The sequence below is a fragment of the Saccopteryx leptura genome, chromosome 1 (genome assembly GCF_036850995.1).
Source record: "Saccopteryx leptura isolate mSacLep1 chromosome 1, mSacLep1_pri_phased_curated, whole genome shotgun sequence".
Lineage (NCBI taxonomy): Eukaryota > Metazoa > Chordata > Mammalia > Chiroptera > Emballonuridae > Saccopteryx > Saccopteryx leptura.
Genome location: NC_089503.1, coordinates 253423567 through 253495655, shown reverse-complemented (window position 1 = coordinate 253495655; position 72089 = coordinate 253423567). Strand labels below are relative to the sequence as shown.

Sequence of the window (72089 nt, the reverse complement as noted above, 5' to 3'; positions counted from 1 at the left end):
TGAACAGTTAAAACTTTCTAAACCAGCTTTGATACAAGTGAATAATTGTGCTATATCAGCTTGGAGAAAGTTGCCAGCTTTGTCTGGTGGAGATGTTACTGTGGTAGGAGTAAAACAGAAAGGTGATGAACCTTATGAGGAGTTTGTTGCTCGGTTGATTCAAGCAGTAAGAAGAGTTATTTCAAATGAGGCGGCAGGAGATATTATAATTAAACAGTTGGCTTATGAAAATGCTAATTCCACTTGCCAGGCTATGTTGCGGTCAGTGAGGAGAGAAGGAACGATAGGAGATTTCATCAAAGCCTGTCAGGATGTAAATCCTGCTTTTGTTCAGGGAGTAACTATTGCTGCAGCTTTAAAAGGAGAAACGTATCCTCAATTTATTAAGACTATGTATCAAGGAAAAATGCCTTCTGTCAATAAAGCTTCCTCTAAGGGAAGTCTTACTTGCTTTACTTGTAATCAAACGGGCCACTTTAGCCGACAATGCCCTAACAAGAGTGGGCAAGCAGGCCCAGGAGTGCAAGGGACAGCTCCCATAATTAATAATGCTAATAATAATGTCCCATTGCCTAAGACTTTGTGTCCACGCTGTCAAAAAGGATATCATTGGGCAAAGCAGTGCCGTTCTAAATTTCACAAAAACGGACAGCCATTAGGACCAAAGTTAGGAGTAGAATGGCAGCCCCCACATAATTCAAATCTGACAAGTAATCAAAGTAGCAATCAGGGAAACTGGCAAGGGGGCCAGCCTCAGGCCCCAATAACAATTGGGGCCAGCCTGAATCCATTTGTCAACTCCGGTCTGTCTCAGACCTCACCCGGGCCTCCCGCGTGGCAGGCGGGAGTTCTACCACTGAACCACCCATGCCTCCATGCAAAATATGAGAAGCAAGCCTCTTGTGGGGGTTGAAATGGAGGGATTCCGGCTGCCGGTTGCAGCAGCTATTAGAAGTAAAGAATGATTAGAAAACTGAGATGAGTTTTAAAGTTGTGTTATTATCTGATTTTCTTTAGTAAAATAGAAGGACTTAAGAGTTTGGAAAAATTACAGGTTTTTTTTGTTCTCCTCTTTCTCTCAACTCATTTTATTTCTTTCCTGTTCTATGCCTGAAAAGAGGGCAAAGGGAACACCTGTTTGGATATGGCTAAACAGAATCTCATAAACGGCCGTTCTTGAAACTTTTCAAGAGAGAGTTCTGTATGGTTTCTATCCAATATGTTCCAATCAGAATAGCCCTGTGTAAAAATCAAGCAGGCCATACTCTAATCTCTAAAATCCCGGGTTTCTCTCTAATTTGTCTGATTTGTCTACTTTGTCTGATTCTTGTTTGTGTTTGGTCTTTGTTTAATGTTGTCTAAATGTGATTTTTTAAGTTCTTGCATGCAAAAATTGAATATGCCGGCTCTAATATTATAAAAATATCATCCCTACAAATTTATAATTTTAATTGAAACAAGTAAAGCGCGCTCATTTAAATTTAAATAATATGAAATATGAATCCTAAAGACTTGTTAATTTTGACTAAACTGCTTCAAGCTTCAGGCTGCTTGCTGTGGCTACAGAGCATGAAGCAGAGTAGATTTGCCTAACAAAGGTATAGATTTTTTTACTATAGAAAAATAATAAAAGTCACTAGAGTTTTCCAGCTTTAATGTGTTCTTTAAATTGCCTGTTAATTAATGAAGTAGAAATGTTTTTATGAATATAGAAAACTCGTATACTGAAACTCCTGCAAATCTTCTTTATCGTGCTTCTTACTTTAAAAAATTTCTTTTAAATGCTGATATACAGAATTATTCAACAGCTGAGAGATGCTGGAATCCTACAGGAGATGCTGAACCTGTTTCTTCTGCAAACTTTTACCCTCTTTTGTTTGATCCAGCTAATAACGCTGTTTTGTCTTTTTCTAAATAGTTCCAGATATACGGAAATGATTTATATAGGTAAATAAGAACCCTTAAACCCCTCACCAGTTGCGGTGCCTCATAGCTACAGTGTAATTGTTATAAATTTACAGGACTGCTTTTTTACTATACCATTAGCTACACAGGATTGTCGAAGGTTTGCATTTAGTCTGCCATCAGAAAATTTTAAACAACCTTATGAGAGATATCAATGGAAGGTATTGCCCCAGGGAATGAAAAACAGTCCCACGCTTTGTCAAAAATTTGTGAATCTAAATTCAGATTGCTTTTAGTAATTTTACAGGGCAGGTTTTATTTCATCTTCCTGCTTGCCCACTGCTGCAATTTCTAAAAAGACAATCAGTAATTTATCCCACTAAGACTTCTAGAAATCTGCTGCCCCCTCCCAGCCAGAAGGAGACTCCTGTGCCACCCGCATCACCAGTGACTTTCCAGCAAACGCCATCAAGGAACTCTCTGTATAATCCTGTTACTCGAGTGATGCAGCGATTGTCACTACAGGAAGCTAGACGACCTCCCTATCAACGGATGGCTCGCTCTACTCGAACTGTCAACCCACCAACCTGGGGCCAGTTGAAGGCATTGACTGTGAGGGCTGATTTAATTTGTCATCGACAAAACATACATCGTAACCCTGCTAATATGTTTATTGTTATGCTAGCTGTACTTTCAATTCAGGTACTTAATGTTGAGGCTACTGAACAAAACAAATCTTATTGGGCTTATATTCCAAATCCACCATTAGTTAAGCCTGTTACTTGGGGAGGAGATGATATACCTGTGTTTAATAATCATACTAAGTTTTTGGGAGGATCATGTAGTTCTTTTATTATGCATAAAACTAATTCAAATTTCTCATTTCATGGGAAAACGGATAAGGTACCTATATGTTTTATGTTTAATAATACTCACAAGATTTCTGGGTGTTTTCCTACTACACTTAAGACTATTTTGACTGATTCTCCTAAAAGTAATAAACCTGGACACCCAACAAGAGACTTATGGTCTCTCACAATTTTAATGCCTGGAGGCCCTGACACCCATGAGTATAATCCTGTTACATTGCCTCCTAAGGGATTTCACCCATGTGAACTTTATCCACCAAAAAAGGCAACTCAAGAGCCTTACTGGTGGTCTGTAGAGAATAGATTTGGTTTTCCCCCATGGCAAGAATGTGCATATTACAATTATATGAATTATACTGCATATGCTGTTAATTTCACTGTACAAGATTGGTCTAGTCCTTATTCTGAATATGATTATAGAAAATTAGTGCAGAAAATGAAAGACGATTACAGTTGGTCAGATAAATATAATCCTTTAAATAAAATCGTCACACGTTGGCAGTCTGCTGGATGGATACCTGCACAGCTGACTTATCAGGATGAATTAACCACCAGGTATCAAACAAAGCTTTGGCAGCTAATTGCAGCTGCTGCACCAGCATATTTAGTTAGGCCTTACCCTTATCCTGCTCAGAATATTTTTGTTCAGGCTTGTGTACCGGCTCCTTATGTACTCTTGATTGCTACAATAGACAGTAATCTTTCTGTTAGTACTTATAATTCTATATTTAGCATTTCCTGCTCTCGCTGTGTTTTAACAAACTGTCTATCTTATGACACCAAAGCTCAAGTTATGTTTATTTTGCGGCAGCCACCTTATGTGATGTTACCTGTTAGTCTGTCTCAGCCTTGGTATGATGACCCAGGGTTGCATGCACTACAGGCTGCTTCTGAAGCGCTTGCTCACCATCGAGGAAAGCGATTTGTTGCCGAATTGATTTTAGGAATTACTGCTCTTATTGCTATTATAGGATCTGTAGCTGCTTCCACCACTGCTTTAGCTCAATCAGTTCACACTGCAAATCATGTGGATAGTTTATCTCGTAATATATCTCTTGCATTAGCAGTACAGGAGACTATAGATAGGAAGTTAGAATTGAAAGTGAATGCTTTAGAGGAGGCTTTTATTCACATATGTAATGAGTTGTTAGCTATGAAAGCTAGAATGACTCTTAGATGCCATGCAGGATTCAGGTGGATATGTGTGACTCCTTTAGAATACAATCAGTCTATCATAGCATGGAATAATGTACAGAATCATTTGTTAGGTGTATGGAATAATAGTGATATTAGTTTAGATTTGAAGGAATTACATCAGCAGATACAAAACTTAGGACATTCAGGCTCTTTAGTCTCTGCCTCAGAAGTAGCTGATCAATTTGTTGAAAACATTAAAAGTATGTTTTCTATGCATGGCCTGACCTCTCTGGCTACTGATATAGGCATAATAATAGCTGTGGCAATTATCACTCTTCTTGTCCTTCCAGTCATGTTCCGACTCTTAAACAGCAATCTCAGAGAAACAACGGTGAAAATACAAAAGCTTTATTTAAATAATAAAAAAGGGGGAGATGTCGGGAGCCGATCCACTAATGCTGGCTAACAAGGTCACAGCAGGAGAAGACCCACAACTGCTGGCTGACAAGGTCACAGCAGGAGAAGACCCACAACTGCTGGCTGACAAGGTCACAGCAGAAGAAGATCAAAAACTGCTGATTGACAAAGTCACAGCAGAGAAGACCAATGGCTGCGGGGTGACAAAGTCACTGCAGTGAAGACCAATGGCTGTGGGGTGACAAAGTCACTGCAAAAGGAAAGGCACGATACTTCCCCCTTTGATTTTTTTAATTAATCTGGCCTTATATCCCCCCTTTTTCTGGGTGTGTGCTATTATTTGTGGCACAGGGATAATAGTACCGTACTTTCCCTGTAGATTTGTAGTAATTTCTTTGGAAATGAGACAGAGGGTGTGAGTTCCACAGAAAAGCCTGTAAGCCCCTTGAACTGGGCTCATAGACATAAGAGGCTGGCTATGATATCCCTCATAAAGGGTTAAGTTTGTAGGAGAATTCCTTCTTAATCATGTTAGAAAGAATAGATTGTGACTTGTGACTAGGTAGGAGGCAGTGGCTGTGTACAGAGCACCTCTCGGCCTTCACTTAATTCAACATTTTTCCTCCTAGCCTTTTCATGTAATAGAGTTAAGAAACATTCCTTTCTTCTTGCTTATTTGATCTGCAGATAGTGATACACTCTGAGAAGAATAGAGGTAGAACTTAACTAGTGTTTAAATATAATAAATAAGTAATATTTGACTAGACAATAGTATCTTAGGTAAGGTATAATAAAATGGCCCATTGTGTGGCCTAGGATGAAAGCGCAGTCAGCAAGAAAAGAATGTTTTACTAAGAGAATTGTCTTTTGACTAAAGGCAATTGCTAGGCTTTCTCAATGAGATGTTCTCATAAGATTTACATACTTTCAAAAAATTCTTTAATAATGAGAGAAATGTAGGAAAATCCATAGAAGTAATAACAATTAATGTCTTATGTTGCTACTAGGCTATCTTGCAAGTGCACTCTGTATATCTTTGGATGAAAGCTATTCTTAATGTTCTGTCAATTTCTTTATAGGCAAGCCTTTTAGAATCTTGTGAGAAAAAGTAGGACACTGCTTAAACTCAAAGCCATTTATCTGAGCAAACGGTTGTCCATTGTTAGTCCTTAATAATCTCGTCTGCTAATCTCTCTCTGCCCCTTAACTCACAACAGCAGTAAAGTTAGTTAACTTTTAGTACTAATACCTTAAAAGCTTTTACCGATGTTGTTATCACTATTCAAGTTATTTTGTATTTTGAATGATTTGCTACCTGGTTTGTAATTTATAGATATAAATTAACTGTTATCCAGAAACATGTAAACATAGTGAAACAGAAGCAATGATTAACACCATGTAATTGTAACTCAGTGTGTGTGCATAAAAAGGGAGCTATACTAGCATTGAGCAGAGATGCCTGGCAGTAAATGCTAACTAGAGAATAAAGAGAAAGAAAAGAATTCGGCTCTCTCACTCGATTTCGCCGACGCCGTCTCTTCCTGTGGGACCCCTGGATCCCCCCCGGGGCTGGACCCCGACAGGGGAGAGACTGTAGTCCAGTTTCTTTCTTTTGCATGTGGCTTTCCAGTTTTCCCAGCACCATTTATTGAAGAGGCTTTCTTTTCTCCATTGTGTGTTGTTGGCCCCTTTATCAAAAATTATTTGACTATATATATGTGGTTTTATTTCTGGACTTTCTATTCTGTTCCATTGGTCTGAGTGTCTATTTTTCTGCCAATACCATGCTGTTTTGATTGTCGTGGCCCTATAATAGAGTTTGAAGTCAGGTATTGTAATGCCCCCAGCTTCATTCTTTTTCTTTAGGATTGCTTTGGCTATTTGGGGTTTTTTATAGTTCCATATAAATCTGATGATTTTTTGCTCTATTTCTTTAAAAAACATCATTGGAAGTTTGATGGGAATTGCATTAAACTTGTATATTGCTTTGGGTAATATGGCCATCTTGATTATATTTATTCTTCCTAGCCAAGAACAAGGTATATTCTTCCATCTCATTATATCTTTTTCGATTTCCCTTAACAATGGTTTATAGTTTTCATTATATAAGTCCTTTACATTCTTTGTTATGTTTATTCCTAAGTATTTTATTTTTTTTGTTGCAATCGTGAAGGGGATTATTCTTTTGAGTTCATTCTCAATTGTTTCATTGTTGGCATATAGAAAGGCTATTGACTTCTGTATGTTAATTTTGTATCCTGCGACCTTACTGTATTGACTTATTGTTTCTAGTAGTCTTTTTGTGGATTCTTTGGGGTTTTCGATGTATAGGATTATATCATCTGCAAAAAGTGATACCTTTACTTCTTCTTTTCCGATATGGATGCCTTTTATTTCTTTGTCTTGTCTGATTGCTCTGGCTAGAACCTCTAGTACCACATTAAATAAGAGTGGAGAGAGTGGACAACCCTGTCTTGTTCCTGATTTAAGGGGGAAAGCCTTCAGTTTAGTGCCATTTAATATGATGTTAGCTGATGGTTTATCATATATGGCCTTTATCATGTTGAGATATTTTCCTTTTATACCCATTTTGTTGAGAGTCTTAAACATAAAATTGTGTTGTATTTTATCAAAAGCCTTTTCTGTGTCTATTGATAAGATCATGTGGTTTTTGTTCTTTGTTTTGTTGATATGGTATATTACGTTAACCGTTTTACATATGTTGAACCATCCTTGAGATTCTGGGATGAATCCCACTTGATCATGATGTATTATTTTTTTAATATGTTGTTGTATTCGATTTGCTAGTATTTTGTTTAGTATTTTAGCATCTGTATTCATTAGAGATATTGGTCTGTAGTTTTCTTTTTTTGTGCCATCCTTGCCTGGTTTTGGAATGAGGGTTATGTTGGCCTCATAAAATGTGTTTGGAAGTATTGCTTCTTCTTCAATTTTTTGGAAGACTTTGAGTAGAATAGGAACCAAGTCTTCTTTGAATGTTTGATAAAATTCGCTGGTATAGCCGTCAGGGCCTGGACTTTTATTTTTGGGGAGGTTTTTAATGGTTTTTTCTATTTCTTCTCTACTGATAGGTCTGTTTAGGCTTTTTGCTTCTTCTTGACTCAGTCTAGGAAGGTTGTATTGTTCTAGGAATTTATCCATTTCTTCTAGGTTGTTGAATTTAGTGGCATAAAGTTTTTCATAGTATTCTACAATAATTCTTTGTATATCTATGGTGTCCATGGTGATTTCTCCTCTTTCATTTTGGATTTTGTTTATATGAGTTCTTTCTCTTTTTTCCTTGGTAAGTCTTGCCAAGGGTTTGTCAATTTTGTTGATCTTTTCAAAGAACCAGCTCCTTGTTCTATTAATTTTTTCTATAGTTTTTCTGTTCTCTAATTCATTTATTTCTGCTCTGATTTTTATTGTCTCCTTTCTTCGGCTGGTATTGGGTTGTCTTTGTTCTTCTTTTTCCAGTTACTTAAGGTGGGAAGTTAAGTGGTTCACTTGGGCTCTCTCTTGTTTGTTCATATATGCCTGAAGTGATATGAACTTCCCTCTTATCACTGCTTTTGCTGCATCCCATAGATTCTGATATGCCGTATTGTCATTTTCATTAGTCTGTATATATCTTTTGATCTCTGCACTTATTTCTTCTTTGACCCATTCATTTTTTAAAAGTATGTTGTTTAGTTTCCACATTTTTGTGGGATTTTTTTCGTCTTTTTTGCAGTTGAATTCTAGTTTCAAGGCTTTATGATCAGAAAATATGCTAGGTACAACTTCAGTTTTTCTGAATTTGCTGATGTTGTTTTTGTGGCCCAACATATGGTCAATTCTTGAGAATAATCCATGTACACTGGAGAAAAATGTATACTCAGTCACTTTGGGATGAAATGTCCTGTAGATGTCTATCATATCCAGGTGCTCTAGTGTTTTGTTTAAGGCCACTATGTCTTTGTTGATTCTTTGTTTGGATGACCGATCTAGAGCCGTCAGCGGTGTATTGAGGTCTCCAAGTATGATTGTATTTTTGTCAGTTTTTGTTTTAAGATCAATAAGTAGCTGTCTTATATATTTTGGTGCTCCTTGGTTTGGTGCATATATATTAAGAATTGTTATGTCTTCTTGATTCAGTGCCCCCTTAGCCATTATGAAATGGCCATTTTTGTCTCTGAGTACTTTTCCTGTCTTGTAGTCAGTATTATCCGATATGAGTATTGCTACACCTGCTTTTTTTTGGATGTTATTTGCTTGGAGTATTGTTTTCCAGCCTTTCACTTTGAATTTGTTTTTATCCTTGTTACTTAGATGAGTTTCCTGTAGGCAGCATACAGTTGGATTTTCTTTTTTAATCCATTCTGCTTCTCTGTGCCTTTTTATTGGTGAGTTTAATCCGTTTACATTTAGTGTAATTATTGATACTTGTGAGTTCCCTATTGCCATTTTATATCTTGCTTTCTGTTAGTTTTGTGTCTTGTTTAATCCTTCTCTTTCATTTTTCTATCTTTTGTTTTTATTTGGTTGTATTCCATACATCTTTCCTTTGTTGCTATCTTTTTTATCTCATGTGCTTCTGTGGTGGTTTTTTCAATGGTGGTTACCTTTGAGGAATGAAAAGGATCCCTACCCTGTTCATTGTAGCGAACTATTTTGTGAGTACTTTTGAACTCCATCGTCCTTTGCTACTGTTAATCTCCATCTTCTCCCCCTCTTTCTTTTTGTTGTTGTCACAGTTTAAATTTGGTTTTATTGTGTTCTTCTTGGAGCTTTTACTTGTGGCTCTGTTTTTTTTTTTGTTCTTTGTATCTGATTGGAGAACCCCCTTTAGTAATTCCTGGAGTGGGGGTTTTCTGATGATAAATTCCCTCATCTTTTCTGTATCTGTGAATGTTTTTATTTCTGCTTCATATTTGAAGGATAGCTTTGATGGGTATAGTATTCGTGGCTGAAAGTTCCTCTCTTTCAGGACTTTAAATATTGGGTTCCACTCTCTTCTAGCTTGTAGAGTTTCTGCTGAGAAATCTGATGATAATCTAATGGGCCTTCCTTTATATGTTGTATTCTTCTTTTCCCTGGCTGCCTTGAGAATTTTTTCTTTGCTGTTGGTTTGTGTCAATTTCATTATGATATGCCTTGGAGTAGGTTTGTTGGGGTTAAGAAAACTCGCAGTTCTGTTTTCTTCTTGAACTTGAGGCTTTAGTTCTTTCCACAGGCTTGGGAAGTTCTCATCTATTATTTGTTTGAGTATGTTCTCCATTCCATTTTCTCTCTCATCTCCCTCTGATATACCTATTATTCTTATGTTGTTCTTTTTGATGGAGTCAGATAATTCTTGTAGGGCTATCTCATTTTTTTTAATTTTTGAGTCTCTTTCTTCTTCTCTCTGTTGTGCCTCAAGTTGCTTGTCTTCTATTTCACTAATCCTCTCTTCTATCTGACCTGTTCTATTAGCTAAGCTTGTTACTTTGTTTTTCAGCTTGTGAATTGAGTTTTTTATCTCTGTTTGATTTGTTTTTATAGTTTCAATTTCATTGGACATATATTCTTTGTGTTCATTGAGTTGTTTTCTGAGCTCCCTAAATTGCCTTTCTGTATTTTCTTGTATATCTTGGAGGATTTTTAGGATTTCTATCTTGAATTCTCTGTCATTTAGCTCCAAGGTTTCCAATATATTAAATTTTTTCTCCATAGATATTTCCTCATCTAGCTGTGTTACCTCTCTTTCTTTTGTATCCATGATATTCGATTTTCTCTTCCTTAATGGCATCTGAGGGTGGTTTTGTTGATAGTATTAATGAGATTTAATAAAGAATAAAAAGTTAAAAAAATAAAAAATCGAAGAGTTGTTTTTTTTTAAAAAAAATTAATAATGAAATAAAGAAAAATAAAATAAAATAAAAATTTTTAAAAAAGGAAATTATTCCCCCCTCCTTTTTTCCTCTCCTCTCCTCTCCCCTCTTTCTTGAGAAAATCTTGTGGTGAACTGTGAATTATAACAAACAATGCCTGTGATGGAGGGCCTGAATTGAGGAAAAGTAATAAAGGGGAAAAAAAAAGAAAAAAAAGAAAAAAAAAAGAAAAAAAAGGGGTATGGACCCACAAAAAGAAAATAAGGAAAAAATTTGGGTCAAGAATAAAATGATTTGCTTTTAGGTGTTGGTTGTCTAAGAGTTATGATGAGAGGAATAAGAGGAAAACAGAAAAATGGGGGGACAAATAAAAAAATTACTATTGTATTTAGTGGATTAAGAACTAGATAAAATGGAGAGCCAGGGATGGGAGCACTGCTAGTGAGTTAAAAAGGTGAAGTAAAAACCCCCCAAAATGCCACAAACATAAGTTTGAGTCCCAGATAAGATAATTTGTTTGTTATTGAGGTTTGAATGAGAGGAGATGTAAAGGAGAAAGGAAGAAACTAATATAGAGGGAGAAAAGAAAGAGAGAGAGAGACAAAAAGAGGGAACCACTAAATGAAGAAAAAAGAAAGGAGAGAGAGAGAGAGAGAGAGTGAGAGAGAGAGAGTTAAGGGTTTTGGAGTGCAACTATCATAGAGAGAAAGGAAGAGGAGAGAAAAGATAATGGGAGATGTAACACTTATGGGTAGTGTAGTTCAAGGAGAGGAGAGACTACGACCGGCAGAGAGTTTATTGGCCAAATTGGAGGAGGAAAAAAAATATCAAGAATGAAGATAAGAGAAACAAACGAACAAATATAATAAAATGGGATAGGTTATAAAGTCTGCAGATTATTCTTGATTTTGAGAGGTTATCGTCTTGCTTTTTCTTTTCTCTCCCTCTTCCTGGCCGGTGACTCTGTACCCCGGGTTCTGCCCCTTTGGCACGCTCAGGTAGAGGTTTGCAGTTGATAAGTTTCTATGGCAATGTCATGTATTGTGCTTTAGTCTCGTTGCAGCCGAGGCTCATTAGCATTTATAGGCTCCGACAGTGAGAGAGTCTGTGTTCCTGGAGCCTTTCTCCTAGTCTTTTCTTCCTCAATTAGTAGCCTGATAATCCAGCTATGGGGTTGCTGCTGCCTCTGCCTGGATAGTAAGAGGCTCAAAGAGCTGGCAACTCCCCACTCTATTTCCACTCAGCACAGGGCTTTGGGTAAGGCTCAGTCAGTCAGAGCTGCTAGCATAATCAGGCGGGCTTTCCGCCCACTCAAAGACCTCTGGCTCTGCCACTCTGTCCGGTAACACAGGCAGGCGCCCACTTCTGGGGCGCTTGGAGGAAACTCTCGCTCACTATCTGCGTGCGCAGACCAGGATATCTGGCCAGCAGTCTCACGCTCTGAGTGAAACCCCCAACCGCATGGAAAAGTTGCAGCGTTGGAATTGGCTCTCGCTCCGTCCCCGTGTGCGGCTTTTGTAAGGCGCTGGGGCAGCCCGAGATTCTGCTTTGGCCCACACAAAGGCCCCTGACTCTGCCCCTCTGTGCAATAACATGGGTGCGCACTGCCGAGGTACTCGGAGGAACTCTCACTCACTATCTGCGCGTGCAGACCAGGATATGAGGCTGGCCGCGTTTCCCTCTGAGTGAAACCCCCACCAGCATGGAAAATTTCCACTGTTGGAATTAGTTCTCGCTCCCTCCCATGCGCGGCTTTCCCAGAGCACTGGGGCTGCCCAGAGATTCTGCTTTCGGCCCACAGAAAGGCCTCTGACTCTGCCTCTCTGTGGGGTAACACGGGCACCCACTCCCGGGGCTTCGGAAGAAATCTCTCACCCACTAACTGTGCACCGACCAGGAGATCGGGTAAAATGGCTGCCCCGCTTGTCTTTCTTTGGGTTTGGCGCGAGTGTTAGCTTGTATTGCCCGGGTTGCCACAGGATCAGTTTTTCCTCTGCTGGATCTCCGTGCCACAGCCTGGTTCGGCCGTTTGTGCTGCGGCCTGGATCTATTCACCCCCTTTGCCCACCTCAGTTTCTATATTCACAGTTACCAGAGAAAGCTGCCCTGTTTAGGTTAGTGAGGAAGGCGGAGCATTTCTTACTCCCTAATTCCTTCGGGGTTTGGTTATATATTTAGCCAATTTTTCACTCGACCATACCTTCGGGTGTACTGCGAAGCATCTAGAGGCTCCAAGTATAGGTTTTTCTGTTTCTGGTTGAAGATCTTGTTGAGTTTTGCGGGAGATTTATCGGTATCGCTTCCTACCCCACCATTACTCTGACGTCATCTCCCAGATAGCTATCTTGAGAGGAGTCACTGGCTGGGCTGGAGTGCCCCCCCCATCTAGGCATGTATGAGAAGCAATCAATGAACTACTAAAGTGCTGGAACTATAAGTTGATGCATCTCATATCTCATCATTCCTGTCTCTATCTCATTAAGAAAATAAAAAAGAACCCACGCTTTGCAGAGACTGACTCTGCCAAGGACAGTCCTGAGTGGAAGTTGCCACAAAACTTGAAAGAAATTATAGACACAAGATGCAGCAAAGATGGGACCAGGGGTCTCCCAGCCTCAAGGACTGAAAATCCTGATATGCAAGATCTCATTGTATTTATTTGTTTGCTTTATGTGCTTACTATAAAGCTCCAGTACATGAGGTAATCATCTGGCACATCAGGGCATGCTTGCTTGTAAGCACTTACTCGGGAGAGATAGGAAATGGCAAACAGTACAGATTTTTGTGCAGATAATCATATCAGGGACCTGGCATTACTATGTCTGCACAAATGATCTCTGTTTAAGGCAACATTTTATTCTCAGGTCATTTTTCCACAACCCTTATAACAAGCACATGTCATTGTTCAAACTAAGGATTGGCATAGTATTGAATACTGACATTCTTGAACCTCAATATCCAACTCAAAGTACAACTTCTGAAGAGTAATTTGGAATAGTTACCATTTAAACACATTTCCATTTGTCACATACTCATGAATCCTCTCTTCATTATGTACTTTTCTTTATATAAAAACATAAACATTAAAAAATTACTTTGAAAATTTAATCATATGAGCAGGTTCTTCTGATTTTCACATGACTGTCTTCCTGCAGTAAGCCTCTCTTTTTGCTCTATCTTGTTTTCCCTTGTTTTATTTTTTTTAATTCTGACAGAAAAACCACATTACTTTCATTCTTCCCCAGTGTCCAAGTGTATAGTATAATTTCAATCACATGCACATTTTGGTGCAACAAATCCCCAGACCCCCATGTCCCCAGCCTTCATGACTGAAATTACACACCAACAGCACCACCTCTCAGCGCTGGTAACCATCATCCTACTTTCTGTTTCTATGAGTTTATCTACTTGGGAATCCTTGCACCAGTGGAACCACGCAGTATTTGTCCCTCTGTGACCTGTTTATCTCACTTAGCATTATGTTCTCAAGGTTCAGCTATGTTGTAGAAGATAAAAGCATCTCCTATTTTATGACCCAGTGATATTCCATTCATGTAGACACCACATTATATTTATCCATTCTTCTGTCAGTGGGTACTCAAGTTGTATCCACTCTATGGCTGTGGTGAACAATGCTGCAATAAACACGGATGTGCAAATATTCGTTTCTTCTCTGAGACCCAAATTTTTAACAGAAAATTGGGATTATTTGCATTTATCTTCAAAGTAAAGCTGCTAAATTTGGCAGTAAAAAACCATGCCCAAATTGGAATTGCAGACAAACAAGCATTTGAGACACACTTGTACCAAACAAATTTTTATTGTCAACCTCAAATTCTATTATTTATTCATTTATTTATTTAATTTTTAAATTCAGTGTGTTGATATGGTTTGCCAAACTATACAGGTTTTAAGTGTTCAACTGAAATTCTATTTTAAATGGGTATTCTGTATTTTAATTGGTTAATTTCATCCAAGTTAGTTATGAGGATTAGACATAATGTGATAAAAATCTATCAGTCATATGTCAAGTTTATATCCCATGTTGTATCCATTTTTATAACTTCTATATATTTCTATTTAATACAAGATTTCAGAGTTAAAAATTAATTTGATATTGCTATCTTTATGATCTGGGCCAAACTGTGATGTTGACCATTTCACCTGACTTTTAACAAACTACAATCTTTGGGCCAAATTTAACCTGCCACCAATTTTCATAAATAAAATTTTATTGAAACATGGCCTTGCTCATTGACATATGTGTTGTTGATGGCTGCTTTTGTGCTATGATGACAGAGCTGAGTAGTTATAACAAAGACCACATGGCCTACTGAGCCTGAAATATTTACTACTGGACCCTTTACAGAAAGATTTGCTGACCCTTTTCTGGTGTTATTGATAAAATTGTTTTCTTTATGGGTTACTGTGAGGAGAAAACTAAATATATTTAAAGTGCTTAGGACAGGGTTTGGCACACAGTAAAGCATCAATAAGCGGACGTTCTGGCTATCACAATAAGAGGCCAAAGGGAAAGAATAAACTATATTTTAGTTTTCTTAAACAGGCATTTGGTAAATTATAGCTTGTTCTAGATTAAAATTTAAGCAGAACAAGAATATAAAAAATAAAATGTGTATACTAACTAGAACTACTATAAGGTTTAATGCTGGGACCTTGGAGTCATTTTCATCATAGTGAACAAATATAGAAGTTGATTTTATCACCATTATGTTTCTAGAAGATATAGCCCATGCATTTGGACAGACAGACAGAAACACACACACACACACACACACACACACACACAGTACCACAAAAATAAATATTCAGATAATAAAATTCTACTCAAGAAAAACAACTAAAAACACCTAAAGAGGAGCTCTAGATAATAAAAATATACAATTTAATTATTTTCTAATATGTCAATATGAATCAATTAGGAGTAAATAAAACTAATAATATCTCTTAAATTAGTAACAAAAAGCTAGCAAGAAATGCACTCCGTAAAAAATGAGAAGAACTCATATTAAGAAAAGCACAGCCTGACCTGTGGTGGCACAGTGGATAAAGCGTCAACCTGGAAACACTGAGGTTGCTGGTTCAAAACCCGGGGCTTGCCAGGTCAAGGCACATATGGGAGTTGATGCTTCCTGCTCCTCCCCCTTCTCTCTCTCTCTCTCTCTCTATTTCTATCTCTGTGTGTGTGTGTCTCTCTCTCCTCTCCTCTCTAAAATGAATAAATAAATTAAAAAAAAAAAAAGAAAAGCACAGCCTGATCAGGCGGTCATATAGTGGATAGAACATTGGACTGGGATGCAGAGAAACCAGGTTTGAAACCCCGAGGTCACTGGCTTGAGCACAGGCTCATCTGGCTGAGCAAGGGGTCACATGGTTTGTGGTAGCCCCTAATCAAGGCACATATGAGAAAGCAATCAATGAACAACTGAGGTACTGCAACAATGAATTGATGCTTCTGATCCCCCTTCCTGTCTGTCTGTTCCTATCTGTTCCTCTGTCTGTCTCTATCTCTGTCACAAAAAATAATAATAAAAGGAAAGCACGAAGGCCTGACTAGGAGATGGTGCAGTGGATAGACTGTCGGACTCTGATCCAGAGGACCCAGCATCAAAACCCCGAGGTGTAGGCTTGAGTGCAGGTTCATCTGGCCTGAATGCAGACTCATGTGCTTGAGTGTGGGGTCGCTGGCTTGAGCATGGGATCATACATATGAACCCCATGATCACTGGCTTGAGCCCAAGGTTGCTGGCTTCCGCAAAATGTCACTCTTTCTGCTGTAGCCCTCTACCAAGGTACGTATAAGAAAGCAATCATTGAACAACTAAGGTGCCGCAACAAAGAATTGATGCTTCTCCTCTCTCTCTCCCTTTTTTTTTTATGTCTGGCTCTATGTGTCCCTCTCTCAATCTCTGTCTCTGTACAAACAAACAAACAAACAAACCAAGGTAAGAAAAGCATGAAGGTTTCCTTGCAGATATAAGCATGTTCACATATGAAAATATTTTCATGTTTTATCATGAGAAATGTTTGAATCAAAGATGCCAAATTTCTGATAGTGCATATTTCATCACCAATATCATTTCAGAAAATTTAAATTTAAAGTAAATTTTTAACTGGAAATAATTAATCTTTATAGGAAGCGCCTTTGTTTTCATATGTGACTCAAGGCAGCCAAGTGACCTTTACCTGAGAAGGGGTGGAACTCAGAAATAATTGATCTGGACCAAGAACACTGACTTTTTTCTTTCATAAATAAGATTGTAAAGTCTTCAGGGAATAGAGTTCATGAATCAATCTGGCTAATTGTGAGCTCTGTGCATTGAGTGCTCAAGGCAGACTTCCATAAATGATCAGTGTGTCTCCAGGCTTTTAGAGTGCCGGTCCCTGTCCAGCTGGCCTTGCGCCTATGCCTCATCTCTCAAAAATCATCTCTGTCAGGAGGTCTGGCCTGAATCTGTCTATCTGCCTATACCATGGACAGAGCCTCAGCAGTCAATGCTCAGGAGGCAGAAGAGGGGCAGCAGACTGGCCCTTTTTGGTCATGGACCGCCAGATTCACAGCCCAGTCCAGTGAGTGCCATGGGAGACACTGAGGGAGGAAGGACTGGGAGCATTGTTTTTTTTTATTGTCAGGACAAGCAGGACATTTGGGGTAGACAAACGACAGGGCACCAAATGTGGTTTCTATTTCAAGCACTATGAAGTTTAGGTTTTTGGTTTTGGTGGGAGTCTAAGAACTTTTGTTTAGAGTTCTGCTTTTCTCTCTAAATGGTTCTAGCTCCATAGAAATTACCCCCATGATAACAGGAAATAAGCTTCTTCAAATGGTCTCCTAAACACTCCAAAATCAAGAGGTGTTGATGATGAAGAGGAGGAGGAGGAGGTAGAAAATGAAGACAGTGATCTTGATGTCATGAACAGTCAGTGAGGACCTCCTATGTACCAGGCCCTCAGCTGAGTATTCTACACCTTGTTTCATTTCATCTGCATAATTACTCCCCAAGGAAGAGAAATGCACATTTCTTCATTTTATGTATAAATACAGGAGCACAGCATTTAAATATAACGTGAACTAGGGCTTGCAGTAAAGTGGGAGTTGATTCAAGTTGGAATTTAGGCATCCAGATTCTACAAATAGGACACATGGCCAGTATTCTTTCCTGAAATCCCAACTCATCATTTTATTTCCCCAGTAACTCCAGGCAGACCCCCTGTTCACTGTCCTCCTCCCTGTGGGGGTTCCCAGGAGACCACAGTGGAAAGTGATGGATGCCCCCTGCTGCACTGACTGTAGGAAGGCTAGCTGAGTTCATGGTGCGAACCATAGCCAAATCAGCAGTTTATAATTTAAGGCAGATTTTTTGCTTGTTTCCACTCCTAGATTTTGCTTGAACTGTTTTCTTCCTCCTTCATTTCTGAATCTTGCTCTTCTTAGTCTAAAATAGACCTATTACAGGTGTTGGTTTTCATTCTTAAAAACCAATAATCAGTTAAAATATGTATCTCAGCTGTACTTTTAGTTAAGGCCTCTGAACTTCTGCGTTAAACTTCCTGAGGTGTTGGAAAACAGTAAAGAAGTTTAACATATAAGCAGCAGAGACTAAGAATTTAGTTTAATTTTGTCTGCTATATAATCTTGTGCGATAATGGGCAAGTTCTGGTGTCTCTGAACCTCAACATTTTTATGTTAATTTCTGTCACCACAACTGCATTTTTTCCCAAAGATTAAATATAGTGGAAATTCCATATATAATGAGTGTACATAGAAAGTTCAAAATAAATTTTAGTTATGATTATTGATATTAACAGTCTATCTTTATGCACTTTAAATAAAATATTGTGTGATTGGAAGTTATTCATTTCCCTGGATCTCTGATGGAACATTCTATTATGTCTTTATACAAGAAGATACTGAGTGTATGAATGGAAAATGACTAAATCTCATTAATTTATTTTAAAATTTTTTTATTGATTTTAGGGAGAAAGGTAAAGGGAGAGAAAGAGATAGTTAAAAAAGAGAGAGGCCCTGGCCGGTTGGCTCAGCGGTAGAGCGTCAGCCTGGCGTGCAGGAGTTCCGGGTTCGATTCCCGGCCAGGGCACACAGGAGAAGCACCCATGTGTTTCTCCACCCCTCCCCCTCTCCTTTCTCTCTGTCTCTCTCTTCCCCTCCCGCAGCCGAGGCTCCATTGGAGCAAAGTTGGCCCGGGCGCTGAGGATGGCTCTGTGGCCTCTGCCTCAGGCGCTAGAATGGCTCTGGTCGCAACAGAGCAATGCCCCAGAGGGGCAGAACATCGCCCCCTGGTGGGCATGCTGGGTGGATCCTGGTCGGGTGCATGCGGAGTCTGTCTGACTGGCTCCCCGTTTCCAGCTTTGGAAAAATGAAAAAAAAAAAAAGAGAGAGAAAAAACAACATTGATTGGTAGTTTGACTTAGTTGTGTAGGCTTTGGCTGGTTGGTTCAGTGGTAGAGCATCAGCCTGGTGTGTAGAAGTCTTAGGTTCAACTTCAAGTCAAGGCACATCAGTGAAGTGACCATTTGCTTTTTCACCAGAGCTTTTCTTTTTTTCTCTCTCTCTCCCCTCCCGCAATTATGGCTCACTTGAACAAGTAAGTTGGCCCTGGGTTGTGAAGATAGCACCATGGCATTGCCCCATGTGATAAAACAGCTCAATTGTCAAGCAATGGAGCAGTGGCCCCAGATGAGCAGAGCATTGCCCCATAGAGGGCTTTCAGGTTAGATCTCAGTTGGAGCTCATGCAAGAGTCTCTCTGCCTCTTCACCTGTCATTTAATAAAAAAGAAAATAGCCCTGGCTGGGTGGTTCAGTGGTAGAATATCAGCTTGTCAAGTTGAAGTCCAGGGTTTGATTCCCAGCCAGGGCACACAGGAGAAGCACCCATTTGCTTTTCAACCCTTCCTCCTTTCCTTTTTCTCTATTTTTCTCTTGCCCTCCCGCAACCAAGGCTCCACTGTAGCAAAGTTGTCCCAGAAACTGAGGATGACTTCATGCCTCTGCCTCAGGCACTAGAATGACTCCGGCAGAAACAAAATGACACCCAGATAGGCAGAGCATCGCCTCCTGGTGGGCATGCCAGGTGAATCCTGGTCAGGTGCATGTGAAAGTTTGTTTGCCTCCCCGCTTCTAACTTCGGAAAAATATAAAGAGAAAATAAAATAAAATCAAAGACTTAGTTGTGCATTCACTGGTTGTTTCTTGTACATGTCGAAACTGGAAGAAAACCCACAACCTTGGTGTATCAGGAGAATGTTCCACCCAATTGAGCCACTTGGCCAGGGCTGAATCTCTTTAATTTTTGATTCCTCAGAGCTTATACCTTTGAACAGAGTAGGCAACAAAAATAAGAGCAAAAAAAAATCTCTTTTTAACATTAAATAAACCCTTTGTTCACATAAACACAGAGGAGGCGATGGTTTTCCACCCCCAGGCTGCTTTTCTCCCTGTCCTTTCATCCCTTCCAGCAATATTTCACAGGAGTACAGAAAAGATGCAAAGGGGATTATGTGCGTCTATGACATGAACTTCCTCTGAACCTCTTACTTTCTTTTTATAAGATATGCAACATTCACTTTCAAAAAATTGTGTTAATTTTAAATAATGAAAACTCTTAAAGGGTGGAGAAGGGCAGGATCAATCTGACTTCATGAACTGAGACACTTTTAGGATTTCACATTTAGGATGTCATGTCATTCCCATGTTCAAGTTCCCTGGGACAGGGAAGGCTATGATCTCTCTGCCATGTAATTATACAGAAGTCATTAAATATTTCCTGAGATTAAATTTATCAATAAGTGGTTACTGCAATAAAAATTTAATTCTGATTAAAATATGGTAACTGATGTTAATTGTCAAATTTCAGGGCACATTTTCTCCCCATTTCCGGGTAAAAATGTCATCAGAAAGACGCTGTGATGTTTATACACACTCTAAATTTGATGTGTGAAAGATGTGGGACTCAAATGTTTATCCCCTGAATCTTGACTCAGGACTCTGTTCCTGAACTAGAGTTAAACAATTTTTTTTCATTCCTGCTTTGTCCTTTATCAGGAAACAGAGACAGAATCATTGGTTCCTCCTATTGGGACTCAGTGAGGTCACTAGGAATAAGAAAACAGAACAAGTCATTTACAGGGGCCTTTCTAAAATAAATATTTTATTTTATGGAATTTTCTATAAATAGTATTTTTTCCCCATCTCATTTGGAAATCTGGTATGTGCAAGCAACATTTTCTGTATAAATTGAAAAATTCATTGAGCTATCATGACATGACTAGTACTAGACAGACTTCAGGAAATGCTGGTTCTAGATCTCAGCAATAAGAGCAAGTAATTGATTGTATCTGATTTTTTTGAGAAAAATTTAGGTAAATAATAGTAATATTTAATGTGCACTGATTTTTACAATGTAAGAAACTATACCTCACATATATCTTACTGACATTCTCACTTGTGTGATATGGAGACATAAAAGAGTTTGCATAGAATTGTCAGTATAATTATTAAAAAATAAAATGAAGTCTATGCCTCTGACAATATTATGCATCAGCTTAAAAGTTTAAAATAGATGCATATATTTTATAGAAGGAATAAAAATATAAAGTTTTAATGAGAACATTTCAAAAGAACAGGTGTAGTATTACAGTTAAAATTTCACTAAAGTTGCTTATGAGTACAAAATCAATCCTAACATTATAAAAGTATAAGCAGAAAAATATCCCCAACATATTCCCTGACGGTGGTTGACTTTGTGGAACAGGGATAGCAACAAAACTGAAAAATTATTGATAATATTGCAAATCTGTATAAAAATATGTTTCAAAAATATTACTGAAATGTCACACTTTAAATATGGTGAGTGGATGTCAATGATAATAATAGATATTATTAGTGAGACTTCCTCTAAGTGCCTGGGAGTGTTCTAAGGCAATGACTCTCATCTCTGACTGCATATTAGATCATTATCAAACTCACATGTAGAAAGTCTGGTATAACTGGTTCTAGGCTATGGCTAAGACAGTGGTTCTCAAAGTGTGCGCCAGGGTGCAGTGGTGTGCCCTAGAAGATTTTCATGTGCACCCTATGGTATTCCAGAGAAATATGTGCCTGTTTGGGACCAGAAAACCAACAGGGATTTTGGAGTTTAGATTTTTGGGGGACAGAGGTGTGGGAATTGGCTGTAAGCTGACTGTCTGCACAACCCTCTACTCCACTTGCCTGATTAGGTTGCAAAAGGGTGTTAAACTGTGGTGCTGGATTGTTTATACTACCCCCCATGGTCCCCAGAAAGACTGGAGGCAAGTTTCTTCTATCCTTTGTTTGGTGTAAAATTAAGATGATATGTATGGTAGGGGTTTTCTGCACTTGGTCAAATTTTTGGGTTGCCTTGGAAATATGATCAAAGATCTCATTGATTTGCTAATTGCCCACTTTGACCTATAAAGAAAGCAAGATTTGGTTTTGGTGCATGGTTTGTTTTTGTCAGTGGTTATTACAGGGGCCTCCCGATTCCGTATTTTCTTAATTCTGCATTGTTCCCACTGGGGACCTGAAATTACTAGCTGCACTGGTTCACGGCATGTGACCAGATATAAAAATAAATATAGTTACTTTATTATACCATTTTATTACAGAAATATTGTTCTTTTTGTTTACACATTATTATTATATTTATTATTAACACATCATTATATTATTTTTAGATAAATACATCCAAATAAAATGGATAGATTTCTCAAATAGAAGCATAATATTGAAGAATCTGACACTGGAAGTGAGCAAAAGTTAGTAAATAAAATAGGACTTGAAGGCTGAAGGGCAGAATATAATTTATAGCATTTTTCATCATTTAACACTAAACAATATGATTGGATTAGATATCCATTCATGGAAGCTTTAAGTGATTTTGGTTTAACATTAACAGAAAAAAAAACTGGCAGATATATGCACTGATTGTGGATTGATAATTAAATATAAGGAATTGTCTCTTGAAGCCTTTTGGATTTCTATAAAAGAAGAATATATGGCAATGTTAATCCAAATTCGGAGGAACCCGAAATATGGAAGACAGGAGCAAAGTCTGTCGTTTACACATTAAAGTTTTATTGTCTAGCTTGGCCAAGCGGCGGAACTCCGACAGAAATCTGACGGGGAGCGCGCTGGCCCTTTGTTCTACTTAGTTTTTATAGTTTTGTAAGTGGGAAGTACAGAAGCAAAAATTGCAATTAGGAACCCCTTTCCGCTATTGGTTATAGTCATATGTCCTTTAACATGATAGGACCACGTTCAATTTGCAAACCATACATCATTTTGGAGAAAACAAAATTTACAAGTCAACACAATGGTAGAAAAGATATCTCTTTACATATTAAAAGGCCTTCCTATATTTTCTAGTGTTCATCCGCCATCTCTCTGTCCAGAGTCAGAGGTATTAACCACATGCATTTACATAAGAGAGGTAGTTTCCGTGGGGACAAATGCCCGCAAATGGCTCATAGTTATAAGAAAAGGTTTATTTTGGCTTTTCCCTTCCTGCACCTGGCTATCCAGTCACTCCTTTTCCCCACAGGTGTGGTGGAATGTCAGGGAATCTATGCTTTCCTTCCCTTTTCATTTACAATACAATGGCAAGATCCATCCTGGTTATACCAATCACACAGTACAGAGACTATTCTCACAATTTCTCTTCACACCTTAACCCAAATTAATAAAATGTCCTCCAAGCCTCCTAAAATATTAATATTAATTCTGTAGCCTTTGGTACTTTACAACACCTGCGGGTGAAATGGCTCAGTGGCTCCTCATTAATATCTAAAATCTTTGAACATTTTACTATAATTTTCAACATTCTATTCATGTGAATTAGGATTTTCTACTCTCAACACAATTAAGAGTAAAAAGAAAGAAATTCTTCAATATATTGACAAGGAAATGAGAGTTTGCCTTTCAAATACATTCCCAAACATTGAAGAAATCGCTAGGACACATCAAGCTTATGTTTCTCATAAACACAAGAATGAAAAAAACTTAACACATTCATGCTGGGACCTGCCAAATTTACTAAATCTTACTAAGAATGTATCTATATATATAAAAGATAACTTTTTTGTTTTTTTTAATTTTTAACCCCTCTTTTTTACAAATTCTAAAGAGCATTTCTCAAAAAATGTAACATAAAAATTTTTTTAATGTCAGAATAAATTTAATTTTGTCATATTTATTGTGATTAATTACCATAAAAGCATGCTTGGATTTTATGTACTTTTTTTCTTTAAAATTTGACTTAATTAGTGTAAGGTATTTTTCACCACCGAGAAGGAAGAAAGAGGCTGGAGTCACAAAGTGTGGAATAATAAAACGCTGTATTGAGTACAGAGTGCTTTCTGTCTGATGAGGTTCCCTGGCACTGAGGGGACATGGAGGCCAGGGAAGTTGCAAGGGGTGACCTGTGTAAGAGATATTTAAAGGGTCCCTAGGGTGGTCAAGTTAATATGATGTGGTGAAATCTCACTGGCTGACAGAGGTGTTGCTCTTTTCCAAAGGGCTCTTGTGAAGTTTCTTTTGGCGCATTTTGTTGTGGGTGGTCCTAGCCAAAGTTCCTGGGCCTAAGTTCCCCATGTGACCTTCCCCCATTGCCCACCACCTTCCATTCTGTTCTTTTGTATTAATTAGGGGCACTGCTTATTTGTCTGTCTACTTCCTGCTGATTAGGGGTGTCGTGGGGAGGGGTAGATTGGCAGGTGGTGGTTTTTAGGGGTGTCAGGAGGAACATCTGTTTGGCCGTAACTGGAGAAACTTGGCAGATGTGGTCCTGTAAGGATTTAAAAAAAGAGGAGTAGTAGGAGGATTTGCAGGGTCCAGCCTTTTGGTGAGATGGAGATGGGTAGAGTCCAGTGGTTCCAACTGCCAGTGGTCCTGCATGGAGGCAAGCTTGAGGCAAAACTCTATGCCAGGAGTGACATATAAAGGGGAAAAAACTGCATGTCAGAAGTGGTGTGCAAAGAGGAAAAGAAGGGGTCCCATTCCCATAATTGAGACCTGTGAGGGAATTAGAGGTCCAGAGTGTGATGGCAAAACAGAGAAGGCAGCTCCTGTGTCCACAAGAAATGAAATAGACTTACCCACTAGTAGTTGCAGCATATCCTGGATTCTCCTGAGTCCAGGCCATGTCAGTCAAGCAGTGGGTCCACCTGGCTGGATTGGCCTCCCATTTGGGCAGCTTGTCCACCATGCAGAGGCACTGAGGAAAAAGCCTGTCACCCAAAGGGGCAATAGCTCTGCCAGTGACCAGGCTGCTTGCAGTCAGGGCAGGGCTCAGTGGGCAGCCATGGGTAGGGGCACTGTTGGGCACAGTGGTCCTGTTGCCACATATAAAGCAAGCTCCTGGTGGGGATTCCTCTTTGCAGTCCAGACTTGGGCTGGGCACTTCCTGTGCCTTGCCCCTGTTGCTCTGCTGGCCTCAGGGTTGCCACAAGTGCCTGGGTTTGGAGCATTACCTTCTGCTGCATTCAGGCCTGGTGAACAGCCTTGGCCTGTTCTTACTAGTTGTGACCATTGAAAACTTTAAATGCCATGGTCACAGGTTTTCAATAAGGGTTTAGGGTTGGAAATAAGAGGAGGAGCAGCTTAAGAATGCAGTGGAGAAGGGAGGGGCCCCTGTCTAGCAGGGGAGGAGAAAGAGAGATTGGCATTTGCAGGTGAATGAGAAACAGGATCCTTTGGGTTTTTTTTGTTTTTTTAAAAAATTTTTTATTAATGTTAATGGGATGACATTAATAATTCAGGGTACATATATTCAAAGAAAACATGTCTAGGTTATCTTGTCATTAAATTATGTTGAATACCCCTCACCCAGAGTCAGATTGTCCTCCGTCACCCTCTGTCTAGTTTTCTCTGTGCCCCTCCCCCTCCCCCTAACTCTCTCCCTCTCTCCCTCCTGCATCCTCCCTCCCCCCACCCCTGGTAATCACCACTCTCTTGTCCATGTCTCTTAGTCTCGTTTTTATGTTCCACCAATGTATGGAATCATGTAGTTCTTGTTTTTTTCTGATTTACTTATTTCACTCCGTATAATGTTATCAAGATCCCACCATTTTGCTGTAAATGATCTGATGTCATCATTTCTTATGGCTGAGTAGTATTCCATAGTGTATATGTGCCACATCTTCTTTATCCAGTCTTCTATTGAAGGGTTTTTTGGTTGTTTCCATGTCTTGGCCACTGTGAACAGTGCTGCAATGAACATGGGGCTACATGTGTCTTTATGTATCAATGATTCTGAGGTTTTGGGGTATATACCCAGTAGAGGGATTGCTGGGTCATAAGGTAGTTCTATTTTCAGTTTTTTGAGGAACCACCATACTTTCCTCCATAATGGTTGTACTACTTTACATTCCCACCAACAGTGTATGAGGGTTGAAACAGGATCCTTTGAAGGGAGGGGAGAGGGCTCTCTGGAGGGAAAAGATTCTAGTGGAAGAGGTCCGCAGAGGGACCAGAGAGGGGTCCTGAGAGAGGGGCTCCCCTGGAGGTCAAGCAGGAGGGGAAGAGAGTGGGAGTCCATGAAGAAGAAAAGATTAGAAGCAGAGGTTCTGGCCAGAAAAAAGCCTGCACGTAGAACAGGAGGCACAGAGCTTAAGAACGGGCACATGAATAACGAATAACTAGAAGCCCTGTATGTAAGGGATCTCCAATCAGTTCCCAGCTTTTTTGGTGATAGTTAAATTGGTGAGGGTGTTAAAACCAAAAGTTTCTTCAGAAGGCTACCTGGACCGATTATCCAGTGGGTTCTGTGGCCTGGCCACAGCAGAGAAGAAGAACAGTTTTTTCTTCTTTAGGGAGGGAAAGATTTTGGATAAGGCAACTCTAGGAGTGTTTTTGGATTCCTGTGCCCCCACAGCCACCCTCAGTCCTCAGAGTGGTCAGAGTTGAGAACTGGCATCCCAAAACTCAAGCTCTGGCCATGGATGGTTAGGAAAAGTGGATGTGCTCAGGATGTCTCCACGGGCACACACACACTCGGAACGGAGAGAGGTCCCTGACATAGCTATGGTTTTGGACAGGGAGTCTTGATGAAAAGAACTGAGGGGAAGGCTGGAGGTAGGGGACTTACCATACTGTGTGCTGAAGTAAGTAAAAAGTTGGAGATCCTGGTTCTTTCTCAGAGGAAAAGGGAAGAGGAGCAGTCCTTGTGGACTTCAACTCCTCCCGGGTTCTCGGCACCAAAATGTAAGGTATTTTTCCCCACCAAGAAGGAAGAAAGGGGCCGGAGCCACAAAGTGGCTTTACTGAGTACAGAGCGTTTCCCATCTGATGAGGTTCCCTGGCCCTGAGGGGACATATAGGCCAGGGAAGTAGCAAGGGGTGACCCACAAGAGAGATATTTAAAGGGTTCCTAGGGTGGTCAAGCTAATATGACATGGTGAAATCTCACTGGCTGACGAAGGTGTCACTCTTTTCTTAAGGGTTCTTGGGAACTTTCTTTTGGCACACTTGGTTGTGGGCAGTCCTAGCCAAAGTTCCTGGGCCTAAGTTCCCCACGTGACCTTCCTCCATTATCTACTACCCTACAATTAGTATAACATATTTCTCAGAAAGTTGTATATAGTGTTATAAAACACCACACCCCAGATGCTGAAAGGCACTGTACCTCATTTCATTGAGTTCATCTAGAGACACCCAGTCTACATAAATTCTGAAGTTTTATTAGAGGAGGAAATTTTAAATATACCGGCCGCATATGTTTGACATGGGGCATCTGCAGGCCCAAATCGTTCAGGGCCAAAAATAGTTCAGGGGCTGTTTATATACCCTTGCTGACACATGGGAGGGGTAGAGCATGATGTCACAGTACAAGCTGGAAACATTTGTTTAGGGGTTTGTTGGGCAGATAAAATATATTATGCTCACTTTGTTAAAGATGGCACTGCACACGTGGAAGCCGTTGCCTAGGTGATATCAATGTGTATTGGAGGTGGGCTGTGGACAGGCAGGATCCTTGTAGCTTGGGGCTTGGTTTTAGGACTAAGCCTTTCCCACCCTTTTTGATGTGGGGTGGTGCAATCCCATCATATTTCTGATAAGTGACTTTGTATTAGAGACTTCCCTATTTTGTATATTGGATTAAAGGTTTTGATTTCTACACTATAAAATGGGGGCAGAATGGGAGCTTTCCCTCTTGGTTCCTGAGATTAGCATTAGAGAGCAGGAAGCAGAGAAAGGCCACATGGAGGAGGCCTGGAGAAGCAGCCAAGGTGGTGGAGTGCTGAATGAGAAGCCAGTTTGTGCAGAGTTTGTGCAGGGAAAAGAAAGGAGATGGGGAACAGAGGTGAATAAGTCTGGTGAGCTAGAAACCTTTGATTCTAGGAAACTTGGATAAGTCAGTAGCTTTGTGAGCACTGGATGTGAGTGGGTTTTGGAGCCCAGTGTGTGTTTTTACTTGCCCACTGGGTGCAAGCTAGGATTAAAGATGATGGCCCATCAGTTTTTGGCTCTGTTGTTTCTTTACCAACTGTCTGAATCCAATGCAAACCTGCATGGGACAGGCTGCTGTGATGGTGACCGTGGTGACTGGCTTTACAGGGTTACAGAGAAACATTAAGACTTTCGGAGTGACGTCACGGAAATGGCACCGTGAGCAGCGTGTCCAACAGCTCTCCCCTAAATCACAACAAATTTATCAACTAGAAACAGAAAAATTTATCCTCGGAGCATTCCGGAATTCCACACAAACTGAAAGCGAAAGGACTGTTATCACTTGAATCTGAGAGACGAGGGTGTGGAGGAAGCTACCGCAGGGACGTTCATTCAAGCCGCGAGGAAGTGCGCCTGTGGTGAGTCAGCCCACACTCGGGAGCCGCGAGCCGCCGGGCGCGCGCCCGGTCCGGTTGCAGAGCGAGCACCGCTTACGTTCCCAGTGGCCCGCGCACTACGAGTGAGAGTCGCCAGCCACCGGTGCCTGGAGCACCCCATTCGTGCGTGTGCCCTGGGCATTCCACGCGTCCAGAGCACCCTACTGGCCTGCACACCCAGGGTGCGCCATTATCCTGCGCCTGGTGCGATCCAGCCGCCAGCGGCAGGGCGAGCGGGAGAGGCTTGGGAGATTCTCTCCGTGAGCGGGGCACCTCACCCAGCCATTCAAGCTAACAATCAAGCGTTGGGGGAGGGGCGCGCGCAGGCAGCCTAAAATACCTTCGGGAGCACAGCTGCGACCCAATCACTGAAATTAGCTTAACCCATGAAATCTGCGCACCCTTGGTTCTAATTGATAAGATCTCTCTCAGTTCAGCGATCCAAGACAAGAGGCGTGATATTTTTTAGTGCCTCTCGCTAAAGGGGCAGGGGCAACTTCTGATTGATAGAGCCTCCATATTCAGGGATAAACGCTAACAAGAAGGACTTGGCAGATAATAAGATCTATACTACACTAGTCGCAAGCAGAGACTAGTGCCTCTTCTTACCAGCCAAAACAGGCTACAAAGTGTGGAAAGCCTGGGTTGAGAGGTCCAACTGAATGATAGGCGCTGAACAGTCACCTTGACAACAGTTGACTCCCACCCCCGCCTGATTACACTGGAGGCCCTGACTGCCAGAGCCTTTCCCAAAGCCTTGCACTGAGTGGGGATAGAGTGGGGATTTCCCAGCTCTTTGAGCCTCTTACTCCCCAGGCAGAAGCAGTTGCAGCCTTATAGCTGGATCACCAGGCAGCTAATTCAGAAAGGGGGGACTAGGAGAGAGAATCCAGGAAAGCAAACTCTCATCGTTGGACCCTGCAAACGCCAACAAGCCTTGACTTCCAGCAAGACTAAAGCCAATTATATGACATTGCCATAGAATCCCATCAACTGCAAATCCCTACCTAAGTGTGACACAGGGGCAGAGCCTGGGGTAGAGTCACCGACCAGGAAGAGGGAGAGAAAAGAAAAAGGAAGAAGTTAACCTCTCAAAATCAAGAAAAATCCACAGACTTTACAACTTGTTCCACTAATTTTTTTTTTTTTGTTGTTGTTGTTGCTTGTTTCTTCTATCTTATTGCCTTTATTTCCTCCACCTCGGTCCTTCTATTCTCTGCCCATCTTATGCTTCCCTTTTCTTGAACTACACTACCCATGAGTGTTACATTTTATTTCTCTTCTTCATCCTCACCCTCCTTTAAGGTTATACTCCAAAACACTTAACTCTCACTCTCTCCTCTTTTGTTTTTTTTTTGTCTTGCTTTATTTTGTTTTTTTTCTCTTCCTATTTTATTTCTTCCTTCGTTTTTCTCTTTTTCTTATTTTTTCCTTTCTATTCGTTTTTTCTTTTCTCATTTTACTTTCCTCCCATTTAATCCTCAATCACGAACAAATTAATTTGGGACTCAAGGCTTTTTTTGGCTTTATTTTTCTTTTTTGCTTTTGTTTTTATTTTTTTTCTTGTTTGTTTATTTTTGTGGCATTTTGGGTCCTCCCAACCCAAGGTCTCCATTGTATTTAGTCTTCGCTCCACTTAATACAACAGATTTTTACTTATTATTTTTATTTTTTTCTTCTTTATTATTCTTTTTTGGTCCTTTTTTCTGGTTCCCTCTTATCCCTCTCATTATATCTCTTAGTTGACCATCACTTACAAGCAAATCATCTTATGCTTGTCTAAGATTTTCTTCCTTTTTTTTTTTTTTTTTTTTTTTTTCATTTAGTAGATCCCTACTCCCTTTTTTTGCCCCTTGAACTCTTCACCCCAAATCAGGCCCTCCATTATAGGCACGATATTTCCCTGAGGAGGGGAGAGGAGGGAAAGAGAAGAAAGAAAAAAGGGGGAAATAATAAATTATTACTGTTTTTTTTTGTGGGGTGTTTTACCTTTTTTTTTTTTTTTTTTTTTTTACTTTTTACTCTTTATTAATTCTAATTAGTGCTATCAACAAGACCACCCTCAGATGCCAATAAGAAAGAGGAAATCGAATATTATGGATTCAAAAGAAAGAGAGGTAACACAAATAGATGTGGAAAAATCTATGGAGAAAAGACTTAACATATTGGAAGCCTTGGAGCTAAATGACAGAGAATTTAAAATAGAAATCTTAAAAATACTCAGAGATATACAAGAAAACACAGAAAGGCAATATAGGGAGATCAGAAAACAACTCAATGAACACAAAGAATATATTACCAAGGAAATTGAAACTATAAAAACAAATCAAACAGAAATGAAAAACTCAATTCACGAGCTGAAAAACGAGGTAACAAGCTTAGCTAACAGAACAGCCCAGATTGAAGATAGGATTAGTGAAATAGAAGACAAACAACTTGAGGCACAACAGAGAGAAGAAGAAAGAGACTCAAAAATAATAAAAAACGAGAAAGCCCTACAGGAATTGTCTGACTCCATCAGAAAGAATAACATAAGAATAATAGGTATATCAGAGGGAGAAGAAAAAGAAAATGGAATGGAGAATATACTCAAACAAATAATAGACGAGAACTTCCCAAGCCTGTGGAAAGAACTAAAGCCTCAAATTCAAGAAGCAAACAGAACACCGAGTTTTCTTAACCCCAACAAACCCACTCCAAGGCACATTATAATAAAGATGACACAAACCAATGACAAAGAAAAAATTCTCAAGGCAGCCAGGGAAAAGAAGAGTACAACATATAAAGGAAGGCCTATTAGATTATCATCAGATTTCTCAGCAGAAACTCTACAAGCTAGAAGAGAGTGGACCCCAATATTTAAAGCCCTGAAAGAGAGGAACTTTCAGCCAAGAATACTATACCCATCAAAGCTATCCTTCAAGTATGAAGGAGATATAAAAACATTCACAAATACAGAAAAAATGAGAGAATTTATCAACAGAAAGCCCCCACTCCAGGAAATACTAAAGGGGGTTTTCCAACCAGATTCAAAGAACAAAAGAAAACAACACCACAAGTAACAGCTCCACCAAGAACACAATAAAACCAAACTTAAACTGTGACAACAAAGGAAAAAAAGGGGGGAGAATGGAGATTAACAGTAGCAAAGGACGATGAAGTGCAGAAATACTTATAAGATAGGGTACTACAATGAATATGGTAGGTACCCTTTTCATTACTTAATGGTAACCGCCCTTGAAAAAACCACCACAAAAACACTTGACTTAAAAAAGGTAGCAACAGAGGAAAGAAGTATGGAACACAAACAAACAAAAACAAATGATAGAAAAACAAAAGAGAAGAATCAAACTAGATACAAAACTAACAGAAAGCAATTTATAAAATGGCAGTAGGGAACCCACAAGTGTCAATAATTACACTAAATGTAAATGGATTAAACTTACCAATAAAAAGACACAGAGTAGCAGAATGGATTAAAAAAGAAAATCCAACTATATGCTGCCTACAAGAAACACATCTAAGCAACAAGGATAAAAACAAATTCAAAGTGAAAGGCTGGAAAACAATACTCCAAGCAAACAACATCCAAAAAAAAGCAGGTGTAGCAATACTCATATCTAATAATGCTGACTACAAGACAGAAAAAGTACTCAGAGACAAAAATGGTCATTTCATAATGATTAAGGGGAAGTTGAATCAAGAAGACATAACAATCCTTAATATATATGCACCAAACCAAGGAGCACCAAAATATATAAGACAGCTACTTATTTACCTTAAAACAAAAACTAACAAAAATACAATCATACTTGGAGACCTCAATACACCGCTGACGGCTCTAGATCGGTCATCCAAACAGAGAATCAACAAAGACATAGTGGCCTTAAACGAAATACTAGAACACCTGGATATGATAGACATCTACAGGACACTTCATCCCAAAGCGACAGAGTATACATTTTTCTCTAGTGTACATGGAACATTCTCAAGAATTGACCATATGTTGGGCCACAAAGACAATATCAGCAAATTTAGAAAAATTGAAATTGTACCAAGCATATTTTCTGATCATAAAGCCTTGAAACTAGAATTCAACTGCAAAAAAGAGGGGGAAAAACCCACAAAAATGTGGAAACTAAACAACATACTTCTAAAAAATGAATGGGTCAAAGAAGAAATAAGCGCAGAGATCAAAAGATATATACAGACAAATGAAAATGAAAATACGACATATCAGAATCTCTGGGATGCAGCAAAAGCAGTAATAAGAGGAAAGTTCATATCACTTCAGGCCTATATGAACAAACAAGAGAGAGCCGAAGTAAACCACTTAACTTCACACCTTAAGGAACTAGAAAAAGAAGAACAAAGACAACCCAAAACCAGCCGAAGAAAGGAGATAATAAAAATCAGAGCAGAAATAAATGAAATAGAGAACAGAAAAACTATAGAAAAAATCAATAAAACAAGGAGCTGGTTCTTTGAAAACATCAACAAAATTGACAAACCCTTGGCAAGACTCACCAAGGAAAAAAGGCACAGGACTCAAATAAATAAAATCCGAAATGAAAGAGGAGAGATCACCACAGACATCATAGATATACAAAGAATTATTGTAGAATACTATGAAAAATTATATGCCACCAAATACAACAATCTAGAAGAAATGGATAAATTCCTAGAACAATACAACCTTCCTAGACTGAGTCATGAAGAAGCAGAAAGCCTAAACAGACCAATCAGCAGGGAGGAAATAGAAAAAACTATTAAAAACCTCCCCAAAAATAAAAGTCCAGGCCCAGACGGTTATACTAGTGAATTCTATCAAACATTCAAAGAAGACTTGGTTCCTATTCTACTCAAAGTCTTCCAAAAAATTGAAGAAGAAGCAATACTTCCAAACACATTTTATGAGGCCAACATAACCCTCATACCAAAACCTGGCAAGGATGGCACAAAGAAAGAAAACTACAGACCAATATCTCTAATCAATACAGATGCTAAAATACTAAACAAAATACTGGCAAACCGAATACAACAACATATTAAAAAAATAATACATCATGATCAAGTGGGATTCATCCCAGAATCTCAAGGATGGTTCAACATACGTAAAACGGTTAACGTAATACACCATATCAACAAAACAAAGAACAAATCCACATGATCTTATCAATAGACGCAGAAAAGACTTTTGATAAAATACAACACAATTTTATGTTTAAGACTCTCAACAAAATGGGTATAGAAGGAAAATATCTCAACATGATAAAGGCCATATATGATAAACCATCAGCCAACATCCTATTAAACGGCATAAAACTGAGGACTTTCTACCTTAAATCAGGAACAAGACAGGGTTGTCCACTCTCTCCACTCTTATTTAACGTGGTGCTAGAAGTTCTGGCCAGAGCAATCAGACAAGACAAAGAAATAAAAGGCATCCATATCGGAAAAGAAGAAGTAAAGGTATCACTTTTTGCTGATGATATGATCCTATACATCAAAAACCCGAAGGACTCCACAAAAAGATTATTAGAAACAATAAACCAATACAGTAAGGTCGCAGGATACAAAATTAACATACAAAAGTCCATAGCCTTTCTATATGCCAACAATGAAATATTAGAAAACGAACTCAAAAAAATAATCCCCTTCACGATTGCAACAAAAAAAATAAAATACCTAGGAATAAACATAACAAAGAACGTAAAGGACCTATATAATGAAAATTACAAAGCATTGTTAAGAGAAATCGAAAAAGATACAATGAGATGGAAAAATATTCCTTGTTCTTGGATAGGAAGAATAAATATAATCAAAATGGCCATATTACCCAAAGCAATATACAAATTTAATGCAATTCCCATCAAAATTCCTATGAGATTTTTTAAAGAAATGGAACAAAAAATCATCAGATTTATATGGAACTATAAAAAACCCCGAATAGCCAAAACAATCCTAAGGAAAAAGAATGAAGCTGGGGGCATTACAATACCTGACTTTAAACTATATTATAGGGCCACGATAATCAAAACAGCATGGTATTGGCAGAAAAATAGACACTCAGACCAATGGAACAGAATAGAGAGCCCAGAAATAAAACCACATATATATGGTCAAATAATCTTTGATAAAGGGGCCAACAACACACAATGGAGAAAAGAAAGCCTCTTCAACAAATGGTGTTGGGAAAAATGGAAAGCCACATGCAAAAGAATGAAACTCGACTACAGCCTGTCCCCGTGTACTAAAATTAATTCAAAATGGATCAAAGACCTAAATATAAGACCTGAAACAATAAAGTACATAGAAGAAGACATAGGTACTAAAATCATGGACCTGGGTTTTAAAGAACATTTTATGAACTTGACTCCAATGGCAAGAGAAGTGAAGGCAAAGATAAATGAATGGGACTACATCAGAATAAAAAGTTTTTGCTCAGCAAGAGAAACTGATATAAAAATAAACAGACAGCCAACTAAATGGGAAATGATATTTTCAAACAACAGCTCAGATAAGGGCCTAATATCCAAAATTTACAAAGAACTCATAAAACTCAACAACAAACAAACAAACAATCCAATAAAAAAATGGGAAGAGGACATGAACAGACACTTCTCCCAGGAAGAGATACAAATGGCCAACAGATATATGAAAAGATGCTCAGCTTCATTAGTTATTAGAGAAATGCAAATCAAAACTACAATGAGATACCACCTCACTCCTGTTAGATTAGCTATTATCAACAAGATGGGTAATAGCAAATGTTGGAGAGGCTGTGGAGAAAAAGGAACCCTCATCCACTGTTGGTGGGACTGTAAAGTAGTACAACCATTATGGAGGAAAGTATGGTGGTTCCTCAAAAAACTGCAAATAGAACTACCTTATGACCCAGCAATCCCTCTACTGGGTATATACCCCCAAACCTCAGAAACATTGATACGTGAAGACACATGTAGCCCCATGTTCATTGCAGCACTGTTCACAGTGGCCAAGACATGGAAACAACCAAAAAGCCCTTCAATAGAAGACTGGATAAAGAAGATGTGGCACATATACACTATGGAATACTACTCAGCCATAAGAAATGATGACATCAGATCATTTACAGCAAAATGGTGGGATCTTGATAACATTATAAGGAGTGAAATAAGTAAATCAGAACAAAACAAGAACTACATGATTCCATACATTGGTGGAACATAAAAATGAGACTAAGAGACATGGACAAGAGTGTGGTGGTTACCAAGGGTGGGGGGAGGGAGGACATGGGAGGGAGGGAGGGAGAGAGTTAGGGGGAGGGGGAGGGGCACAGAGAACTAGATAGAGGGTGGCGGAGGACAGTCTGACTTTGGGCGAGGGGTTTGCAACATAATTTAATGACAAAATAACCTAGACATGTTTTCTTTGAATATATGTACCCTGATTTATTAATGTCATCCCATTACCATTAATAAAAAATGTATTATAAAAAAAAAAAAAAGACTTTCAAGGTAACACAATTAAAGATGTTTACAATTCTTTCAAGGTTCATCTTCCCTCACTAGCCTAGAGGTATTTTACCCTCAAGATTCCAGGAAAGGGGAGGAACTATAATCAATGCAAGGTAGTGTATAAATTCTGCCTCCTATTGAAAGAGAAGAAGTTTCTAGGTTAACCTTTATTTTAAATTTGAAATGGAATGACCCATTGTTTTTGCAACCCAGAAACTTTTACATTCTTCTCCCTCCCCTCCCTAGAGAAGAGACAGGACAGGGAAGCCTGATAGGAAAGCCTGATCTTTTCTTCTAGAATATCAATATCAATGTTCAGCCTTTTGGTACCTTACAACAATAGTGCGTCTACAATTATTTGTAGGATTTTAAATGCTCTCTTACTTCAAAAAGTTTAAGAACCACTGGGCTAAGAGCATCAGTAGATTTTAAAAGATCTGCAGGTGATTATAATGGCCAATAAGGAGTGATAGTTACTGGTTTATATTTATTTTAATTTCTTTCAACAACCCTGTAAAGTTGGATTTCTTTTTATCTCCATGTTAATGATGTAGAAATTGTTCAAGCTTTTCTTATATTATTTCCTGTGCTTTTTTTTTTTTTTTTGCATTTTCTCAAATTAATTTTGATAGATATGTGAATTCCAAACTGCCATTTTGCTGTTCCGGTTGGCTGCCTGACCCCACCCTTAATTACCGGACAATCACTCATGGGACAAAGGAACTCCAGGAAGCTGGTCAATCACCCCAATGAAGAGTATTCCAGAAAGCCGAACATACCAGCACACCCTTGCTTGAGGCTATCTCCAACCCTATAAAGTTTTACCTCAGTCTGTTTTTGGTGCTCTTCTCCCTGGGAGGAATGCCCAGCAGGGTTCTTTTCTTCCTTTCAATAAAGCCTGTTACTCTTGTCTTTTTGGACTCCCATGGATTCCAACAAATTTCTATTGCTTTCTGACAAGGGAAAGGAAGCCTCAAGTTGTCCTTAGGCACCTGGTGTACAGAGAACTGGAATTCCTGTTAATTGACAGGTTTGACATAAAACATTTTTAACTAGGCTTAAGGGGACTGAGTTTCAGACATCCTTTTGGGACACCCCTTGGTTGTAAAACTTCAACTGTAAATAATGTGGTTGATTTGATGAAGAAACAATGCTTCACAAATCTTAGGATGAGGAGCATGTTTAAACACTCTAATGAAGCCACTACATAAAAGAGAAAAGCAAAGCAAAGAACAGTTTCAAACAGACTCTCTGAGATTGTAGAGTGTTAATATGAATAACCCTGTATAAAAAGCGTAAGATTCAATGACTATTTAAAAAGATTTTTTAAAGAAAACTTAAATATTTGAGAGCATTTCTTAACATTTGGAATGAATATTGGAGAAACCAAATAAGAATAAAAATCCAGGAATGTAAAAGTTACATAAAAATTCTAATTAATTAAATATAACAAGCTTTAATTTAGAATACAGTTATGTTAGGAACATGTATAAATATTCCAAATCAAAGAAATTTTGTGCACTGTATTTAGATAAATTAAAGTGTATTTGCTTTTTGTGTATTTTAATTGGAATAATTTTTTTAAATGAAGAAGATAGGTTAGGGTTCTTAATCCATACATTTTTTTCAAGGGAGGAAAGTAATATTTCCTGTGTTCATGACTTTAATAACTTTATTAACTTAGTGTCTCTATAGTAAATATATATATAAAACAGGTAAATAGCCAAAAAAATCAATAAGAAAATAGTCATCTGAGGTTGAGTTTGTCACCACCGAGAAATTCTGCCGAAGTCCTGGAGTATGTGTCCCATAATCCAAAATACAGGCTCAGGGATAACTGCCTGTTCAGTTGTTTCATCTATTCTAAGCCCCTTTTCTTTTTCAGCAGGTGTATCAGCCCCAATAGAAATAAAGAATCTAACATGTGTCTCAGAGTTCTTTCTCATAGGTCTCTCAGATGATCTGGAACTTCAGCCTTTGCTCAGTGGGCTCTTTCTGTCCTTGTATGTGGTCACTGTGTTAGAGAACCTGCTCATAATTCTGCTCATCAGACTCCCACCTCCACATTCCCATATACTTCTTCCTCTCCAACCTGTCCCTGGATGACCTCTGTTTCATTTCTACGACAATTATGAAGATGATAGAGGATATCCAGACTTACTGCAGAGTCATCTACTATGGGGGCTGCCTGACTGAGATGTCCATTTTTCTTTTTTTTTTTTTTTTGGAGTCATAAACAAGCTACTGTTGACCATGATAGCCTTTGAAAGAATTGTGGCCACCTGTAACTCTCTGCATCACCTTATCATCATGTACCTATGCTGCTGTGATGTGATGTTTTTAATGTCATTTTTCATCAGCTTTTTGGACTCCCAGCTGCACTATTTCATGGTTTCACATCTTACCTTCTTCATGGATGTGGAAATATCACATTTCTTTCATGACCCTTCTCAGCTAATCAACCTTGCCTGTTTTAAAATCCCCAAGAATAATACATTGATCTAGTTTGTTGGTGCCATCTTAGGTGGTGCTCCACTCTCAGAGATATTTTTCTCTTACTATAAAACTGTTTGCTCCATTCTGTGAGTCCCATCCTTAGGTGGGAAGTACAAAGCCTTCTCCACCTGTGGCTCTCACCTGTCAGTTGTTTGTTTATTTATGGAACAGGCTTTGGTGTGTACCTAAGTTCTGCTGTCTCAGTTTCTGCCAGGAAGGAAACAGTGGTCACTGTGGTGATGTACACTGTGGTCATCCCTATGCTGAACCCCTTCATCTTTAGTTTAAGGAACAGGAACATGAAGAGGGCCATGCAGGGGCTTTTCAGAAGAACAGCCTAATCTCAATACCTGTCCCATCTTTTTCTGATTTGTAGGTTGGAAAATAAATTAAAACCAAATTCCTGGATCTCAATATTCTACCATTTGGCTTTATAATTTTTGTAGTTCTGTGCATTTCAACCCTCACAGTGTCTCATATCAAAATATTGTTTCATTTGGTATACATTTAATGGCATCAAGTGATTAAAATGGCATGATTAAATCATATTATAGTTATAGAACATTCTTTATTTATCATTTGTTCCTGGCATCCTAGAAAAATGCACTAGTTTTCTTTGTCTGTTTTTTAAAAAATAATTATAATCCTCAATCCTTTCTAAAATTCATGGCTATTGTTCCCAGAACTTTCATGTTTTTCAGATCTCTTTTTGTATAAGGATGCATGAAACTGGTTCTCAGCTCTGGTTCCATATTGGAGTCACCTGGAGAGCTTTAAAAATATTGATGACTATGTCTCAGCACAGATTATAATTGGACTGAGAATACTTTTAGCATGGATATTGCAAAGTAATCTAAGTTGATTGTCATGTAAAACTAAGGTTGAGAATTACTGATCTGACTACATTTTTTTTCAGTGATAATTAGTGTGTTGGATCTTTTACTGCTCATAAACAGATGCCGGGGTTCTTGTAACCATATGAGCTCAGAGTGGGGGCTTATGAATAATTCTCCCTAGCAATAGGCAGTGTGTTTTTTCCCAATAATTCTGGTACTTCTTCACATATATATTTTTTGTTTTTTTAATTAATTATTTTTTTGTGACAGAGAGGTATAGATAGGGACAGACAGACAGGAAGAAAGAGAGATGAGAGAAGCATCAATTTTTTGTTGCGGCACCTTAGTTGTTTATTGATTGCTTTCACATATGTGCTTTGACCAGGGGGCTAGAGCAGACCGAGTAACCCCTTACTTAAGCTAGCAACGTTGGGCTCAAGCTGGTGAGCCTTGCTCAAACCAGATGCACCTGCGCTGAAGCTGGTGACCTTGGAGTTTCAAATCTCAGTCTTTCGTATCTCAGTCTGTCACTCTACCCACTGCGCCACCAGCTGGTCAAGCCACATATATATTTATTTTTATAACATACAACCAGTCATCTGTGCTAGACACCTAGTTCCAAACTCACTTTTATTTGCCAAGGGTAGTTCTTTCCTTTTTCTAGTAACAGTATTTTTAGGACTTTACTTTGACACCATTCTTCCCTGGGTCTTCTCTTGACAAATCTGACTTTGGGCTCTGATCTGTGTCCACTCTATAGGACACAGGAAGGACCCTTCTTTAGAGATGTTTCTGTTTTTGAGGCAGTGAACTGGGGCTCTCTGAAAGCCCACCTAACATCCAGTTTAATCTACTTGGCCTTTGGTCATTTAGCTATATTTTTTAACAACTGCAGCAGTCAGAAACTTTGATACTAGAGAAGGGAACACCCTTTACAAAGAATAAAGCCATAGCTGCCAGTGAATACACATACCTGTCTTTAAAAATTTCTAAATTAGTGTTAGATTTGTTCATTTTTATTAACTAAAATTAGATTCTTTGTGTCTGCTTTACTCTGGATCAATGATAAAGCTGTGTCTTTGCTTTTGAAAACCAAGGTATTGAACAGTGGCACTGGGAATTTGCCAAAATAATTATAATGATAAATTTTGTTTCAATTCGGTTGGGCTATGGTGCCCTGATATTTTGTCAAACATTATTCTGGATGTTTTTCTGTTAGTGATTTTATTTAATTGATTTTAACATTTGGATCAGTGGACTTTGAGTAAAGCTTATTACCCTCTGTAATGTGGGTGGGTTTCATTTAATCAGTTCAAGGCCTTACTAGAACAAAGACTGACCTCCTAGGGGGAGCAAATGCCTAATAGCAGATGGCCTTTGGACTTGAATTTCAACTTTCCCCCAGCAAAATTTGGACCTAACAAATCTCCACAATCACGTGAACCAATTACTAAAAGATATTTCTATATATAAATATACACATACCCTTTTGATTCTGTTTCTCTAAAGAACAGGAATAAATACAGTAATATTGTCTTTAAAAATTATTTTATTGAAATTATTGACATATAGGAATAAACTAAATGGCCATCGATGTTAAATGAATAAGAAAACTGGAATTAAAATAATGGAGATAAAAATACTATTTATCCTGAAGAAAAAAATTGTGTCCTTTTTATCAACATGGGTGAAGTTTAAGGACATTATGTTAAATGAAATGGGCCAATCACAGAAGGACAGATACTGCATGACTACACCTCTGTGCTATATCTCAGAAAGTCAACTTCATAGAATCACACTGCAGTGGTGGTGGCTGCCATAGGTAGAGGAAGGGAAATATGGAGAATTACTAATCATAGGGCATACAGTTTTAGGCAGGGAAGGAAAAAAAGCCTTGAGACCTGCTGTCTAATATAGAACCTAGAGTCAACAATCATATATAAACACTTCAAAATTTGTTAAGAAGGCAAGTCTCATGCAAAATGTTCTTCTACAATTAGAAGCTGTCCTGAGAGACACAAGTATTAACTGAAAAAATGGAAATGCTATTAGATTCTTGATATAGAAGACTTACTTCTCTCTAAGTTACTTGGTCATTTGAATAAATTTGATGATAAAAACTCACATTTTGACTTATATAAATTTAAAAAGTAAGTCTGAGTTGTTCATTAGAATGTATAAAACTTGAAAGTCTAACAAAGTTATACAGGTGAGAGTCTTCCTAAGAAGTGGAGGAACTCAAACCCATCAAAGCACATTTACTTTTCCTAATGACCTCATTTCATTAATATTAACAAGTTTCAGAGACTGAGATTACATGGACCAATCTGGCTAGTGATGAGCTTGGTGTATTTTTCTGTCAAGCACAAAGAACTCCTAAAAAGCAGCCTGTGTTTTGCAACTGTTTGCTTTATTGGTCCTATACTGCTGGGTCTGTTTGTGTGTCTTCTCTCAGAGAGTCAATGTGTACATCTAGGTGTCCCTGCCCGACTTTGTCTTCCTTCAGTCCCGAGGACAGTGTCTGAGCCTTTGTCACTCACCAGGCATGAGGAGGGTGATGGATTGTCATCCCTCTGACATTTTTCTGCATGGAGGCAGTGGAGTGCCATGAGTGCTGTTGGAAATAATGGATACAAGAGGGATAGAGGGATAATTGATTTTATCATCAGAACAAGCAAAACATTTAGTAGCCTGATGGTATATACCAATATATAGTTTCAGCTCAGAGACCTATGAAGTTTTTGTTCTTGGTTCTGTTGAGAGTATAAAGGCTCTGATTCAATTTCTGCTGTTTTCCCACACTGGGTCTATGTCCTGCAGGAATCTTTCTCACCAGATCTGAAAAATAAGTTTCTCTAAATTACCTCCTATGTATGCTAAACTGATTACAATGGTAATTATGAAGATAAATGGCCAATTAATGCCAGATGACCATATGCATGAAATCATGAACCTTTGACCCTGGCTGGTTGGCTCAGCAGTAGAGTGTCAGCCTGATGTGTGGAAGTCAGAGGTTCCACTCCCAGTCAAGACACACAGGAAAAGTGACTATATGTTTCTCCCCCCCCCTCTCTCTCCCTCTCTCTCTCTCCTTCCTGCAGCCATGCCTTGAATTGTTTGAGCAGTCTGGCCTCAGGCACTGAGGATGACACCATGGACTCACCTCAGTTGCCAAGCAAGAGAGCAGTAATCCCATATGAGCAAAGCATTGCCCCCACGTGGGTATGCAGTTGGGTCCCAATTGGGGTGCATGCGGGATTCTGTCTCTCTGCCTCCCTGCCTCTCTCACTCTCACAAAATTTATAAACCTTATATTTTTCTCATTTTAGAGAGAAGAGCAAGAGAGAGCAGGATAGAGAGAGAGGAAAAGGAAGAAGCAGAAAGCATCAACTCTCATATGTGCCTTGATGAAGCAAGCCTAGGGTTTTGAACTGATGATCTCAGCCTTCCAGGTTGATGCTTTATCCACTGTGCCAACATAGGTCAGGCCATCATAAACCTTTACTCAATATTCCCAAGTGCAAAGGTCTGAATCAAGTGCTATGTAGATTGTCTTTTTATCTGCATTGTCACATATTAGAGGATAAAAAGATTTAAGACTTTTAATTTAACTTGTAGCAGATTATAGTGTTGTAAAGTACCATACCCAGATTATGAAAGGCACTGTACCTCACATCATCGAGTTTACATGGAGACACCAAGTCCAGATGAATTTTGAAGAGTTTTTTTTTTTTTTCTGAAGCTGGAAATGGGGAGAGACAGTCAGACAGACTCCCGCATGCGCCCGACCAGGATTCACCCGGCACGCCCACCAGGGGGCGATGCTCTGCCCACCAGGGGGTGATGCTCTGTCCCTCTGGGGTGTCGCTCTGTTGCGACCAGAGCCACTCCAGCACCTGGGCAGAGGCCAAGGCCCAGCACCCGGGCTATCTTTGCTCCAATGGAGCCTCGCTGCGGGAGGGGAAAAGAGAGACAGAGAGGAAGGAGAGGGGGAGGGGTGGAGAAGCAGATGGGAGCTTCTCCTGTGTGCCTTGGCTTGGAATCGAACCCAGGACTTCTGCATGCCAGGCCGACGCTCCACCACTGAGCCAACCGGCCAGGGCAAATTTTGAAGAGTTTTATTAAAGGATGAGATTTATTAAATATGCTGGCCACATATAGCTGACACGGGGCAGCAGATCCAAATAATGCAGTGCCCCCAAATATTTCAGGGCTGTTTATATACCCTTGATTACACATGGGTGGGGGAGAGCATGACATCATGACACAAGCTTACAACATTTGTTTAGGGGATATACAGAAACATTAAGAATTTAAAGGTAACACAATCAAAGATGTGTACAAATCTTTTAGGGTTTCTTTGCCTAGAGTTATGTTACTCTCAGGACTCCAGGAAGGGGGAGGAACTACAATCAATATAAGGTGGTATGTAAATCCTGTCTCCTATTGAAAGAGAAGAAGTTTCTCGGTTAACCTTTATTTTAGATTTAAAACTAAATAACCCATTGTTCTTGCAAGCCGGAAACTTCTACATTTTTCTCCCTCCCCTCCCCAAAGGAAAAATGGAAAAGGAAAGCCTGACAGAAAAGCCTGACCTATCCTTCTAGAATATCAATATTAATTTTTCAGCTTTTTTACTTTACAACAATAGGATAAGATGAAATAAAGTCAGGTTTCAATCAGTCTGACTCCAGACATAAAGAATCTGCCTAGTAGTCTCCCTTTGTCAACTGAACAACCATTTTACTTCTCTGTCATTCAACAAAGACATTCTCTGCTCACTGTGGTTTTTTTTTTTTTTTTCTGTAGGCTATTGGTAGACCACAGAGGAGAGCCATAGGTGGCCCATACTGATTTAACTATAAGAAGGATGGCTGAAATCAGAGACAAGTGTCACAGAAAAAGTTAGCTTATGACATTTAGGGTAGATCTCTCTCTTGCCCCTACACCTGCACTTCACCTCAACTGTCTGCTTCCACTTCTAATCTGTTAATTCAGTCCATTTTCATTACAAAGGGAGACATAATATCAATATATCAGTTTCCATCTATACTCAAAAAAACTAGTAACTATTTAAAGATATATTATGTGTGTTTCATTGGTTAAGACCTGTGGATCTCTGCTTTAAACTTCCTGAATTTTAATAGAGAAAAATTTATCTTCATGTGCTTCAGAGATTCAAAATATAATTTTTAGTTCTATCTGCTCTACTTATCTAATTCTATAGAGCAAGTTCTTAGTGTCTCTGACCCTTAATATTGTCATCTGAGTTGATGTTTAGTTCATACAACTCCATTGAATAAAGACTAAATAGAGAACAAATACTAGCTATGTGATTAAAGGTGATGATACATATAAGCAAAAAAGGTTGATTTTATTTTTATTATTATTACTGATATCATTAAGCTTTATTACATTCCACCAAAATATCCTGTGATCTGATGACTTGATTTTCAATGGATAGTAAACTTCTCTAGGATTGCATTTTTGTGAATAAATTCACTATTCCAATGATTTAATTCCTGGTTAAAAAATAATAAACAAATATCTGATAAAAATTTTATTTTTGTTTTTATACAAATAGATACTAATGACTTGGAAGAAAATGACAGAGTCACTTTTTATTCTGGATCCCCAGAACTTAGATCATTTCTGGCACAGAGGAGTCCAAACAATAACAAAAATAAAAACCCTAATGTATGATAAATACTGAATAAAAGCTTCCTTGGTTCCCAGAAATAGAGCATAGTTATGTGGCACTCACACACTGCTAATTTTCTTTCTGTGGTTTCATCCATTTTAGGAATGTTTTATTGGACAAGAGACAGGATAGAACAGCACTTGTTTGTGTGTATGTCATAGACTTTCAAAGGGACCTATTATTTCCCATTCAGTAGCATCTATAATATTCACATATTCAAAAACCATCATGGTAATTTTTATAAATATAAGGAAGAAGAGGTATAATGAGGAGAAGATAAATTTTTTGTGTGGGCTGAGACAAATTTTTGGATTTAATGTCATTCTATGCTCTAGTGCCTCAGACAAGACAACCTTCAGATTCTCTGCCTTATAATAAAATCACAGGTGATTAAAACTTTTTTAGGCTTGCATTTTATCAGTAAACCCACTCTTACAATATATCAATATCTGGTTACAATACAACAAACAAGTATTTATTAATAAACAATAGGTATTAGGTTCTACCTCCCTTGGATGCCACATGTTTCTGGAGATGGCTGTTGTTCTCTTCTATCCCAGATAAGGAATGCCAGTATAGAGAGGGGGGGGGGATTCCACACACCTCTGGAATCATGGCCTTAACATAAGGATTATAGCATTTTTCAGAAATAGTAATGTACTTTACATCCCATTTTGAAAATTTGAGATACAGAAATATTATTCCCTATATAAAATAAAAATTTTATGGAATGAATATACTTAAATATTTCAGAAATATTTCCAAAAGTAATACATAATTAACAACAACTGATTTTTCTATTGGAAAAGCAAAGGTAGTAAGTAACAGGTAAAATTGAATTTGCAATGATTTTTAAAAGACAAACAGCCAGCACCATGGACATATCATATAGAAATTTTTACTTGTATAATAAGAAGAGAGGCAAAAGAATTTTGATAAGATGCCCAAATAAAGAATTGATGAATAAATAAAATTTTTCAGGTAATACTATCTATCAGTTACAGTGTTATGTCAAAATGTGTGTACTTCAAAGAAAGACCTAAACATATTATTGTAGTAAACAAGCACATTTTAGAGACAATGTGTGCAGTTAAGAACTATTTCTGAAAATTTTTGAAAAGCTCTAGAAACACAAAAATAAACACTAACAGTACAGAAATGCAGACAGAAAATACACCCACAAAATTAATGACAGTGTTTGCTCTTGGGGGACAGGTGTGCAGGGCAATGGGATCATGCTGGGATTTAGAAAACACAGATTTTATTGTTAATATTACAAATTTCTATAAAATATAAATTTGAAGGCAAATTTTATTTAATACTTATGTTCTCATTGATTATAAGTATAATAGGTAATGTTATTTGAACATTTTCTATGTGCTTGGCCATATTCTAAGGCAGTGTTACCATCACTGAAAACCATGCATGGAGAGATTATTTAATTGCTTGTAAGCTGTGGCTAGGTTATCATATATTTTACAATTTTTATAGGCAAACATGATAATCAACATAATAATAATCACTGGTCTGACTAAAACTGTAGTTTTAATTCTATTTAATTTCATAGAACAACCATTTTTACTAATGTGGAAACTCCCAAGGTGTTTGTTACATTAATCTCTATACTTTCCTCTTTTGTATTTTATCCCAAATTTAAATCACAATATGTACTTTCAAGAGAAATAAAAATCAGAGTTGGTTCCAGGGAGTTGATGTAAGAAGAACTGTATTTAAGGAGAACTGATTTAAAATAGAATTAGTTTAAAATAAAGGCATAAGAATGCTGGGTCGATCTGAACAAGAGCATTACAAATGTTTACATATAGAAATACATATAGTTACTTTACAAGTCATCATGGGTCTGTCAGATGATCTGGAACTGCAGCCTTTGCTTTGTGGGCTCTTCTTGTCTGTGTACCTGGTCACTATGTTGGGGAACCTGCTCATTAGTCTGGCCATCAGCTCAGACTCCTACCAGCACTCCCCCATGTACTTCTTCCTCTCCAACCTGTCCTTGGCTGACATCGGTTTCATTTCTACAATCATCCTGAAGATAATTGTGAACATCCAGACTCACAGCAGAGTCATTTCCTGTGGGGTATGTCTGACTCAGATGTCAATTTTTTTTGCTTTTTGGATGTATGAATGATCTCCCTTTGACTGTGATGGCTTATGACCCATTTGTGACCATCTGTTATCCTCTGCACTTGTTACTATGAAGCCATGTCCCTGTGGCTTGTTGGTTTTGTCATTTTTCATCAGCCTTTTGGACTCCTAGCTGCACTTGATGGTGTCACAACTTACTTGCTTCATGGATGTAAAATTACCACATTTCTTCTGTGATCCTTCTCAGCTATTCAAACTTGCCTATTTTCAGCTCCTCAACAATAACATTTATTTATTCTATTGGTGCCATAGTGTTCCCCTCTTAAGGATTCTCTCTTAATATAAAATTATTTGCTCCATTCTGAGAATCCTGTTGATGGGTGGGAAGTATAAAGCCTTGTTCAGCTGTGTCTCTCACCTGTCAGTTGTTTGTTTACTCTGTGGAACAGCCCTTGTGCTGTACCTCAGTTCAGCTCTCTTACCCTCTCCTAGACAGGGTTCAGTGGCCATGGTGGTATACACTGTGGTTACCTCCATGCAGAACCACTTCATCTACAGTCTAAGAAACAGGGACATCAAAAGGGCCATGAAGAAGCTTCTCAGAAACACAATCTGATCTCAGTGCTCATGTCATATATTTGAGGAGAAACTGGAAAAATGCAACAGAACTAAACATCAAGACCTGAAAATCCCACCTCTCTCATCACATCATTTATGTAGCTCTCATGACTTTCACTTTTCTCCCTGCTTACCATCTGAATATCACTTCTTTTGCTATGTCTGTAACAAACTGGGGAGTAACTTGGGATCCTTTGTGTATCATCATCACTGCCTGATTGAATATTATAACATCACTGGAGACTTCTGTAGTTTAACATTGGTGACCCAAGTATCCCAGACTGATAAATAACACTTTATATGTTTAACTAAAATTTACATCCTTTTGACAGCTCTGTGAATTTTCCATACAAATTTATTAGCTATTAACTTTGTTTATGTAGGTATGTGTGAGATGATTGTTTCTGTTTCTAAACCTTGGTTTTTACTGAAATCATCTGCAAAGCTTAGAAATACTAACACTGGGTCTCATCAACATGTATTCTGATTTTATGGGACTGAAATATGGTCAAAGCATGAAGATTTAAGGAGCTTCCTGGTGGTTTTAGTGTGCAGCCAGGTTTGAGAACTACTGATCTAAGTCAGATCTTTCCTTCAAAAATGGCCTAATGTCTTGGGTCCACCTGCTCATGGATAAATGCTGAAGAATCTGTAGAAAATCAGAGGTAAAAGGTGGAAAAAGATAAAGCTTATGGTAGCAATAGGCAACATGTTTTCACAGTTATTACTGACAATGTTTCTTCAAGTAATATCTTTATACCATACAGCTAGGCATGTGTTTATGTTGAAGCTGTTGCCTCTCTTCTCCAAACTAATTTGAATGCTTTGTGATATTGGGATGGGACTCTTAAAATCACTACTGTATTTTCCATCTTTTGTCCATCTTACATACAGTGGTCCCTCATCTATCATGAGAGTAAGGTTCTAGAACCCCTTGCAATAGGTGAAAATTCACAAAGTAGTGACTTTTATTTTTGTTTTACTACTTATATATATTTTAAGGATTTATTTCAATTTAATATTTTTTAATATGTTTTAATTAACATTTTTATGCTGTTTTTATTTTAGGCTAGAAAATACTTATATTTCCACAAAAATAATTAAAATAATAGATATATAAAAATACCTATATACCACAAAATCCCACAATATAGCAAAAAATCTAAGATACAAAATTAGATACATATAATAAAAATCCATGATACAGTGAGACAATGAAAAGTAAATTGAAATATGGTGAGTGACAACTATACTGTCTATAGTGGTAACAAAGTCATTATATTTTAAAAACTCAACTTTTTAAGAAAATATTTCTTGAGAAGTAGTGGTATATTTTTTCTTCACTTGTAATTGCTATGTTACTGGTTTGCTTTTTTCCTTTTAATCTTTCAATTAATGTTTAAGTAATGTATTTTTTAAAAATTTGTTCATCAAGGTGACTAATTGTTTTATCTTTTCATGACTGAGCTCTGACTGGTATTACGATATAGGGTACAAACCTTCTTTGTGAGGTGTCAGCAACAGGAAGATTGCAGAATAAGTTCAGGAAGAAATAGTTTGAAAATGGTGTGTATTGGTCATGAGTATAGAACTATAAAATTAGTGGTGAGATTGTATTTATAGTTGCTGTGTTCTCTAATGATGCTTGAGGACCATGAAGTCACTGGTCATCACATAAAATTGACCTTCTTTTATATTACTCTAGAAATGCCAAGGAGCATGTTTTCAGCAAAAAGGTATTCTTTCCTCTCATTATTTTTGGTTTGGTTAACTTTATTTTATTACCATGCTTCCTTGTCTTCTGTAATGATAACTAAAGCTTTGGGCTCCTTCTGAGTTTTACACAATTGTATGTATAGAATTCTTTATATCACTTAGTGACAAACTAACCTCCATGTTTTTCTGATTCAGGAAGCCTGGATGGGTAGTATTTAGAATGTTATAGTATGCAACTAACCATATACATCTCAATTTATTCATGAGAAAAAAAAGATTCACCCAAACCAAGAAATATAAAAAAATATATTCTAAAGTCAGTTCATTCCTTTCTAGTTTGCAGAGATCAGAATTGCTGGGAAAATTTGTTAAATTTGGCTGTGGAATGGCTAAAGACTGGTGTGATATTGATAGAGGAGCCCTCCTGGCATAACAGAAACCAAGTGGTCTCCTGAAGTCTGTACAACCAGAAGTGGTATAACAAGGTCTGCAGAAGTTTCCAATGGAGAGGAAGTTCTACCCACTTGCCAGGTTCTCGCTGGTGAATATCTGTTGAGTTTTTGTTGTGTGATGAATTGAGAAAATGCTGCAAAGCAGATGGACATGATTTGAGTCTTGAAGAGACCAAACACTGTAAAGCCAGTATCCACAGTCACCATCACAATGGCCTGGCCTGTGCAGGTTCACATTTGATTCTGACAGATGGTAATGAAACAACAGAGCCAAGAACTGGTGGGCCTTTACCTTTAATCCTAGTTTGCACTGAGTGGGTAAGAAATACAGTGGGAAAACACTTCCCTTTCCATTCAGGGCTCCCAAATCCACTGACTTATCAGAGTATTCTTAGAATCAAAGGTTTCTACCTCACCAGCCTTATCCACTTCTGTTCCCTAACTCCTTCTCTCTGCACAAACTGGCTTATTTTTCAGCACTCTGACATCTTGGCTGCCTCTCCTTGCAATGCTAATTTCAGGAACCCAGAGAGAGAAAGCCCCTGGTCTGTCTCATTTTATAGTGTAGAAATCCAAACCTTTAAGCCAATACACAAATAAAAAAGTTTTTTATTCAAAGTTACTTATCTGAAGCATAATGGGATTTCTCATAAGAGTGCACCACCCCACATCATGCAACAGTCAAGGGTGTAGGGAAAAGCTTAGTTTTGAAAAGATTTTAGTATTAAAAGGGCTAGAAAGGTTTAGTCTTAAAACTAAGCCTTAGGCTATAAGGATTCTGCCTACTTACAGCCTGTCTCCCACACCCAATGCAAAGTATAAGCAAGCAAACATATATATCATATCTAAAAACTTATCTGACCGACAAACACAAAGCCATTAGGGAGATAAGGTCATTGGTGAGCAGTATCTGAGATGTTCCCACTGATTGTAAACTTCCAGTTTTCATGCCCATGTATATTTCCTCCCATTGAGATTGAGCTAGACGTAGTAGTGCCTTGCTTCCAACAATGAACTTTGGGTAGAAATGATGAGAATTTAATTCTGAAAATAGAATGAAAGAAATCTGATATTTTCCCATTGCTCCTTTTTAGCTCTCCAAGACTGATGTACCCCAACCTTCACACTGTGATCTGCCCTATCAAGAGCCCCATGTGTCAAAAAACTGAGAGAATTTTCTGGCCAATAGCCCTCAAACATGTGACACCTACCAACAGCCTTGTAAGTGAACTTGGAAGTGGGCCTCTGACAGTCAGACCTTGAGATGACTGCAGCCCTAGATGACACATGATAGAACCTTGTGAGAAGTTCTGGAAGTAGTTAGGTATCAGTTACCAAATAAATATATAAAATATATACAAATCAAAAGTTTTAAAAAATACCATTTAAAAATTGTAGAACTGGAGATGACATCAGAGTAATGGCGTGGTAGGAAGCGATACCGATAAATCTCCCCCAAAACTCAACAAGATCTTCAACCAGAAACAGAAAAACCTATCCTTGGAGCCTCCAGATGTTTTGCAATACACCCGAAGGTATGGTAGAACAAAAAATTGGCTAAATATATAATCAAACCCCGAAGGAAATAGGGAGTAAGAAATGCTCCACCTTCCTCACTAACCTAAATAGGGCTGCTTTCACTGGGAACTGAGAGTATAGAAACTAAGGTGGGCAGAAGGGGTGAATAGATCCAGGCCGTGGCACAAATGGCTGAACCAGGCTGTGGCACGGAGATCCAAGCTAAGAAAAAACTGCCTGTGGCAACCCGGCAATACAAGCTAACATTTGCGCCAAACCCAGACAAAGAAAGACAAGTGGGGCAGCCATTTTACCCAATCTCCTGGTCGGCGCACGCAGATAGTGGGCGAGAAATTCCTTCAAAATCCCCAGGAGTGAGCATCTGTGTTACCCCACAGAAAGGCAGAGTCAGAGGCCTTTGTGTGGGCTGAAAGCGGAATCTCCAGGCAGCCCCAGCGCTCTGAAAAAGCTGCACATGGGGAGGGAGAGAGAGCCAATTCCAACATTGGAACTTTTCCGTGCGGGTGGGGGTTTCACTCAAAGTTTGAGGCAGCTGGCGGCCTGATATCCTAGTCTGCATGCATGAAGAGTGGGCAAGAAATTTCTCCTAAGCACCTCAGCAGTGGGAGCCCATGTTATGCCACGGTGGGCAGAGGCAGGGGCCTTTGTGTGGGCCAAAAGCGGAACCTCCAGCACACCCTAGCGCCCTGAAAAAGGCACGCACGGGAAGGGAGCAAGAACCAATTCCAACGCTGGAACTTTTCTGTGTGGGCGGGGGTTTCACTCAAACTGTGAGGTGGACAACCTGATATCCTGGTCGGCGCGCACAGAGAGTGGGCAAGAGATTCCTCCAAGCACCTCAGGAGTGGGCACCCATGTTATCCCACAGAGGGGCAGAGTCAGAGGCCTCTGTGTGGGCCAAAAGCAGAATCTCCAGGCTGCCCCATTGCCCTGAAAAAGCCATGCACGGAGAGGGAGCGAGAGCCAATTCCAACACTGGAACTTTTCTATGCAGGTGGGGGTTTCACTCAGAGTGTGAGACTGCCGGCCTGATTTCCTGGTCTGTGCACAGATAGTGAGCAAGAGTTTCCTCCAAGTGCCCCGGGAGTGGGTGCCCACCCATGTTACCGGAGAGAGTGGCAGAGCCAGAGGTCTTTGAGTGGGCAGAAGCCCCACCTGATTATGCTAGCAGCTCTGACTGACCGAGCCTTACACAGAGCCCTGTGCTGAGTGGGAATAGAGTGGGGAGTTGCCAGCTCTTTGAGCCTCTTACTATCCAGGCAGAGGCAGCAGCAACCCCATAGCTGGATTATCAGGCTACTAATTGAGGAAGGAAAGACTAGGAGAGAGGCTCCAGGAACACGGACTCTCTCACTGTTGAAGCCTATAAATGCTAATCAGCCTCGACTGCCAATGAGACTGAAGCACAATACATGACATCGCCATAGAGACTTATCAACTGCAAACCTCTACCTGAGCGTGGCAAAGGGGCAGAACCCAGAATACAGAGTCACTGACCAGGAAGAGGGAGAGAAAAGAAAAAAAAAAGAAGATAAACTCTCAAAATCAAGAATAATCCACAGACTTTATAACCTATCCCATTTTATTATATTTGTTCATTTGTTTCTCTTATCTTCATTCTTGATTTTTTTTTCTTCCTCCAATTTGGTCGTTTAACTCTCTGCCGGTCTTACTCTCTCCTCTTCTTGAACTACACTATCCATAAGTGTTACATCTCCCATTATCTTTCCTTTCCTCTTCCTTTCTCTCTATGAGGGTTGCACTCCAAAACCCTTAACTCTCTCTCTCTCTCCTCTTTTTTCTTTTTTCTTCTTTTAGTGGTTCCCTCTTTTTTTCTCTCTCTCTTTCTTTTCTCCCTCTATATTAGTTTCTTCTTTTCTCCTTTACGTCTCCTCTCATTCAAACCTCAATAACGAACAAATTATCTGGGACTTAAACTTATGTTTGTAAAATTTTGGAGGGTTTTTACTTCGCCTTTTTAACTCACTAGCAGTGCTCCCATCGCTGGCTCTCCATTTTATCTAGTTCTTGTACCACTAAATACAATAGTAATTTTTTAATTTGTCCCCCCATTTTCCAGTTTCCCTCTTATTCCTCTCATCATAACTCTTAATCAACCAACACCTAAAAGCAAATCATTTTATTCTTGACCCAAATTTTTTCCTTATTTGCTTTTTGTTGGTCCATACCCCCTTCTTTTCTTTTTTTTTTCTTTTCTTTTGCCCCTTTATTACTTCTTCCCAATTCAGGCCCTCCATTACAGGCATTTTTTGTTCTATTTAGTACAATATAATTCACAGTTCACCACAAGATTTTCTCATGAAAGAAGGGAGAAGAGAGGAGAGGAAAAAAGGAGGGGGGGATAATTTCCTTTTTAAAATTTTTATTTTATTTTATTTTTCTTTATTTAATTATTATTTTTTTAAAAAAACAACTCTTTTTATTGTTTATTTTATTAACTTTTTATTCTTTATTAAATCACATTAATACTATCAAAAAAACCACCCTCAGATGCCATTAAGGAAGAAAAAATTGAATATCATGGATACAAAAGAAAGAGAGGTAACACAGATAGATGAGGAAAAATCTATGGAAAAAAAATTTAATATATTGGAAACCTTGGAATTAAACAACAGAGAGTTTAAAATAAAAATCCTAAAAATACTCAGAGATATACAAGAAAACACAGAAAGGTAATTTAGGGAGCTCAGTAAACAACTCAATGAACACAAAGAATATATTTCCAAGGAAATTGAAACTATAAAAACAAATCAAACAGAGATAAAAAACTCAATACACGAGCTGAAAAACGAGGTAACAAGCTTAGCTAATAGAACAGGCCAGATAGAAGGTAGGATTAGTGAAACAGAAGACAAGGAACTTGAGGCACAACAGAGAGAAGAAAGAGACTCAAAAATTGAAAAAAATGAGATAGCTCTACAGAAATTATCTGACTCCATCAAAAAGAATAACATAAGAATAATAGGTATATCAGAGGGAGAAGAGAGAGAAAATGGAATGGAGAACATACTCAAACAAATAATAGATGAGAACTTCCCAAGCTTGTGGAAAGAACTAAAGCCTCAAATTCAAGAAGCAAACAGTACTCCAATTTTTCTTAACCCCAACAAACCTACTCCAAGGCACATCATAATGAAATTGGCACAAACCAACGGCAAAGAAAAAATTCTCAAGGCAGCCAGGGAAAAGAAGAATACAACATATAAAGGAAGGCTCATTAGATTACCATCTGATTTCTCAACAGAAACTCTACAAGCTAGAAGAGAGTGAACCCCAATATTTAAAGTCCTGAAAGAGAGGAACTTTCAGCCACGAATACTATACCCATCAAAGCTATCCTTCAAATATGAAGGAGAAATAAAAACATTCACAGATACAGAAAAGATGAGGGAATTTATCATCAGAGAACCCCCACTCCAGGAATTACTAAAGGGGGCTCTCCAATCAGATACAAAGAACAACAACAACAACAAAAAGCCACAAGTTAAAGCTCCAAGAAGAACACAATAAAACCAAATTTAAACTGTGACAACAACAAAAAGAAAGAGGGGGAGAGGATGGAGATTAACAGTAACAAAGGACAATGGAGTGCAAAAGTACTCACAAAATAGTGCACTACAATGAACAGGGTAGGAACCCTTTTCATTACATAATGGTAACCACCATTGAAAAAACCACTACGTAAGCAAATGATTTAAAAAAGATAGCAACAGCCCTAGCCAGTTGGCTCAGTGGTAGAGCGCTGGCCTGGCATACAGAAGTCCCGGTTCGATTCCTGGCCAGGGCACACAGGAAAAGCGCCCATCTGCTTGTCCACCCCTCCCCCTATCCTTTTTCTCTGTCTCTCTCTTCCCCTCCCGCAGCCAAGGCTCCATTGGAGCAAAGATGGCCCGGGCGCTGGGGATGGCTCCTTGGCCTCTTCCCCAGGCACTAGAGTGGCTCTGGTCACGGCAAAGCGACATCCCAGAGAAGCAGAGCATCACCCCCTGGTGGGCAGAGTGTCGCCCCCTGGTGGGTGTGCCAGGTGGATCCCGGTCAGGCGCATGTGGGAGTCTGACTGACTGTCTCTCCCCGTTTCTAGCTTCAGAAAAATACAAAAAAATAAAAAATAAATTAAAAAAATACAACAGAGTAAAGATGCATGGAATACAACCAAATAAAAACAAAAGATAGAAAAACAAAAGAGAAGGATCAAACAAGACACAAAACTAACAGAGAGCAATCCATAAAATGGCAACAGGAAACTCACAAGTGTTAATAATTACACTAAATGTAAACAGATTAAACTCACCAATAAAAAGGCACAGAGAAGCAGAATGGATTAAAAAAGAAAATCCAACTGTATGCTGCCTACAAGAAACTCATCTAAGTAACAAGGATAAAAACAAATTCAAAGTGAAAGGCTGGAAAACAATACTCCAAGCAAATAATATCCAAAAAAAAGCAGGCGTAGCAATACTCGTATCTGATAATGCTGACTACAAGACTACAAAAGTACTCAGAGACAAAAATGGCCATTTCATAATGTCTAAGAGGACACTGAATCAAGAAGACATAATAATTCTTAATATATATGCACCAAACCAAGGAGCACCAATATATATAAGACAGCTACTTATTGCCCTTAAAACAAAAACTGACAAAATTACAATCATACTTGGAGACCTCAATACACCTCAATACACATTTTATGAGGCAAACATAACCCTTATACCAAAACCAGGCAAGGATGGCACAAAAAAGAAAACTACAGACCAATAACTCTAATGAATACAGATGCTAAAATACTAAACAAAACACTAGCAAATCGAATGCAACAACATATTAAAAAAATAATACATCATGATCAAGTGGGATTCATCCCAGAATCTCAAGGATGGTTCAACATACGTAAAACGGTTAACGTAATACACCATATCAACAAAACAAAGAACAAAAACCACATGATCTTATCAATAGACGCAGAAAAGACTTTTGATAAAATACAACACAATTTTATGTTTAAGACTCTCAACAAAATGGGTATAGACGGAAAATATCTCAACATGATAAAGGCCATATATGATAAACCATCAGCTAACATCATATTAAATGGCACAGAACTGAAGGCTTTCCCCCTTAAATCAGGAACAAGACAGGGTTGTCCACTCTCTCCACTCTTATTTATTGTGGTACTAGAGGTTCTAGCCAGAGCAATCAGACAAGACAAAGAAATAAAAGGCATCCATATCAGAAAAGAAGTAAAGGTATCACTTTTTGCAGATGATATGATCCTATACATTGAAAACCCCAAAGAATCCACAAAAAGACTACTAGAAACAATAAGCCAGTACAGTAAGGTTGCAAAATACAAAATTAACATACAGAAGTCAATAGCCTTTCTATATGCCAACAATGAAACATTTGAGAGCAAACTCAAAAGAATAATCCCCTTTCACAATTGCAACAAAAACAAAAAACACTTAGGAATAAACATAACAAAGAATTTAAAGGACTTATATAATGAAAACTATAATCCATTGTTAAGGGAAATCAAAAAAGATATAATGAGATGGAAGAATATTCCTTGTTCTTGGTTAGGAAGAATAAATATAATCAAGATGGCCATATTACCCAAAGCAATATACAAATTTAATGCACTTCCCATCAAAATTCCAATGACATTTTTTAAAGAAATGGAGCAAAAAATTATCAGATTTATATGGAACTATAAAAACCCTGAATAGCCAAAGCAATCCTAAAGAAAAAGAATGAAGCTTGGGGCATTACAATACCCAACTTCAAACAATATTATAGGGCCACGACAATCAATACAGCATGGTATTGACGAAAAATAGACACTCAGACCAATGGAACAGAATAGAAACCCCAGAAATAAAACCACATATATATAGTCAAATAATTTTTGATAAAGGGGCCAACAACACACAATGGAGAAAAGAAAGCCTCGTCAATAAATGGTGCTGGGAAAACTGGAAAGCCACATGCAAAAGAATGAAACTGGACTACAGTTTGTCCCCCTGTACTAAAATTAACTCAAAATGGATCAAAGATCTAAACATAAGACCTGAAACAATTAAGTACATAGAAGAAGACATAGGTACTCAACTCATGGACCTGGGTTTTAAAGAGCATTTTATGAATTTAACTCCAAAGACAAGAGAAGTGAAGGCAAAAATTAATGAATGGGACTACATCAGACTAAGAAGTTTTTGCTGAGCAAGAGAAACTGAGAACAAAATGAACAGACAGCCAACTAAATGGGAAATATTTTCAAACAACAGCTGAGATAAGGGCCTAATATCCAAAATATACAAAGAACTCATAAAACTCAACAACAAACAAACAATCCAATAAAAAAATAGAAAGAGGACATGTGCAGACACTTCTCCCAGGAAGAAATACAAATGGCCAACAGATATATGAAAAGATGTTCATCTTCTTTAGTTATTAGAGAAATGCAAATCAAAACTGCAATGAGATACCACCTCACACCTATTAGATTAGCTATTATTAACAAGACAGGTAATAGCAAATGTTGGAGAGGCTGTGGATAAAAAGGAACCCTCATACACTGTTGGTGGGAATGTAAAGTAGTACAACCATTGTGGAAGAAAGTATGGTGGTTCCTCAAAAAACTGAAAATAGAACTACCTTATGACCCAGCAATCCCTCTACTGGGTATATACCCCCTAAACTCAGAAACATTGATACGTAAAGACATATGCAGTCCCATGTTTATTGCAGCATCTTCACAGTGGCCAGGACATGGAAACAACCAGAAAGCCCATCAATAGATGACTGGATAAAGAAGATGTGTCACATATACACTATGGAATCCTACTCAGCCATAAGAAATGATGACATCGGATCATTTACAGCAAAATGGTGGGATCTTGATAACATTATATGGAGTGAAATAAGTAAATCAGAAAAAAATGGAAACTGCATTATTCCATAGGTAGGTGGAACATAAAAGTAAGACTAAGAGACATTGATAAGAGTGTGGTGGTTACGGGGGGGGGGGGGAAGAGAGGGAAAGGAGAAAAGAGAAGGGCACAAAGAAATCTAGTTAGAAGTTGACAGAGGACAATTTGACTTTGGGTGATGGATATGCAACATAATTGAACGAGAAGATAACCTGGATATGTTATCTTTGAATATATGTATCTTGATTTTTTTTAAATTTATTTATTAAATTTAATGCAGTGACATTGATAAATCAGGGTACATATGTTGAGAGAAAACATCTCTAGATTATTTTGACATTTCATTATGCTGTATACCCCTCCCCCAAAGTTAAATTGTCTTCTGTCACCTTCTATCTGGTTTTCTTTGTGCCCCTCCCCTCCCCCAACCCCTCTCTCCTTCTTCACCCCATCCCCCTCCCCCACCCCCCACCGCTGTTGCCATCACATTCTTGTTCATGTCTCTGAGTCTCATTTTTATGTCCCTTCTATGTATGGATTCATGTAGTTCTTAGTTTTTTTTCTGATTTACTTTTTTCACTCCGTATAATGTTATTAAGGTCCATCCATGTTATTGTAAATGATCCGATTTTGTCATTTCTTATGGCTGAGTAGTATTCCATAGTATATATGTACCAAAGCTTTTTAATCCACTCATCCTCTGATGGACACTTGGGCTGTTTCCAGATCTTCGCTATTGTGAACAATGCTGCTATAAACATGGGGGTGCATTTCTCCTTCTGGAACCATTCTATGGTGTCCTTGGGGTATATTCCTAAAAGTGGGGTAGCTGGGTCAAAAAGCAGTTCGATTTTCAATTTTTTGAGGAATCTCCATACTCTTTTCCACAGTGGCTGCACCAGTCTGCATTCCCACCAGCAACGCAGGAGGGTTCCCTTTTCTCCACATCCTCGCCAGCACTTATTCTGTGTTGTTTTGTTGATGAGCGCCATTCTGATGGGTGTGAGGTGATATCTCATTGTGGTTTTAATTTGCATTTCTCTAATGATTAGTGATGTTTAGCATTTTTTCATATGCCTATTGTCCATCTGTATGTCCTCTTTGGAGAAGTGTCTATTCATCTCTTTTGCTCATTTTTGGATTGGATTATCTTCCTGGTGTTGAGATTTACACGTTCTTTATAAATCTTGATTCTTAACCCCTTATCAGATGTATTTTCAAATATGTTCTCCCATTGTGTAGTTTGTCTTTTTATTCTGTTCTTGTTGTCTTTAGCTGTGCAAAAGCTTTTTAGTATGTTATAGTCCCATTTGTTTATCCTGTCTTTTATTTCACTTCCCCGTGGAGATAAATCAGCAAATATATTGCTCCAAGAGATGTCAGATAGCTTACTGCCTATGTTTTCTTTTAAGATACTTATGGTTTCACCGCCTACATTTAACTCTTTTATCCATTTTGAGTTTATTTTTGTGAGTGGTGTAAGCTGGTGATCTAGTTTCATTTTTTTGCAGGTAGCTGTCCAATTTTCCCAACACCATTTGTTAAAGAGGCTGTCTTTACTCCATTGTATTTCCTTACCTCCTTTGTCAAATATCAGTTGTCCATAGAACTGTGGGTTTATTTCTGGGTTCTCTGTTCTGTTCCATTGATCTATATGCCTGTTCTTATGCCAGTACCAGGCTGTTTTGAGTACAATGGCCTTGTAGTATAACTTGATATCAGGAAGTGTGATACCTCCCCCTTTATTCTTCTTTTTTAAGATTACTGAGGCTATTCGTGTTCTCTTTTGGTTCCATATAAATTTTTGGAATATGTGGTCTATATCTTTGAAGTATGTCATTAGTATTTTAATTGGTACTGCATTGAAATTATAGATTGCTTTGGGTAATATAGACATTTTAATGATGTTTATTCTTCCTAACCATGAGCACGGTATATGCTTCCACTTGTTTGTATCTTCCTTGATTTCTTTTATCAATGCTTTGTAATTTTCCAAGTACAAATCTTTAGTCTCCTGGTTAAGTTTATTCCTAGGTACTTTATTTTTTTGGTTGTAATTGTGAAGGGGATTGTTTCCTTAATTTCTCTTTCTGACTGTTCATTGTTGGTTTATAAAAATGCCTCTTATTTCTGAGTATTAATTTTATATCCTGCCATTTTGCTGAATTTATTTATCAGGTCCAGTAGCTTTTTGACTGTGACTTTAGGGTTTTCTATATACAATATCATATCATCTGCAAATAATGATAGTTTTACTTCTTCTTTTCCAACTTGAATGCTTTTTATTTCTTCTTCTTTTTTTTTTTAATTTATTTTTATTTTATTTTATTTATTCATTTTTAGAGAGGAGAGAGAGAGACAGAAAGGGAAAGAGAGAGGAGGGGGGAGGAGCTGGAAGCATCAACTCCCATATGTGCCTTGACCAGGCAAGCCCAGGGTTTCGAACTGGCGACCTCAGCATTTCCAGGTCGACGCTTTATCCACTGCGCCACCACAGGTCAGGCCTTTATTTCTTCTTCTTGTCTGATTGCTCTGGCAAGGACTTCCAGGACCATGTTAAATAATAGTGGTGGCCCTGGCCGGTTGGCTCAGCGGTAGAGTGTCGGCCTAGCGTGCGGAGGACCCGGGTTCGATTCCCGGCCAGGGCACATAGGAGAGGCGCCCATTTGCCTCTCCACCTCTCCGCTGCACTTTCCTCTCTGTCTCTTTCTTCCCCTCCCGCAGCCAAGGCTCCATTGGAGCAAAGATGGCCCGGGCGCTGGGGATGGCTCTGTGGCCTCTGCCTCAGGCGCTGGAGTGGCTCTGGTCACAACATGGTGACGCCCAGGATGGGCAGAGCATCGCCCCCTGGTGGTCAGAGCTTTGCCCCTGGTGGGCGTGCCGGGTGGATCCCGGTCGGGCGCATGCGGGAGTCTGTCTGACTGTCACTCCCTGTTTCCAGCTTCAGAAAAATGAAAAAAAAAATAATAGTGGTGAAAAGGGGCACCCCTGCCTTGTTCCTGATCTTAAGGGGATTGCTTTTAATTTTTGCCCATTGAGTATGATGTTGGCTGTGGGTTTCTCATAGATGGATTTTATCATGTTGAGGTATGTTCTCTGTATTCCCACTTTGCTGAGAGTTTTGATTATGAATGGGTGCTGGATTTTATCAAATACTTTTTCTGCATCTATTGAAATTATCATATGGTTTTTCTCCTTCTTTTTGTTTATGTGATGAATCACATTGATTGATTTACGAATATTGTACCAGCCTTGCCTCCCCAAAATAAATCCCACTTGATCATGGTGTATGATTTATTCCATATATTGTTGGATCCAGTTTGCTAATGTTTTGTTGAGGATTTTAGCATCTATATTCATCAGGGATATTGGCCTATAATTTTCTTTCTTTGTGTTGTCTTTGCCTGGGTTTGGAATCAGAATTATGCTCGCCTCATAAAAGGAGCTTGGAAGTCTTCCTTTCTCTTGAATTTTTTGAAATAGTTTGAAAAGGATAGAAGTTCTTCTTTGAATATTTGGTAGAATTTTGTTGTGAAACCATCGGGCCCCGGACTTTTCTTTGTTGGGAGTTTTTTGATAACTATTTTGATCTCATTTGTTGTAATCGGTCTGTTTAGGTTTTCTGATTCTTCCAGATTGATTTTTGGAAGATTGTATATTTCACGGAATTTGTCCATTTCATCTAGGTTGTTTAGTTTTTTGGCATACAATTCTTCATTGTATTTTCTTACAATCCTTTGTATTTCTGTTGTGTCAGTTGTTATTTCTCCTCTCTCATTTTTAATTTTATTTATTTGAGTCCTCTCTCTCTTTTTCTTGGTGAGTCTAGTTAAAGGTTCATCAATCTTATTTACCTTTTCAAGGAACCAGCTCCTAGTTTCATTGATCCTCTGTATTGTTTCTTTAGCCTCTATGTCATTTATTTCTGCTCTGATATTTATTATTTTCTTCCTTCTACTAAATTTGGGCTTTACTTGCTGTTCTTTTTCTAATTCTTTTAGATGCAGGGTTAAGTTGTTTATTTGAGCTTTTTCTAGCTTCTGAAAGTGTGCCTGTAGTGCTATAAACTTCCATCTCAACACTGCCTTCGCTGTGTTTCATAAATTTTGAGTTGTTGTATGCTCATTGTCATTCATTTCTAGGAATTTTTTTATTTCTTCTTTGATCTCATTCTTAATCCATTCATTATTTAACAACCTGCTATTTAGTTTCCATGTGTTTGAGAATTTTTGAGCTTCTGTTGTGATTCATTTCTAGTTTCATGCCGTTCTGATCAGAGAAAGTGCTTGATATGATTTCAGTCCTCTTAAATTTGTTAAGAGCACTTTTGTGCCCTAACATGTGGTCTATCCTAGAGCACTTGATAAGAATATATATTCTGCTGCTTTAGGGTGAAAGGTTCTGAAGATATCTATTAAATCGAGTTGATCTAGTGTGTCCTTTAAGTCTGCTTTTTCTTTGTTAATTTTCTTTCTTGAGGATCTACCTAGTGATGTTAGTGGGGTATTGAAATCCCCTACTATTATAGTATTGATGTTGATCTCGCCCTTTAAATCCATCAAAGTCTACTCTATATATTTGGGTGCTCCTATATTAGGTGCATAGATATTTATAATAGTTATATCTTCCTGTTGGATTACTCCCTTTATCATTATGTAGTGGCCTTCTTTATCTCTTACTATATCCTTTGTTTTAAAGTCCAATTTGTCTGATATAAGTATTGCTACCCCAGCTTTTTTTTTCATTTCCGTTTGCATGAAACGTTTTTTTCCATCCTTTTACCTTCATTCTATGTTTGTCTTTTGTTCTAAGGTGTGTCTCTTATAGACAACATATATATGGGTCCTCTTTTCTTATCCACACAGCTACCCTATGTCTTTTGATTGGATCATTTAATCCATTACATTTAAGGTTATTATTGATATGTAGTTGTTTATTGCCATTTGATTCTTTAAAGCTGTATTCCTTTTTGCTATATTCTTTTCCCACTTTGATCTGTTTACAACAGGCCCCTTAACATTTCCTGTAGCATTGGTTTGGTTGTAATGAATTCCTTGAGATTTTTTTTGTCTGGGAAGCTTTTTATTTCTCCTTTTATTTTAAATGATAACCTTGCTGGATAAAGTAGTCTTGGTTGTAAGTTCTTGTTCTGCATTACTTTGAATATTTCTTGCCATTCCCTTCTGGCCTCAAGTGTTTCTGTTGAGAAGTCAGATGTCATCCTTTATGGGGGCTCCTTTGTAGGTGATAACTTTTTTTTCTCTTGCAGCTTTTAATATTTTCTCTTTATCGCTTAGCTTTGGTATTTTAATTATGATGTGTCTTGGTGTAGGTTTCTTTGGGTTTCTCTTTAATGGAGTCCTCTGTGCTTCTTGAACTTGTGAGAGTTTCTCTTGCATTAATTTAGGGAAGTTTTCAGCTATGATATGATTGAACAAAATCTCTATCCCTTGTTCTTTTTCTTCTTCTTCAGGAACCCCTATGATGTGGATGTTATTTCTATTAATGTTGTCACAGAGCTCTCTAAGAGTTTCCTCTGACTTTTTGAGTATCTTTTTTCTTCTCTGCTTTTATGCCTTCATTCCAGTTGTCCTCTAACTCGCTGATTTGATTATCTGCTCTATCTATCCTGTTTTTAATTTCTTCCATTGTGGTCTTTATTTCTGATATTGTATTTGTCATCTCTGACTGATTCTTTTTTATACTTGCTATTTCTTTATTTAGGTGTTCATTTTGACCATCCATTGTTGTTCTAAGATCCCTATGCATCCTTAAAATCATTATTTTGAACTCCGCATCTTGAAGTTTGATTATTTCCATATCACTCAGTTCATCTTCTGAAGGTTTCATTTGGATTGCACTTTTTTGTCTTCTCATTTTCGGTGTTTTGTTTGTAGAGTTGGTTTAGTCTAGGCCTGGTGTTGTCTGCCTCCAGTTTTCAGTTGTGTTATTTCTAGGTCTTCTTGGGTTGGTATCAGCTATTGTTTGTAATCCACTTTCGGATTTTGGCAGCTTTGAAGTCTTGATTTTTTTTTTTTTTTCATTTCTCTGAAGCTGGAAACGGGGAGAGACAGTCAGACAGACTCCCGCATGCGCCCGACCGGGATCCACCCGGCACGCCCACCATGGGGCGACGCTCTGCCCACCAGGCGGCGATGCTCTGCCCATCCTGGGCGTCTCCATATTGCGACCAGAGCCACTCTAGCGCCTGGGGCAGAGGCCACAGAGCCATCCCCAGCGCCCGGGCCATCTTTGCTCCAATGGAGCCTTGGCTGCGGCAGGGGAAGAGAGAGACAGAGAGGAAAGTGCGGCGGAGGGGTGGAGAAGCAAATGGGCGCTTCTCCTGTGTGCCCTGGCCGGGAATCGAACCCGGGTCCTCCACACGCTAGGCCGACGCTCTACCGCTGAGCCAACCGGCCAGGGCTGAAGTCTTGATTTGTTTGTTTTCTTAACAGGTGATAGTCTTGTTTACTGATCTTAGCAGGGGGCTTCCTTGAAACTGTATCCAGGAATGCTGTGGGTGTAACCTGAGACTCTGAAGCTCTCTTCCACCAACTAATCTCACTGGGGGCAGGGTTTTTTCTCAGCTTCAGTAGGGGGAGGTGTATCTCAGATCTCCATGGTGACCTGAGTTACTGCCCCTCCTCCCCACTTCTTGTTTTCAGCTGTGTCTTGTTGCGCTGATTGGAGCTGAATAGATGTCCGGAGATCTCTGATCTGGAAGCACTTCAGCTCTGTTTTGTGAAAGTTTCAGTCCCTCCCCCAGCTATGGCCGCCTCCAGCATGAATAGTCAGCTTTTTTAGTTCGTTTCCTGCATTTCTTAGCCCCTCACAGTCTGTCCCTCTCCCTGTTCTTTCCACTTGGGAGATAAGCTGGTCTTTTCAACACACCTCGCTCCCTGGTCGCCAGGCAAGTGGCTGTAAGCAGTAGTTTCTGCTCTTTTCCCTGTGTGAGATCCCCTCTCGGCTCTCAGCCTCTCCCTTCCCCTCCGTTCCTGTAAGCAGAGGAGATTTAGGCGCTCCCTACCAGGATTGTTGTGGCTTTTTCTTTGCTCCTTGGTTTTTGAGAGCTGTTCTTGCAGTTCAGAGTTGGTTTTTCATGCTGATTTTTCCTAAATTGATTTGTATTCCAGTTTGATGGTGAGAGCTGGGCGTCTGTGCATCCGCCTACTCCACTGCCATCTTTTTTTCCCAATGTATATCCTGATTTTTTGATGTCGCCCCATTAAAAAATAAAATTAAAAAAAATAAAATTAAAAAAAATAAAATAAAAAAAAATAAAATAAAATTAAAAAAAATAAAAAAATATTGTAGAACTGAAATCTCATTCATATTAGCAAAAATAAATAAATACAAAAACATGTAAATCTTCAAAATACAAAATTACAACCCAAGAACATTTAAGGAAATAAAAACAAGAAGTTATATTTAGAGGCAACTATTAATTGATAACATAGATGTAATATCACATTATTTGGTATGGCTTTAATACCACATTCTTTATATTGAAGACCTATTTCTGCATAGACTTTATCATTAATACCAAGAATTACAGATATCAAAGTCACTCATTTAATGGTTAAATTGAAAAAGTTAATTTTAACTTTTGTTTTGAGATCCAACAAGTTGGAAGTAAAAAGCAAAGAATGCAGATAACCTTCTGTGCTGTGCAGGAGGCACAATATAAAGTTGCAATTACTCACAAATGGATTTCAGGGGAAAATTTACTATGATTAATAACAATAAAAGATAATCAAGGCAAAATCAAAATGTTTTGAAGTTATGTAACCTGATGTAGAAGAAAAAGAACCAACACAACAATAAGCTACACATCACCGGATGAAGAAACGTCAGCTTGAGTTCTTGAGTCATAGCCAGTTAAAGCAATAGACTAAGAAAAAGAGAATTATGAGTATGTACAAATCTCTCACCAACCCATGGAAGAACACATCACCAGACAAAGAAGCATCAGCGTGGGCTCCAAATTTACCCCTCCACCCTCTCAGACCCCCAACCCCTGTGTGCATCAATGAGGAGGAGTTCTTTAGAGTTTCAGCGGTGGTCTGAGACCCTATCTATATTTATAGAAAAATTTTGGCTGGAGACTGTTACATGTGGTCTCTTCATGCATAACCTCTAGAAACAAAAAAAGGTCACCACATTCTAAAGTAATTAAATTAGGGAAGCAATCAAGAGATAAGAACATTCTTTCTGGCCTCAGTGGAAATTGCCGCAGGACGTCTTATCCCACCCTAAGTAAATGACTCAGTCATTTTTGCAACCACTTTTTGTAATGGTTATTGTTCATATTTAATTGAGTTCAAATTTATATATACTGTTCCTCCACACCTTTTTATCAGAAAAAAAACTAAGATTCTTTAAGGACATTAAGTTTTCCCTCACCCCTTTTCATTAATATTAGCAAACTTTCAGAGACTGGAAAACATGGACCAGATGGCTAATAAGGAGATCTGTGCATTGAACCCCTGAGGTTATACCATTGTAAATAATTTACTGATGTCTCCTGCCCTTAGGATTTTTAGTTCTGCTACAGTGGCTTCATATTTCTGAGTTGCCTTTTTTTGTGGGCATATGTATCAGAATGTCCCAGGCAGAATCTTTCTTCCTGCCAGACCTGAAGAAAGACCCAACCCCTCATCACACACAAGGCAAGAGAGGGGCTGTTGCAGGAAAACAACCCTGATGGAGAAGACACTCAGACAACTTAATTAATAGATGAAGGAGACTTTATTAGTAGCCAGTGAAGCACGTGAGGCTAGTAGCATCAAAGCATGAGCTCTCCAAATTAGATTTTCTTATAGGTTATATACCTTTACAGTACTTAAGCAATGGGTGCATGATTCTCTTGTTTAAGGTTTCCTAAGACTCAAGGAGAGGAGAGGAGGAGTTTTGGTGGGGTCAGCAAGAAAGAAGGGGTTTCCACATCACCGGTTGTAGCTACATACAGATTCTGCTTTTTTTGCTTTGTGTTGCAAGTAGCTCCAAGCAACCATTTAGGGGACTATGGGATGTAGTTAATTTCTAACTGGCTGACTCAGGTATCACTGCTGGCTCATTTCCCTTGTATTCTTCTGGTTTCTTTCCTCTCAAAGCAGAAGGAAAGCTTTCTTTCTCCTCATAACCCCTTTTGAGACTCTAGAAATTTATTTTATGCTAGAGTCTCATACTCTTTATCTAAGTCCTGGGGGTATGGCTGATTGTGGTGAGTATAGTATATATGGGCCATAGTTCATTGTTGTATTGTGGTCTCACAATACTATGCTTTCTTATACTGTTCATTAACAGTGGCAAAAAACATGGACCTATTAGGCAGATTGCTAGGAGCAGTAGAACTGCTCCTATTAAAGTTTATTTATCTATCTATTTATTTATTGTATTTTCCTTAAGTGAGAAGCAGGGAGGCAGAGAGACAGACTCCCGCATATGCCTGACCAGGGTCCACCTTTATGCCCACTAGGGAATGATGCTCTTCTCATCTGGGGTATTGCTTCTTTGCAACCAGAGACATTCTAGCATGTAAGGCAGAGGCCGTAGAGCCATCCTCAGCACACAGGCCAACTTTACTCCAATGGATTCTTTGGCAGGAGTACAAAATGTCCTGTCTGTAACTATTAAACCAGTCTAATAATATTGAGCATTATATATAAATGTCAGATCAGTTTTAAATTTTTACCTTATGACTTTAATGAGAGTGTAATATATATATACATATATATGTATATATTATATATATACATATATATGTATGTATATATATAATATATACATATTACACTCTCATATATATATATATATATATATATATATATATATATATATATAGAGAGAGAGAGAGAGAGAGAGAGAGAGAGAGAGGCAGGAACATCAATCTATTCCTATGCCCTGACCGGGGATCAAAATTGCAACCTCTGTGCTTTGGGACTATTGTCTAACAAACTGAGCTATCTGGCCAGTATTCAGATCAGTTTTAGACATCAGAGGCTTTGTTCCTACTTCTCTTCCATAAACATATTTTTCTTAAACATTTTGTTGCAGTTAAAGTCACGCTTGGCCCTACATTTGCAGTATCAGAGGAACAAAGTGTCAGCCTTGTCTCCTGGAAATATTTGTGATTCCTCATTGTTTTCCTGTGTGTGACATGCCTTTCTGTTTAACAGGGTACACACTGCATACACCCTCCCTGGCTGATCTTCCAGTGGAAGCAGGAGGAGGACCTGGAGATAACAAAGAGAATGTCTGTCCAGGGGGAGCGCCAGGAAGGCAAGAGTTCTTGGGAGAAACTCTCTAGGTTGGGGGTATTTATTTGAAAAAAATCAAGTGAAAGCCAAACAGCTGTTTTGTCTGAGATATGATTTTCCCCATACACCATTGATTACTGTTTGACTTTTTATTAACAGTCTTTCCTTTTTTTGAAAAGACTTTTCTTGTTTCTTTTTTTGTAAACTGGTATTTGGCTGTACATTTTATACTGTTCCTGTTTGTTTTGTTCTCCCAATTGCACTCTGTTTATATTACTATCCATCAAAATCTTCACGAACTATTTCTTATTCAGTTTCTTATCATTTGACCTTGTGCTTGAAAGCAGAGTCTTGAAATAGCCACACTGCCCAAAGCCCTTTGTTTAAAGGTGCCTTTACATTTTGTTTCAAATTCTGACACTTTTAAGACTAATGAATCAGTCACTTCACAAGATATTTATGAAGAAACAGTATCCAATGAACAAGAAATAATAACATTCAAGAGGAATGATGCACAGTCATCTATTTTATACAAAAAGTGGGAATACCATGGTATTGACTATAAGAACAAAAATCATAAGAGACATTTGAGGTGAGTTCCATTCATAAAAAAAATAGTGCCTCATAATAGTATTGTAAAATGTCATAAAATGTAAAAAACACATATATAAAACTTGTCAAAAGTTGTAATTTCATAAAAAAGTTTTACAAGATTTTTTTACACAAATAAGACTGCAATTTTCAATGTTAGATGTAATTCTGTTATAAGCAGTTATGAGAAAATTCCCGTAAGTCAGAAACTCAGTGATACATAATGCAATTAACAGTTCAAATGCTATAGAAATGTTCAGTGAAATTTATGTACTTTTACTGATCAATGTCACTTCATTAAATTAATTTCAACCAAAAAAATAAAGAAGGTCCTGGCCCATTGGCTCAGTGATAGAGCACTGACCAGTATCTAATTGTCTCAGTGTTGATTTCTGGTCAGGGCACACAGGAGAAGCACCCATTTTCTTCTCCTCCACTCCCTCTTTCCCTTCTCTCTCTTTTTTCTCTCTCTCTTTTCTCTCTCTCTTTCTCTCTCTGTCTCTCTCTCTCACTGCCTCTTGCTTCCTGCAGCCATGGCTTGATTGCTTCTAGCACATCAGTTTCGGGCCCTGTAGTTGGCTCAGCAGAGCCATGCATCAGGCACTAAAAACAGTTTTGTTGCTATTGCAGCCACAATGAACTACTCAGAGACCAGATGACATGGTCTGAGGGGCCAAGGGGAGACAGCAGCCCCAGTCAGCAGACCAAAGAACTGAGGCCTGATCCCCAGCCTTACTCAGATATTTATTAGAAAGTATAAATAACTCAAGGAAGCAGACAGCAGAAATTTTCAGGGGATGAATAAAGGACAAATTATGTGTTGACTTCTAATCTCTGTTCTGAGAGCCTAAACATTTTCTATTACCAAATCTTATCCTGCTGCTTCACTTTTTTTCAGCACACACTGTTTCTACTACTTGGTCAGAAAGGTCCCTGGACTCTCATTTGCTCAGAGCTTTTACCCTCCAGCACCTCACTGTCTCTAATTGTTATTCTAACTGTGTATTTTCATAGCATATTGCTACATATCCCCTTTTTTGTTTTAGTAAAGATTAACATAGAGAAAGATGATTGGGTGGTTGCAGTAGAAGGTGAAGAGAAAGCATAGAGAGAAACAGATTTTTAGATGTCACAGCTGTGTCTGTATTTTGCAAGTTTTTTTTAGCATGCTTTATTACATGTTTCAAAGAGTCCCGGTGATGTCAGGCATGCCCTGAGTACTTGGTAGCATGTTAGGTGTCCTCTTTTTGGGTTCATTTTTGGAGGTGATTTTACTATCAGCTTCTAAATCTCTGGAACTGGGTTGTTTTAGAAGGGCAGATGCTATTTCATGATGAGGCTTCACATTTCTCACTCATATCCAAAAAGGACCAGTTGATGACAAAATTACAACATATCCTTACCCCCAGGTTAGAAGTCTGACTAGATTCTGCCACTTAGGGCCTGCTAATATGTCCCAGTACAACATGAGAGGCTTACGCTTTTTCTTGGCTTGGTATAAAATGCCTTTAAGCTGCACTAAGTCCAGATGAGGAAATGTTTTAAAAATTAAGAGTAAAAAGAACCTTATAAAATTGTTTTTGTGGGGTGAGTCTCTCCTCCTGTCTCTCCCCCTTTTTTTCTGTACTTGGGGCTTAAGAAGGGCATTGGCTCTTTCTGCAATACCTGTAAGTTTCAGTAAATTTCTGAAGCTCCTGAAACCCCTAAGAATGTTCTAATATTTCTTTTTATTTTCCTTTCAGGACTGTCCTTGTTTTAAAATTCTTCCTTTCTCTTCTCACCTTTGTCTATTTTTTTAGTTCCTTCTTTTTTTGGTTCTTTACTTTCCACAAACCTCCTACAACCCACACAAAACTTCTGCAACTTTCATAAACTTTGTTATCTATTTGGAAATAAATAGCTTTCAGAACTTATTTACTTTCTTTCTTTTCCTTTCAAAAATATCTTTATACCTTATACCTTTTATCATTAAAACCATACAATTTCTTTCTAATTAATCAGAATTTTTAATTTCTAAAAACCTTAATTTTAATGAGGATTAAGTTAGTGATTAGCAATTTTAGATTGATACTTTTATGAACATATTTTAAGACCCTTAGAAACCGGTATTTTTATTGGCAAACAAACATGTTTTTATTTTTTATTTTTGTATTTTTCTGAATTTGGAAATAGGGAGGCAGTCAGACAGACTCCCGCATGCGTCCGACCAGGATCCACCCTGCATGCCCACCAGGGGGGCGATGTTCTGCCGATCTGGGGCATCACTCTGCCACAATCAGAGCCATTCTAGTGCCTGAGACAGAGGCCACGGAGCCATCCTCAGAACTTGGGCCAACTTTGCTCCAATGGAGCCTTGGCTGCAGGAGGAGAAGCGAGAGACAGAGAGAAAGGAGAGGGGGAGAGGTGGAGAATCAGATGCGTGCTTCTTATGTGTGCCCTGGCCGGGAATCAAACCCGGGACTCCTGCACGCCAGGCCGATGCTCTACCACTGAGCCAACTGACCAGGGCCAAACAAACATGTTTTTAAAAGATATAACAGAGATAACAGGAACCTTTTGTAAACCTAGGCAAAACGAGCACTTTTTGTTAAGAACTTTAAACACATTAAATTAAACTAGTAGTGTATATTACTAGTATACATATTAAATGTATACTAGTAGTGTATATTACTAGTATACATATTAAATGTATTTCTAGACCACCTGGTTAAATAAATTTGGAATACTTTTATATTTTATAATAGTATTAATCATTTTCTGTTGTTCTCAGGATTATAATAGTTCTCAGGTATACAGAAGAAGGCTTTAAGATATTTAAATAACCTGGTTTTTCTACTTCCTAAAATTACCCACAATCATTTTTTATCTTATTTTTATTAATTTTAATGCAGTGATATTGATAAATCAGGGTACATATTTTCCGAGAAAATATCTCCAGATTATTTTGACCTTTGATTATGCTGCATACCCCTCACTCAAAGTCAAATCATCCTCCGTCACCTTCCATCTGGCCCTCTTTGTGCCCCCCCTCCCCCTCCCTCTCCCTCTCCTTCCTCGCCCTTTCCCCACTCCTCCACCCCACTCCCTGTTACCATCACATTGTTGTCCATGTCTCTGAGTCTCATTTTTATGTCCCATCTATGCATTGGTTCATATAGTTCTTAGTTTTTTTCTGATTTACTTATTTCACTCCGTATAACGTTATCAAGGTCCATCCATGTTATTGTAAATGATCCGATGTCATCATTTCTTATGGCTGAGT

At 38.5% G+C, this 72089-nt stretch overlaps 2 pseudogenes; both read left to right on the top strand.

Annotated features, from left to right (window-relative positions):
- Nucleotides 1-16742: 16742 nt before the first annotated feature.
- Nucleotides 16743-38400, top strand: LOC136388285 (olfactory receptor 7E178-like; annotated as a pseudogene).
- A 7976-nt stretch (nt 38401-46376) lies between these two features.
- Nucleotides 46377-47318, top strand: LOC136388284 (olfactory receptor 7E178-like; annotated as a pseudogene).
- The last annotated feature ends 24771 nt before the right edge of the window (nt 47319-72089 follow it).